This window comes from Oncorhynchus clarkii, chromosome 12 (genome assembly GCF_045791955.1).
Source record: "Oncorhynchus clarkii lewisi isolate Uvic-CL-2024 chromosome 12, UVic_Ocla_1.0, whole genome shotgun sequence".
NCBI classification, from domain to species: domain Eukaryota; kingdom Metazoa; phylum Chordata; class Actinopteri; order Salmoniformes; family Salmonidae; genus Oncorhynchus; species Oncorhynchus clarkii.
In genome coordinates this window covers 20,736,357-20,808,445 of record NC_092158.1, presented here as the reverse complement: position 1 = coordinate 20,808,445, position 72,089 = coordinate 20,736,357, and the positions used below count along the sequence as shown (strand labels likewise).

The 72,089-nt window shown below is 45.0% G+C and overlaps 2 protein-coding genes and 1 pseudogene across 3 annotated transcripts; 1 reads left to right on the top strand and 2 right to left on the bottom strand.

Annotated features, from left to right (window-relative positions):
- Positions 1-21,649: 21,649 nt before the first annotated feature.
- On the bottom strand, positions 21,650-43,682 carry LOC139422866 (palmitoyltransferase ZDHHC8B-like). Of its 2 annotated transcripts, XR_011635771.1 has the most exons (11): positions 43,326-43,682; positions 32,105-32,226; positions 28,584-28,741; positions 26,683-26,855; positions 26,343-26,445; positions 26,108-26,199; positions 25,867-25,999; positions 25,627-25,741; positions 25,200-25,318; positions 23,459-25,077; positions 21,650-22,090 (listed from the first exon to the last, which is right to left on the bottom strand). XR_011635771.1 is itself a non-coding variant. In XM_071174291.1 (10 exons), the coding sequence occupies exons 1-10, from the start codon at positions 43,427-43,429 to the stop codon at positions 23,974-23,976; spliced, it is 2,223 nt and encodes a 740-aa protein (XP_071030392.1). In that variant the 5' UTR covers positions 43,430-43,682; the 3' UTR covers positions 21,650-23,973. The 2 variants fall into 2 exon arrangements, 1 of the variants encoding a protein (XP_071030392.1); XM_071174291.1 differs by having other exon boundaries at positions 21,650-25,077.
- Positions 43,683-44,216: 534 nt separating this feature from the next.
- On the top strand, positions 44,217-45,410 carry LOC139421915 (rhodopsin-like). Its single transcript, XM_071173051.1, has one exon. The coding sequence runs from the start codon at positions 44,217-44,219 to the stop codon at positions 45,408-45,410; it is 1,194 nt and encodes a 397-aa protein (XP_071029152.1).
- Positions 45,411-46,571: 1,161 nt separating this feature from the next.
- On the bottom strand, positions 46,572-59,713 carry LOC139422865 (nuclear pore complex protein Nup155-like; annotated as a pseudogene).
- Between the last annotated feature and the right edge of the window lie 12,376 nt (positions 59,714-72,089).

The following is a 72,089-nucleotide window of genomic DNA, read 5'->3' as shown; positions in this document are numbered from 1 at the left end:
CTAGGTTTATGGTTAGGGTTGAACTGGGATGTTAACATAAAGCTAGGGTTAGGGTTAGGGTTGAACTGGGATGTTGAAATGAAGCTAGGGTTAGGGTTAGGGTTGAACTGGGATGTGGACATGAAGCTAGGGTTAGCGTTGAACTGGGATGTGGATATGAAGCTAGGGTTAGCGTTGAACTGGAATGTGGACATGAAGCTAGGCTTAGGGTTGAACTGGGATGTGGACATGAAGCTAGGTTAAGGATATAACTGGGATGTGGACATGAAGCTAGGGTTAGGTTTGAACTGGCATGTGGACATGAAGCTAGGGTTACGGTTAGGGTTGAACTGGGATGTTAACATAAAGCTAGGGTTAGGGTTAGGGTTGAACTGGGATGTTAAAATGAAGCTAGGGTTAGGGTTAGGGTTGACCTGGGATGTGGACATGAAGCTAGGGTTAGGGTTGAATTGGGATGTGGACATGAAGCTAGGGTTAGGGTTGAACTGGGATGTGGACATGAAACTAGGGTTAGGGTTGAACTGGGAACTGGACATGAATCTAGGGTTAGCTTTGAACTGGGATGTGGATTTGAAGCTAGGGTTAGGTTTGAACTGGGATGTGGACATGAAGCTAGGTTAAGGATATAACTGGGATGTGGACATGAAGCTAGGGTTAGGTTTGAACTGGCATGTGGACATGAAGCTAGGGTTACGGTTAGGGTTGAACTGGGATGTTAACATAAAGCTAGGGTTAGGGTTAGGGTTGAACTGGGATGTTAAATGAAGCTAGGGTTAGGGTTAGGGTTGACCTGGGATGTGGACATGAAGCTAGGGTTAGGGTTGAATTGGGATGTGGACATGAAGCTAGGGTTAGGGTTAGGGTCAAACTGGGATGTGGACATGAAGCTAGGGTTAGGGTTAGGGTTGAACTGGGATGTGGACATGAAGCTAGGGTTAGGGTTGAACTGGGATGTGGACATGAAGCTAGGCTTAGGGTTAGGGATAAACTGGGATCTGTACATGAAGCTGGGGTTAGGGTTGAACTGGGATGTTGACATGAAGTCAGGGTTGGGGTTAGGGTTGAACTGGGATGTGGACTTGAAGCTAGGGTTAGGGTTGAACTGGGAAGTGGACATGAAGCTAGGGTTAGCTTTGAACTGGGATGTGGATTTGAAGCTAGGGATAGCGTTGAACTGGGATGTGGATATGAAGCTAGGGTTAGGTTTGAACTGGGATGTGTACATGAAGCTAGGGTTAGGGTTAGGGTTGACCTGGGATGTGGACATGAAGCTAGGGTTAGGGATGAACTAGGATGTGGATATGAAGCTAGGTTAAGGTTTGAACTGGGATGTGGACATGAAGCTAGGGTTAGGGTTGAACTGGGAAGTGGACATGAATCTAGGGTTAGCTTTGAACTGGGATGTGGATTTGAAGCTAGGGTTAGGTTTGAACTGGGATGTGGACATGAAGCTAGGTTAAGGATATAACTGGGATGTGGACATGAAGCTAGGGTTAGGTTTGAACTGGCATGTGGACATGAAGCTAGGGTTTGGTTTGAACTGGGATGTGGACATGAAGCTAGGGTTAGGGTTGAACTGGGATTTGGACATGAAGCTAGGGTTAGGGTTATGATTGAACTGGCATGTGGACATGAAGCTAGGGTTACGGTTAGGGTTGAACTGGGATGTTAACATAAAGCTAGGGTTAGGGTTAGGGTTGAACTGGGATGTTAAAATGAAGCTAGGGTTAGGGTTAGGGTTGACCTGGGATGTGGACATGAAGCTAGGGTTAGGGTTGAATTGGGATGTGGACATGAAGCTAGGGTTAGGGTTAGGGTCAAACTGGGATGTGGACATGAAGCTAGGGTTAGGGTTAGGGTTGAACTGGGATGTGGACATGAAGCTAGGGTTAGGGTTGAACTGGGATGTGGACATGAAGCTAGGGTTAGGGTTAGGATTGAACTGGGATGTGGACATGAAGCTAGGGTTAGGGTTATGATTGAACTGGAATGTGGACATGAAGCTAGGGTTAGGGTTGAACTGGGATGTGGACATGAAGCTAGGGTTAGGGTTGAACTGGGATGTGGACATGAAGCTAGGGTTAGGGTTAGAGTTGAACTGGGATTTGGACATGAAGCTAGGGTTAGGGTTAGGGTTGAACTGGGATGTGGACATGAAGCTAGGGTTAGGGTTAGGGTCAAACTGGGATGTGGACATGAAGCTAGGGTTAGGGTTAGGGTTGAACTGGGATGTGGACATGAAGCTAGGGTTAGGGTTGAACTGGGATGTGGACATGAAGCTAGGGTTAGGGTTAGGGTTGAACTGGGATGTGGACATGAAGCTAGGGTTAGGGTTATGATTGAACTGGAATGTGGACATGAAGCTAGGGTTAGGGTTGAACTGGGATGTGGATATGAAGCTAGGGTTAGGGTTGAACTGGGATGTGGACATGAAGCTAGGGTTAGGGTTAGAGTTGAACTGGAATGTGGACATGAAGCTAGGGTTAGGGTTAGGATTGAACTGGGATGTGGACATGAAGCTAGGGTTAGGGTTAGGGTTGAACTGGGATGTGGACATGAAGGTAGGGTTCGGGTTCAACTGGGATGTCGACATGAAGCTAGGGTTAGGGTTTAGGGATTAACTATGATGTGGACATGAAGCTAGGGTTAGGGTTGAACTGGGATGTGGACATGAAGCTAGGGTTATGGTTAGGGTTGAACTGGGAGGTTAACATAAAGCTAGGGTTAGGGTTAGGGTTGAACTGGGATGTTGAAATGAAGCTAGGGTTAGGGTTAGGGTTGAACTGGGATGTGGACATGAAGCTAGGGTTAGCGTTGAACTGGGATGTGGATATGAAGCTAGGGTTAGCGTTGAACTGGAATGTGGACATGAAGCTAGGCTTAGGGTTGAACTGGGATGTGGACATGAAGCTAGGGTTAGGGTTGAACAGGGATGTGGACATGAAGCTAGGGTTTGGTTTGAACTGGGATGTGTACATGAAGCTAGGGTTTGGTTTGAACTGGGATGTGTACATGAAGCTAGGGTTAGGGTTAGGGTCAAACTGGGATGTGGACATGAAGCTAGGGTTAGGGTTAGGGTTGACCTGGGATGTGGAAATGAAGCTAGGGTTAGGTTTGAACTGGGATACGGACATGAAGCTAGGGTTAGGGTTGAACTGGGATGTGTACATGAAGCTAGGGTTAGGGTTAGGGTTGAACTGGAATGTGGACATGAAGCTAGGGTTAGGGTTGAACTGGGATGTGGAAATGAGGATAGGGTTAGGGTTGAACTGGGATGTGGACATGAAGCTAGGGTTAGGGTTCTGATTGAACTGGGATGTAGACATGAAGCTAGGGTTAGGGTTAGGGATAAACTGGGATCTGTACATGAAGCTGGGGTTAGGGTTGAACTGGGATGTTGACATGAAGCTAGGGTTAGGGTTGAACTGGGAAGTGGACATGAAGCTAGGGTTAGCTTTGAACTGGGATGTGGATTTGAAGCTAGGGATAGCGTTGAACTGGGATGTGGATATGAAGCTAGGGTTAGGTTTGAACTGGGATGTGTACATGAAGCTAGGGTTAGGGTTAGGGTTGACCTGGGATGTGGACATGAAGCTAGGGTTAGGGATGAACTAGGATGTGGACATGAAGCTAGGTTAAGGGTTGAACTGGGATGTGGACATGAAGCTAGGGTTAGGGTTGAACTGGGAATTGGACATGAATCTAGGGTTAGCTTTGAACTGGGATGTGGATTTGAAGCTAGGGTTAGGTTTGAACTGGGATGTGGACATGAAGCTAGGTTAAGGATATAACTGGGATGTGGACATGAAGCTAGGGTTAGGTTTGAACTGGCATGTGGACATGAAGCTAGGGTTACGGTTAGGGTTGAACTGGGATGTTAACATAAAGCTAGGGTTAGGGTTAGGGTTGACCTGGGATGTGGACATGAAGCTAGGGTTAGGGTTGAATTGGGATGTGGACATGAAGCTAGGGTTAGGGTTAGGGTCAAACTGGGATGTGGACATGAAGCTAAAGTTAGGGTTAGGGTTGAACTGGGATGTGGACATGAAGCTAGGGTTAGGGTTGAACTGGGATGTGGACATGAAGCTAGGGTTAGGGTTAGGGTTGAACTGGGATGTGGACATGAAGCTAGGGTTAGGGTTATGATTGAACTGGAATGTGGACATGAAGCTAGGGTTAGGGTTGAACTGGGATGTGGACATGAAGCTAGGGTTAGGGTTGAACTGGGATGTGGACATGGAGCTAGGGTTAGGGTTAGAGTTGAACTGGAATGTGGACATGAAGCTAGGGTTAGGGTTAGGTTTGAACTGGGATGTGGACATGAAGCTAGGGTTAGGGTTAGGGTTGACCTGGGATGTGGACATGAAGCTAGGGTTCGGGTTCAACTGGGATGTGGACATGAAGCTAGTTTTAGGATATAACTGGGATGTGGACATGGAGTAGGACATGGACTAGGGTTAGGGTTGAACTGGGATGTGGACATGAAGCTAGGGTTATGGTTAGGGTTGAACTGGGATGTTAACATAAAGCTAGGGTCAGGGTTAGGGTTGAACTGGGATGTTGAAATGAAGCTAGGGTTAGTGTTAGGGTTGAACTGGGATGTGGACATGAAGCTAGGGTCAGCGTTGAACTGGGATGTGGATATGAAGCTAGGGTTAGCGTTGAACTGGAATGTGGACATGAAGCTAGGCTTAGGGTTGAACTGGGATGTGGACATGAAGCTAGGTTAAGGATATAACTGGGATGTGGACATTAAGCTAGGGTTAGGTTTGAACTGGCATGTGGACATGAAGCTAGGGTTACGGTTAGGGTTGAACTGGGATGTTAACATAAAGCTAGGGTTAGGGTTAGGGTTGAACTGGGATGTTAAAATGAAGCTAGGGTTAGGGTTAGGGTTGACCTGGGATGTGGACATGAAGCTAGGGTTAGGGTTGAATTGGGATGTGGACATGAAGCTAGGGATAGGGTTGAACTGGGATGTGGACATGAAACTAGGGTTAGGGTTGAACTGGGAACTGGACATGAATCTAGGGTTAGCTTTGAACTGGGATGTGGATTTGAAGCTAGGGTTAGGTTTGAACTGGGATGTGGACATGAAGCTAGGTTAAGGATATAACTGGGATGTGGACATGAAGCTAGGGTTAGGTTTGAAATGGCATGTGGACATGAAGCTAGGGTTACGGTTAGGGTTGAACTGGGATGTTAACATAAAGCTAGGGTTAGGGTTAGGGTTGAACTGGGATGTTAAATGAAGCTAGGGTTAGGGTTAGGGTTGACCTGGGATGTGGACATGAAGCTAGGGTTAGGGTTGAATTGGGATGTGGACATGAAGCTAGGGTTAGGGTTAGGGTCAAACTGGGATGTGGACATGAAGCTAGGGTTAGGGTTAGGGTTGAACTGGGATGTGGACATGAAGCTAGGGTTAGGGTTGAACTGGGATGTGGACATGAAGCTAGGGTTAGGGTTAGGGTTGAACTGGGATGTGGACATGAAGCTAGGGTTAGGGTTATGATTGAACTGGAATGTGGACATGAAGCTAGGGTTAGGGTTGAACTGGGATGTGGACATGAAGCTAGGGTTAGGGTTGAACTGGGATGTGGACATGGAGCTAGGGTTAGGGTTAGAGTTGAACTGGAATGTGGACATGAAGCTAGGGTTAGGGTTGAACTGGGATGTGGACATGGAGCTAGGGTTAGGGTTAGAGTTGAACTGGAATGTGGACATGAAGCTAGGGTTAGGGTTAGGTTTGAACTGGGATGTGGACATGAAGCTAGGGTTAGGGTTAGGGTTGACCTGGGATGTGGACATGAAGCTAGGGTTCGGGTTCAACTGGGATGTGGACATGAAGCTAGTTTTAGGATATAACTGGGATGTGGACATGGAGTAGGACATGGACTAGGGTTAGGGTTGAACTGGGATGTGGACATGAAGCTAGGGTTATGGTTAGGGTTGAACTGGGATGTTAACATAAAGCTAGGGTCAGGGTTAGGGTTGAACTGGGATGTTGAAATGAAGCTAGGGTTAGTGTTAGGGTTGAACTGGGATGTGGACATGAAGCTAGGGTCAGCGTTGAACTGGGATGTGGATATGAAGCTAGGGTTAGCGTTGAACTGGAATGTGGACATGAAGCTAGGCTTAGGGTTGAACTGGGATGTGGACATGAAGCTAGGTTAAGGATATAACTGGGATGTGGACATTAAGCTAGGGTTAGGTTTGAACTGGCATGTGGACATGAAGCTAGGGTTACGGTTAGGGTTGAACTGGGATGTTAACATAAAGCTAGGGTTAGGGTTAGGGTTGAACTGGGATGTTAAAATGAAGCTAGGGTTAGGGTTAGGGTTGACCTGGGATGTGGACATGAAGCTAGGGTTAGGGTTGAATTGGGATGTGGACATGAAGCTAGGGATAGGGTTGAACTGGGATGTGGACATGAAACTAGGGTTAGGGTTGAACTGGGAACTGGACATGAATCTAGGGTTAGCTTTGAACTGGGATGTGGATTTGAAGCTAGGGTTAGGTTTGAACTGGGATGTGGACATGAAGCTAGGTTAAGGATATAACTGGGATGTGGACATGAAGCTAGGGTTAGGTTTGAAATGGCATGTGGACATGAAGCTAGGGTTACGGTTAGGGTTGAACTGGGATGTTAACATAAAGCTAGGGTTAGGGTTAGGGTTGAACTGGGATGTTAAATGAAGCTAGGGTTAGGGTTAGGGTTGACCTGGGATGTGGACATGAAGCTAGGGTTAGGGTTGAATTGGGATGTGGACATGAAGCTAGGGTTAGGGTTAGGGTCAAACTGGGATGTGGACATGAAGCTAGGGTTAGGGTTAGGGTTGAACTGGGATGTGGACATGAAGCTAGGGTTAGGGTTGAACTGGGATGTGGACATGAAGCTAGGGTTAGGGTTAGGGTTGAACTGGGATGTGGACATGAAGCTAGGGTTAGGGTTATGATTGAACTGGAATGTGGACATGAAGCTAGGGTTAGGGTTGAACTGGGATGTGGACATGAAGCTAGGGTTAGGGTTGAACTGGGATGTGGACATGGAGCTAGGGTTAGGGTTAGAGTTGAACTGGAATGTGGACATGAAGCTAGGGTTAGGGTTAGGGTTGAACTGGGATGTGGACATGAAGCTAGGGTTAGGGTTAGGGTTGACCTGGGATGTGGACATGAAGCTAGGGTTCGGGTTCAACTGGGATGTGGACATGAAGCTAGTTTTAGGATATAACTGGGATGTGGACATGGAGTAGGACATGGACTAGGGTTAGGGTTGAACTGGGATGTGGACATGAAGCTAGGGTTATGGTTAGGATTGAACTGGGATGTTAACATAAAGCTAGGGTTAGGGTTAGGGTTGAACTGGGATGTTGAAATGAAGCTAGGGTTAGGGTTAGGGTTGAACTGGGATGTGGACATGAAGCTAGGGTTAGCGTTGAACTGGGATGTGGATATGAAGCTAGGGTTAGCGTTGAACTGGAATGTGGACATGAAGCTAGGCTTAGGGTTGAACTGGGATGTGGACATGAAGCTAGGTTAAGGATATAACTGGGATGTGGACATGAAGCTAGGGTTAGGTTTGAACTGGCATGTGGACATGAAGCTAGGGTTACGGTTAGGGTTGAACTGGGATGTTAACATAAAGCTAGGGTTAGGGTTAGGGTTGAACTGGGATGTTAAAATGAAGCTAGGGTTAGGGTTGACCTGGGATGTGGACATGAAGCTAGGGTTAGGGTTGAATTGGGATGTGGACATGAAGCTAGGGTTAGGGTTGAACTGGGATGTGGACATGAAACTAGGGTTAGGGTTGAACTGGGAACTGGACATGAATCTAGGGTTAGCTTTGAACTGGGATGTGGATTTGAAGCTAGGGTTAGGTTTGAACTGGGATGTGGACATGAAGCTAGGTTAAGGATATAACTGGGATGTGGACATGAAGCTAGGGTTAGGTTTGAACTGGCATGTGGACATGAAGCTAGGGTTACGGTTAGGGTTGAACTGGGATGTTAACATAAAGCTAGGGTTAGGGTTAGGGTTGAACTGGGATGTTAAATGAAGCTAGGGTTAGGGTTAGGGTTGACCTGGGATGTGGACATGAAGCTAGGGTTAGGGTTGAATTGGGATGTGGACATGAAGCTAGGGTTAGGGTTAGGGTCAAACTGGGATGTGGACATGAAGCTAGGGTTAGGGTTAGGGTTGAACTGGGATGTGGACATGAAGCTAGGGTTAGGGTTGAACTGGGATGTGGACATGAAGCTAGGGTTAGGGTTAGGGTTGAACTGGGATGTGGACATGAAGCTAGGGTTAGGGTTATGATTGAACTGGAATGTGGACATGAAGCTAGGGTTAGGGTTGAACTGGGATGTGGACATGAAGCTAGGGTTAGGGTTGAACTGGGATGTGGATATGAAGCTAGGGTTAGGGTTAGAGTTTAACTGGAATGTGGACATGAAGCTAGGGTTAGGGTTAGGATTGAACTGGGATGTGGACATGAAGCTAGGGTTAGGGTTAGGGTTGAACTGGGATGTGGACATGAAGGTAGGGTTCGGGTTCAACTGGGATGTGGACATGAAGCTAGTTTTAGGATATAACTGGGATGTGGACATGGAGTAGGACATGGACTAGGGTTAGGGTTGAACTGGGATGTGGACATGAAGCTAGGGTTAGGGTTGAACTGGGATGTGGACATGAAGCTAGGGTTAGGGTTAGGGTTGAACTGGGATGTGGACATGAAGCTAGGGTTAGGGTTATGATTGAACTGGAATGTGGACATGAAGCTAGGGTTAGGGTTGAACTGGGATGTGGACATGAAGCTAGGGTTAGGGTTGAACTGGGATGTGGACATGAAGCTAGGGTTAGGGTTAGAGTTGAACTGGAATGTGGACATGAAGCTAGGGTTAGGGTTAGGATTGAACTGGGATGTGGACATGAAGCTAGGGTTAGGGTTAGGGTTGAACTGGGATGTGGACATGAAGGTAGGGTTCGGGTTCAACTGGGATGTGGACATGAAGCTAGTTTTAGGATATAACTGGGATGTGGACATGGAGTAGGACATGGACTAGGGTTAGGGTTGAACTGGGATGTGGACATGAAGCTAGGGTTATGGTTAGGGTTGAACTGGGATGTTAACATAAAGCTAGGGTTAGGGTTAGGGTTGAACTGGGATGTTGAAATGAAGCTAGGGTTAGGGTTAGGGTTGAACTGGGATGTGGACATGAAGCTAGGGTTAGCGTTGAACTGGGATGTGGATATGAAGCTAGGGTTAGCGTTGAACTGGAATGTGGACATGAAGATAGGCTTAGGGTTGAACTGGGATGTGGACATGAAGCTAGGTTAAGGATATAACTGGGATGTGGACATGAAGCTAGGGTTAGGTTTGAACTGGCATGTGGACATGAAGCTAGGGTTACGGTTAGGGTTGAACTGGGATGTTAACATAAAGCTAGGGTTAGGGTTAGGGTTGAACTGGGATGTTAAAATGAAGCTAGGGTTAGGGTTAGGGTTGACCTGGGATGTGGACAATAAGCTAGGGTTACGGTTGAATTGGGATGTGGACATGAAGCTAGGGTTAGGATTAGGGTCAAACTGGGATGTGGACATGAAGCTAGGGTTAGGGTTAGGGTTGAACTGGGATGTGGACATGAAGCTAGGGTTAGGGTTGAACTGGGATGTGGACATGAAGCTAGGGTTAGGGTTAGGGTTAAACTGGGATGTGGACATGAAGCTAGGGTTAGGGTTATGATTGAACTGGAATGTGGACATGAAGCTAGGGTTAGGGTTGAACTGGGATGTGGACATGAAGCTAGGGTTAGGGTTGAACTGGGATGTGGACATGAAGCTAGGGTTAGGGTTAGAGTTGAACTGGAATGTGGACATGAAGCTAGGGTTAGGGTTAGGAATGAACTGGGATGTGGACGTGAAGCTAGGGTTAGGGTTAGGGTTGAACTGGGATGTGGACATGAAGGTAGGGTTCGGGTTCAACTGGGATGTGGACATGAAGCTAGTTTTAGGATATAACTGGGATGTGGACATGGAGTAGGACATGGACTAGGGTTAGGGTTGAACTGGGATGTGGACATGAAGCTAGGGTTATGGTTAGGGTTGAACTGGGATGTTAACATAAAGCTAGGGTTAGGGTTAGGGTTGAACTGGGATGTTGAAATGAAGCTAGGGTTAGGGTTGAACTGGGATGTGGATATGAAGCTAGGGTTAGCGTTGAACTGGAATGTGGACATGAAGCTAGGCTTAGGGTTGAACTGGGATGTGGACATGAAGCTAGGGTTAGGGTTGAACAGGGATATGGACATGAAGCTAGGGTTTGGTTTGAACTGAGATGTGTACATGAAGCTAGGGTTAGGGTTGAACTGGGATGTTGAAATGAAGCTAGGGTTAGGGTTGAACTGGGATGTGGATATGAAGCTAGGGTTAGCGTTGAACTGGAATGTGGACATGAAGCTAGGCTTAGGGTTGAACTGGGATGTGGACATGAAGCTAGGGTTAGGGTTGAACAGGGATATGGACATGAAGCTAGGGTTTGGTTTGAACTGAGATGTGTACATGAAGCTAGGGTTAGGGTTGAACTGGGATGTGGATGTGAAGCTAGGGTTAGCGTTGAACTGGGATGTGGATTTGAAGCTAGGGTTAGGGTTATGATTGAACTGGAATGTGGACATGAAGCTAGGGTTAGGGTTAGGGTTGAACTGGGATGTGGACATGAAGCTAGGGTTAGCGTTGAACTGGGATGTGGATATGAAGCTAGGGTTAGGGTTGAACTGGGATGTGGATATGAAGCTAGGGTTAGGTTTGAACTGGGATGAGGACATGAAGCTAGGTTTAGGGTTAGGGATGAACTGGGATGTGTGGACATGAAGCTAGGGTTACGGTTATGGTTGAACTGGGATGTTAACATAAAGCTAGGGTTAGGGTTAGGGTTGAACTGGGATGTTGAAATTAAGCTAGGGTTAGGGTTAGGGTTGAACTGGGATGTGGATATGAAGCTAGGTTTAGGGTTAGGGTTGAACTGGGAAGTGGACATGAAGCTAGGGTTAGCTTTGAACTGGGATGTGGATTTGAAGCTAGGGATAGCGTTGAACTGGGATGTGGATATGAAGCTAGGGTTAGGTTTGAACTGGGATGTGTACATGAAGCTAGGGTTAGGGTTAGGGTTGACCTGGGATGTGGACATGAAGCTAGGGTTAGGGATGAACTAGGATGTGGACATGAAGCTAGGTTAAGGGTTGAACTGGGATGTGGACATGAAGCTAGGGTTAGGGTTGAACTGGGAATTGGACATGAATCTAGGGTTAGCTTTGAACTGGGATGTGGATTTGAAGCTAGGGTTAGGTTTGAACTGGGATGTGGACATGAAGCTAGGTTAAGGATATAACTGGGATGTGGACATGAATCTAGGGTTAGGTTTGAACTGGCATGTGGACATGAAGCTAGGGTTACGGTTAGGGTTGAACTGGGATGTTAACATAAAGCTAGGGTTAGGGTTAGGGTTGAACTGGGATGTGGACATGAAGCTAGGGTTAGAGTTGAACTGGGATGTGGACATGAAGCTAGGGTTAGGGTTAGGGTTGAACTGGGATGTGGACATGAAGCTAGGGTTAGGGTTATGATTGAACTGGAATGTGGACATGAAGCTAGGGTTAGGGTTGAACTGGGATGTGGACATGAAGCTAGGGTTAGGGTTGAACTGGGATGTGGACATGAAGCTAGGGTTAGGGTTAGAGTTGAACTGGAATGTGGACATGAAGCTAGGGTTAGGGTTAGGATTGAACTGGGATGTGGACATGAAGCTAGGGTTAGGGTTAGGGTTGAACTGGGATGTGGACATGAAGGTAGGGTTCGGGTTCAACTGGGATGTGGACATGAAGCTAGTTTTAGGATATAACTGGGATGTGGACATGGAGTAGGACATGGACTAGGGTTAGGGTTGAACTGGGATGTGGACATGAAGCTAGGGTTATGGTTAGGGTTGAACTGGGATGTTAACATAAAGCTAGGGTTAGGGTTAGGGTTGAACTGGGATGTTGAAATGAAGCTAGGGTTAGGGTTAGGGTTGAACTGGGATGTGGACATGAAGCTAGGGTTAGCGTTGAACTGGGATGTGGATATGAAGCTAGGGTTAGCGTTGAACTGGAATGTAGACATGAAGATAGGCTTAGGGTTGAACTGGGATGTGGACATGAAGCTAGGTTAAGGATATAACTGGGATGTGGACATGAAGCTAGGGTTAGGTTTGAACTGGCATGTGGACATGAAGCTAGGGTTACGGTTAGGGTTGAACTGGGATGTTAACATAAAGCTAGGGTTAGGGTTAGGGTTGAACTGGGATGTTAAAATGAAGCTAGGGTTAGGGTTAGGGTTGACCTGGGATGTGGACAATAAGCTAGGGTTACGGTTGAATTGGGATATGGACATGAAGCTAGGGTTAGGATTAGGGTCAAACTGGGATGTGGACATGAAGCTAGGGTTAGGGTTAGGGTTGAACTGGGATGTGGACATGAAGCTAGGGTTAGGGTTAAACTGGGATGTGGACATGAAGCTAGGGTTAGGGTTAGGGTTAAACTGGGATGTGGACATGAAGCTAGGGTTAGGGTTATGATTGAACTGGAATGTGGACATGAAGCTAGGGTTAGGGTTGAACTGGGATGTGGACATGAAGCTAGGGTTAGGGTTGAACTGGGATGTGGACATGAAGCTAGGGTTAGGGTTAGAGTTGAACTGGAATGTGGACATGAAGCTAGGGTTAGGGTTAGGAATGAACTGGGATGTGGACGTGAAGCTAGGGTTAGGGTTAGGGTTGAACTGGGATGTGGACATGAAGGTAGGGTTCGGGTTCAACTGGGATGTGGACATGAAGCTAGTTTTAGGATATAACTGGGATGTGGACATGGAGTAGGACATGGACTAGGGTTAGGGTTGAACTGGGATGTGGACATGAAGCTAGGGTTATGGTTAGGGTTGAACTGGGATGTTAACATAAAGCTAGGGTTAGAGTTAGGGTTGAACTGGGATGTTGAAATGAAGCTAGGGTTAGGGTTGAACTGGGATGTGGATATGAAGCTAGGGTTAGCGTTGAACTGGAATGTGGACATGAAGCTAGGCTTAGGGTTGAACTGGGATGTGGACATGAAGCTAGGGTTAGGGTTGAACAGGGATATGGACATGAAGCTAGGGTTTGGTTTGAACTGAGATGTGTACATGAAGCTAGGGTTTGGTTTGAACTGGGATGTGGACATGAAGCTAGGGTTAGGGTTGAACTGGGATTTGGACATGAAGCTAGGGTTAGAGTTATGATTGAACTGGAATGTCGACATGAAGCTAGGGTTAGGGTTGAACTGGGATGTGGATGTGAAGCTAGGGTTAGCGTTGAACTGGGATGTGGATTTGAAGCTAGGGTTAGGGTTATGATTGAACTGGAATGTGGACATGAAGCTAGGGTTAGGGTTAGGGTTGAACTGGGATGTGGACATGAAGCTAGGGTTAGCGTTGAACTGGGATGTGGATATGAAGCTAGGGTTAGGGTTGAACTGGGATGTGGATATGAAGCTAGGGTTAGGTTTGAACTGGGATGAGGACATGAAGCTAGGTTTAGGGTTAGGGATGAACTGGGATGTGTGGACATGAAGCTAGGGTTACGGTTATGGTTGAACTGGGATGTTAACATAAAGCTAGGGTTAGGGTTAGGGTTGAACTGGGATGTTGAAATTAAGCTAGGGTTAGGGTTAGGGTTGAACTGGGATGTGGATATGAAGCTAGGTTTAGGGTTAGGGTTGAACTGGGAAGTGGACATGAAGCTAGGGTTAGCTTTGAACTGGGATGTGGATTTGAAGCTAGGGATAGCGTTGAACTGGGATGTGGATATGAAGCTAGGGTTAGGTTTGAACTGGGATGTGTACATGAAGCTAGGGTTAGGGTTAGGGTTGACCTGGGATGTGGACATGAAGCTAGGGTTAGGGATGAACTAGGATGTGGACATGAAGCTAGGTTAAGGGTTGAACTGGGATGTGGACATGAAGCTAGGGTTAGGGTTGAACTGGGAATTGGACATGAATCTAGGGTTAGCTTTGAACTGGGATGTGGATTTGAAGCTAGGGTTAGGTTTGAACTGGGATGTGGACATGAAGCTAGGTTAAGGATATAACTGGGATGTGGACATGAATCTAGGGTTACGGTTAGGGTTGAACTGGGATGTTAACATAAAGCTAGGGTTAGGGTTAGGGTTGAACTGGGATGTTAAAATGAAGCTAGGGTTAGGGTTAGGGTTGACCTGGGATGTTAACATAAAGCTAGGGTTAGGGTTAGGGTTGAACTGGGATGTTAAAATGAAGCTAGGGTTAGGGTTAGGGTTGACCTGGGATGTGGACATGAAGCTAGGGTTAGGGTTGAATTGGGATGTGGACATGAAGCTAGGGTTAGGGTTAGGGTCAAACTGGGATGTGGACATGAAGCTAAAGTTAGGGTTAGGGTTGAACTGGGATGTGGACATGAAGCTAGGGTTAGGGTTGAACTGGGATGTGGACATGAAGCTAGGGTTAGGGTTAGGGTTGAACTGGGATGTGGACATGAAGCTAGGGTTAGGGTTATGATTGAACTGGAATGTGGACATGAAGCTAGGGTTAGGGTTGAACTGGGATGTGGACATGAAGCTAGGGTTAGGGTTGAACTGGGATGTGGACATGGAGCTAGGGTTAGGGTTAGAGTTGAACTGGAATGTGGACATGAAGCTAGGGTTAGGGTTAGGTTTGAACTGGGATGTGGACATGAAGCTAGGGTTAGGGTTAGGGTTGACCTGGGATGTGGACATGAAGCTAGGGTTCGGGTTCAACTGGGATGTGGACATGAAGCTAGTTTTAGGATATAACTGGGATGTGGACATGGAGTAGGACATGGACTAGGGTTAGGGTTGAACTGGGATGTGGACATGAAGCTAGGGTTATGGTTAGGGTTGAACTGGGATGTTAACATAAAGCTAGGGTCAGGGTTAGGGTTGAACTGGGATGTTGAAATGAAGCTAGGGTTAGGGTTAGGGTTGAACTGGGATGTGGACATGAAGCTAGGGTCAGCGTTGAACTGGGATGTGGATATGAAGCTAGGGTTAGCGTTGAACTGGAATGTGGACATGAAGCTAGGCTTAGGGTTGAACTGGGATGTGGACATGAAGCTAGGTTAAGGATATAACTGGGATGTGGACATGAAGCTAGGGTTAGGTTTGAACTGGCATGTGGACATGAAGCTAGGGTACCGGTTAGGGTTGAACTGGGATGTTAACATAAAGCTAGGGTTAGGGTTAGGGTTGAACTGGGATGTTAAAATGAAGCTAGGGTTAGGGTTAGGGTTGACCTGGGATGTGGACATGAAGCTAGGGTTAGGGTTGAATTGGGATGTGGACATGAAGCTAGGGTTAGGGTTGAACTGGGATGTGGACATGAAACTAGGGTTAGGGTTGAACTGGGAACTGGACATGAATCTAGGGTTAGCTTTGAACTGGGATGTGGATTTGAAGCTAGGGTTAGGTTTGAATTGGGATGTGGACATGAAGCTAGGTTAAGGATATAACTGGGATGTGGACATGAAGCTAGGGTTAGGTTTGAACTGGCATGTGGACATGAAGCTAGGGTTACGGTTAGGGTTGAACTGGGATGTTAACATGAAGCTAGGGTTAGGGTTAGGGTTGAACTGGGATGTTAAATGAAGCTAGGGTTAGGGTTAGGGTTGACCTGGGATGTGGACATGAAGCTAGGGTTAGGGTTGAATTGGGATGTGGACATGAAGCTAGGGTTAGGGTTAGGGTCAAACTGGGATGTGGACATGAAGCTAGGGTTAGGGTTAGGGTTGAACTGGGATGTGGACATGAAGCTAGGGTTAGGGTTGAACTGGGATGTGGACATGAAGCTAGGGTTAGGGTTAGGGTTGAACTGGGATGTGGACATGAAGCTAGGGTTAGGGTTATGATTGAACTGGAATGTGGACATGAAGCTAGGGTTAGGGTTGAATTGGGATGTGGACATGAAGCTAGGGTTAGGGTTGAACTGGGATGTGGACATGGAGCTAGGGTTAGGGTTAGAGTTGAACTGGAATGTGGACATGAAGCTAGGGTTAGGGTTAGGGTTGAACTGGGATGTGGACATGAAGCTAGGGTTAGGGTTAGGGTTGACCTGGGATGTGGACATGAAGCTAGGGTTCGGGTTCAACTGGGATGTGGACATGAAGCTAGTTTTAGGATATAACTGGGATGTGGACATGGAGTAGGACATGGACTAGGGTTAGGGTTGAACTGGGATGTGGACATGAAGCTAGGGTTATGGTTAGGGTTGAACTGGGATGTTAACATAAAGCTAGGGTTAGGGTTAGGGTTGAACTGGGATGTTGAAATGAAGCTAGGGTTAGGGTTAGGGTTGAACTGGGATGTGGACATGAAGCTAGGGTTAGCGTTGAACTGGGATGTGGATATGAAGCTAGGGTTAGCGTTGAACTGGAATGTGGACATGAAGCTAGGCTTAGGGTTGAACTGGGATGTGGACATGAAGCTAGGTTAAGGATATAACTGGGATGTGGACATGAAGCTAGGGTTAGGTTTGAACTGGCATGTGGACATGAAGCTAGGGTTACGGTTAGGGTTGAACTGGGATGTTAACATAAAGCTAGGGTTAGGGTTAGGGTTTAACTGGGATGTTAAAATGAAGCTAGGGTTAGGGTTGACCTGGGATGTGGACATGAAGCTAGGGTTAGGGTTGAATTGGGATGTGGACATGAAGCTAGGGTTAGGGTTGAACTGGGATGTGGACATGAAACTAGGGTTAGGGTTGAACTGGGAACTGGACATGAATCTAGGGTTAGCTTTGAACTGGGATGTGGATTTGAAGCTAGGGTTAGGTTTGAACTGGGATGTGGACATGAAGCTAGGTTAAGGATATAACTGGGATGTGGACATGAAGCTAGGGTTAGGTTTGAACTGGCATGTGGACATGAAGCTAGGGTTACGGTTAGGGTTGAACTGGGATGTTAACATAAAGCTAGGGTTAGGGTTAGGGTTGAACTGGGATGTTAAATGAAGCTAGGGTTAGGGTTAGGGTTGACCTGGGATGTGGACATGAAGCTAGGGTTAGGGTTGAATTGGGATGTGGACATGAAGCTAGGGTTAGGGTTAGGGTCAAACTGGGATGTGGACATGAAGCTAGGGTTAGGGTTAGGGTTGAACTGGGATGTGGACATGAAGCTAGGGTTAGGGTTGAACTGGGATGTGGACATGAAGCTAGGGTTAGGGTTAGGGTTGAACTGGGATGTGGACATGAAGCTAGGGTTAGGGTTATGATTGAACTGGAATGTGGACATGAAGCTAGGGTTAGGGTTGAACTGGGATGTGGACATGAAGCTAGGGTTAGGGTTGAACTGGGATGTGGACATGAAGCTAGGGTTAGGGTTAGAGTTTAACTGGAATGTGGACATGAAGCTAGGGTTAGGGTTAGGATTGAACTGGGATGTGGACATGAAGCTAGGGTTAGGGTTAGGGTTGAACTGGGATGTGGACATGAAGGTAGGGTTCGGGTTCAACTGGGATGTGGACATGAAGCTAGTTTTAGGATATAACTGGGATGTGGACATGGAGTAGGACATGGACTAGGGTTAGGGTTGAACTGGGATGTGGACATGAAGCTAGGGTTATGGTTAGGGTTGAACTGGGATGTTAACATAAAGCTAGGGTTAGGGTTAGGGTTGAACTGGGATGTTGAAATGAAGCTAGGGTTAGGGTTGAACTGGGATGTGGATATGAAGCTAGGGTTAGCGTTGAACTGGAATGTGGACATGAAGCTAGGCTTAGGGTTGAACTGGGATGTGGACATGAAGCTAGGGTTAGGGTTGAACAGGGATGTGGACATGAAGCTAGGGTTTGGTTTGAACTGAGATGTGTACATGAAGCTAGGGTTTGGTTTGAACTGGGATGTGGACATGAAGCTAGGGTTAGGGTTGAACTGGGATTTGGACATGAAGCTAGGGTTAGGGTTGAACTGGGATGTGGACATGAAGCTAGGGTTAGGGTTGAACTCGGATGTGGACATGAAGCTAGGGTTTGGTTTGAACTGGGATGTGGATTTGAAGCTAGGGTTAGGGTTAGGGTTGAACTAGGATGTGGACATGAAGCTAGGGTTAGGGATGAACTGGGATGTGGACATGAAGCTAGGTTTAGGATATAACTGGGATGTGGACATGGAGATAGGGTTAGGGTTGAACTGGGATGTGGACATGAACCTAGGGTTACGGTTAGGGTTGAACTGGGATGTGGATATGAAGCTAGGGTTAGGGTTAGGGTTGAACTGGGATGTGGACATGAAGCTAGGGTTACGGTTAGGGTTGAAATGGGATGTGGATATGAAGCTAGGGTTAGGGTTATGATTGAACTGGAATGTGGACATGAAGCTAGGGTTAGGGTTGAACTGGGATGTGGGCATGAATCTAGGGTTAGGGTTGAACTGTGATGTGGATATGAAGCTAGGGTTAGGGTTAGGTTTGAACTGGGATGTGGAAATGAAGCTAGGGTTAGGGTTGACCTGGGATGTGGGCATGAAGCTAGGGTTAGGGTTGAACTGGGATGTGGACATGAAGTTAGGGTTAGGGTTGAACTGGGATGTGGACATGAAGCTAGGATTTGGTTTGAACTGGGATGTGTACATGAAGCTAGGGTTTGGTTTGAACTGGGATGTGTACATGAAGCTAGGGTTAGGGTTAGGGTGAAACTGGGATGTGGACATGAAGCTAGGGTTAGGGTTAGGGTTGACCTGGGATGTGGACATGAAGCTAGGGTTAGGTTTGAACTGGGATATGGACATGAAGCTAGGGTTAGGGTTGAACTGGGATGTGTACATGAAGCTAGGGTTAGGGTTAGGGTTGAACTGGAATGTGGACATGAAGCTAGGGTTAGGGTTGAACTGGGATGTGGATATGAGGATAGGGTTAGGGTTGAACTGGGATGTGGACATGAAGATAGGGTTAGGGTTCTGATTGAACTGGGATGTAGACATGAAGCTAGGGTTAGGGTTAGGGATAAACTGGGATCTGTACATGAAGCTGGGGTTAGGGTTGAACTGGGATGTGGACATGAAGTTAGGGTTGGGGTTAGGGTTGAACTGGGATGTGGACTTGAAGCTAGGGTTAGGGTTGAACTGGGAAGTGGACATGAAGCTAGGGTTAGCTTTGAACTGGGATGTGGATTTGAAGCTAGGGATAGCGTTGAACTGGGATGTTGATATGAAGCTAGGGTTAGGTTTGAACTGGGATGTGTACATGAAGCTAGGGTTAGGGTTAGGGTTGACCTGGGATGTGGACATGAAGCTAGGGTTAGGGATGAACTAGGATGTGGACATGAAGCTAGGTTAAGGGTTGAACTGGGATGTGGACATGAAGCTAGGGTTAGGGTTGAACTGGGAAGTGGACATGAATCTAGGGTTAGCTTTGAACTGGGATGTGGATTTGAAGCTAGGGTTAGGTTTGAACTGGGATGTGGACATGAAGCTAGGTTAAGGATATTACTGGGATGTGGACATGAAGCTAGGGTTAGGGTTGAACTGGCATGTGGACATGAAGCTAGGGTTACGGTTAGGGTTGAACTGGGATGTTAACATAAAGCTAGGGTTAGGGTTGAACTGGGATGTTAAAATGAAGCTAGGGTTAGGGTTAGGGTTGACCTGGGATGTGGACATGAAGCTAGTGTTAGGGTTGAACTGGGATGTGGACATGAAGCTAGGGTTAGGGTTAGGGTCAAACTGGGATGTGGACATGAAGCTAGGGTTAGGGTTAGGGTTAGGGTTGAACTGGGATGTGGACATGAAGCTAGGGTTAGGGTTGAACTGGGATGTGGACATGAAGCTAGGGTTAGGGTTAGGGTTGAACTGGGATGTGGACATGAAGGTAGGGTTAGGATTAAACTGGGATGTGGACATGAAGCTAGGATTAGGATTGGACTGGGACGTGGACATGAAACTAGGGTTAGGGTTAGGTTTGAACTGGGATGTGGACATGAAGCTAGGGTTAGGGTTGAACTGGGATGTGGACATGAAGCTAGGATTTGGTTTGAACTGGGATGTGTACATGAAGCTAGGGTTTGGTTTGAACTGGGATGTGTACATGAAGCTAGGGTTAGGGTTAGGGTCAAACTGGGATGTGGACATGAAGCTAGGGTTAGGGTTAGGGTTGACCTGGGATGTGGACATGAAGCTAGGGTTAGGTTTGAACTGGGATATGGACATGAAGCTAGGGTTAGGGTTGAACTGGGATGTGTACATGAAGCTAGGTTTAGGGTTAGGGTTGAACTGGAATGTGGACATGAAGCTAGGGTTAGGGTTGAACTGGGATGTGGATATGAGGATAGGGTTAGGGTTGAACTGGGATGTGGACATGAAGCTAGGGTTAGGGTTCTGATTGAACTGGGATGTAGACATGAAGCTAGGGTTAGGGTTAGGGTTGAACTGGGATGTGGATATGAAGCTAGGGTTAGGGTTAGGGTCAAACTGGGATGTGGACTTGAAGCTAGGGTTAGGGTTGAACTGGGAAGTGGACATGAAGCTAGGGTTAGCTTTGAACTGGGATGTGGATTTGAAGCTAGGGATAGCGTTGAACTGGGATGTGGATATGAAGCTAGGGTTAGGTTTGAACTGGGATGTGTACATGAAGCTAGGGTTAGGGTTGACCTGGGATGTGGACATGAAGCTAGGGTTAGGGATGAACTAGGATGTGGACATGAAGCTAGGTTAAGGGTTGAACTGGGATGTGGACATGAATCTAGGGTTAGCTTTGAACTGGGATGTGGATTTGAAGCTAGGGTTAGGTTTGAACTGGGATGTGGACATGAAGCTAGGTTAAGGATATAACTGGGATGTGGACATGAAGCTAGGGTTAGGGTTGAACTGGCATGTGGACATGAAGCTAGGGTTACGGTTAGGGTTGACCTGGGATGTGGACATGAAGCTAGTGTTAGGGTTGAACTGGGATGTGGACATGAAGCTAGGGTTAGGGTTAGGGTCAAACTGGGATGTGGACATGAAGCTAGGGTTAGGGTTAGGGTTGAACTGGGATGTGGACATGAAGCTAGGGTTAGGGTTGAACTGGGATGTGGACATGAAGCTAGGGTTAGGGTTAGGGTTGAACTGGGATGTGGACATGAAGCTAGGGTTAGGATTAAACTGGGATGTGGACATGAAGCTAGGATTAGGATTGAACTGGGATGTGGACATGAAACTAGGGTTAGGGTTGAACTGGGATGTGGACATGAAGCTAGGGTTTGGTTTGAACTGGGATGTGTACATGAAGCTAGGGTTTGATTTGAACTGGGATGTGTGCATGAAGCTAGGGTTAGGGTTGAACTGGGATGTGGACATGAAGCTAGGGTTAGGGTTGAACTGGGATGTGGACATGAAGCTAGGGTTAGGGTTCTGATTGAACTGGAATGTGGACATGAAGCTAGGGTTAGGGTTAGGTTTGAACTAGGATGTGGATATGAAGCTAGGGTTAGGGTTAGGGTTGAACAGGGATGTGGACATGAAGCTAGGGTTAGGGTTGAACTGGGATGTGTACATGAAGCCTGGGTTAGGGTTGAACTGGGATGTGGACATGAAGCTTGTGGCAAAAACAACAACTAATACAAAAAAAGGAACAAAACAGTCACTTTTTTATTTGTCAAAACAACTACAAAATATTAATAAAGCATGACTTCAACAGACGCAAAATAATAGAATGTCTCATCATCATCACATGACATTATGACATTATTTCTCAAAAGCATTATCAAACACATATGTCAAAACACATATATCAAAACACATATATCAAAACACATATTTCAAAACACATATACCAAACACATACACTACTAGTCAAAAGTTTGGACACACCTACACATTCAAGGGTTTTTCTTTACTTTGACTATTTTTGACATAATAGTGAAGACATCAACATTATGAAATAACACATATGGAATCATGTAGTAACCAAAAAAGTGTTAAACAAATCAGAATATGTTTTATATTTGAGATTATTCAAAGTAGCCACCCTTTGCCTTGATGGCATCATTGCACACTCTTGGCATTCTCTCAACCAGCATCATGAGGAATGCTTTTCTAGCAGTCTTGAAGGAGTTCCCACATATGCTGAGCACTTGTTGGCTGCCTTGCCTTCACTCTGTGGTCCAACTCATCCCACACCATTTCAACTGGGTTGAGGTCGGGTGATTGTGGAGGCCAGGTCACTTGATGCAGCATTCCATCACTCTCCTTATTGGTCAAATAGCCCTGACTCATTGCCCTGTTGAAAACAAATGATAGTCCCACTAAGCTCAAACCAGATGGGATGGCGTATCACTGCAGAATGCTGTGGTAGTCATGCTGGTTAAATGTGCCTTGAATTCTAAATAAAACACAAACATTCACCAGAAAAGCACCCCCACACCATCACAACTTCTCCTCCATGCTTCACGGTGGGAACCTCACATGCGGAGATCATCCGTTCACCTACTCTGCATCTCACAAAGACACGACGGTTGGATCCAAAAATCTCACATTTCGACTCATCAGACCAAATTAGACGGATTTCCACCGGTCTAATGTCCATTGCTCGGGTTTCTTGGCCCAAGCAAGTCTCTTCTTATTATTGGTGTCCTTTAGTAGTGGTTTGTTTGCAGCAATTCAACCATGAAGGCCTGATTCACACAGTCTCCTCTGAACAGTTGATGTTGAGATCTGTCTGTTACTTGAACTCTGTGAAGCATTCATTTGGGCTGCAATCTGAGGTGCAGTTAACTCTAATGAATTAATCCTCTGCAGCAGAGGTAACTCTGGGTCTTCCTTTCCTGTGGCGGTCCTCATGAGAGCCAGTTTCATCATAGCGTTTGATGGTTTTTGCAACTGCACTTAAAGAAACTTTCAAAGTTCTTGAAATGTTCTGGATTGACTGACCTTCATCTCTTAAAGTAATGATGGACTGTCATTATTTGAGCTGTTCTTGCCATAACATGGACTTGGTATTTTACCAAATAGGGCTATCTTCTATATACCACCCCTACCTTGTCACAACACAACTGATTGGCTCAAACACATTATGAAGGAAAGAAATTCCACAAATGAACTTTTAACAAGGCACAACTGTTAATTGAAATGCATTAGAGGTGACTTGTAACGAATCTCCTCTTCGTCTGAGGAAGCGTAGTCAAGATCGGACCAACAAGCAGCGTGGTAAGTGTTCATGTTAATATTTTAATATAACAGAACACGAAACAAAAATAACAACGAGAATGTAAGAAACGAAACAGTCCTGTCAGGTGAAACAACACAAAACAGGAAACAACTACCCACCAACACAGGTGGGAACAGGCTACCTAAGTATGGTTCTCAATCAGAGACAACGATTGACAGCTGCCTCTGATTGGGAACCATACCAGGCCAAACACATAGAAGTACAAAACCTAGAACAAAACATAGAATGCATTTTTTTGGTTACTACATGATTGCATATGTGTTATTTCATAGTTTCGATGTCTTCACTATTATTCTACAATGTAGAAAATAATCAAAATAAAGAAAAACACTTGAATGAGTAGGTGTGTCCAAACTTTTGACTGGTACTGTATATCAACAATCAAAGATAAGTATTCTGAACTCTGTTCTAGTTGAGCTTATTGGTTCCTTTGACTACATAAGGAGGCACAACTGTCTGCCAATTGGCCACTGTCCTGAGAATCAGATATCTGCATATGGTGTTGGTTAACACTCCGTCTTTATTCAAAACACACCCTTGTCTAGCAAGAGGACCAAGTATAAATATCTGTACAAAATTATTCCCATAACTGCATATTGATGTCCTCTCGACTCCCACACAGACACACTTACACCGTGCTGGGAAGTTGTGGATATACAGGCTAACACTGCAGAGTGGTGTGGCTGACTGGCTGCATACACCCTCAAGGAGACTTAGTGTTTCCTACTTGGATAGAGCCAGGGGTGCTGAGTCCTTACCCTCCATGGCGTATATGAGTGAGGGGCGTTTTGGGGGGACGCATGGGGCAGAGGAAGAGGAGGGGGTGTGGGGAAGTGTGGAGGAGGAGGGTGAGGGCTTAGCCTGCCTGTCTGGGGGGAGGTAAGATGGGGAGGGTGAACGACCCTTACACTGTAGGCTACTGTTGCTCTGCAGGGGGGAGCTGGAAGTCCTGGGGGCTCGGGTCAGAGAGGATGATGAGGCGCTGGAGAGGGGCGACCTCGTACCTGCGTACCCCAAAATACCCGTGCTCATCATGAACTCCCTGGAGCCGTATGAGGGCGGGGTGGGGGCGCGGGAACCCGGGGGGCGCATGCTGTCTGCAGGGAGGCTGCGTCTGCTGGGGATGTCGTAGACCCCCATGTCTGGGCAGCCATATAGGGCCTGGGACCTGGCCTGCATCAGCAGCATCCTGTCCTTCGCCTCCATCTCCTGCCGCTCCTTAATGGAGGCCATGATGGACTTGGAGAGGTTATCGTAGCGGACCGGAGAGGCCTCCCGATGGATCAAGGTCTGTGGGGAGAGGTCCCTGTGTATCAGGGCCTGAGGGTTGAGGTTCCGTAGAGAGGGGTCCCTGGGTAAAGTGTCCCTTGTCTGGGGAGATTGTCTGCTGACCCCCATGAACACGGGGCTGTAGGCGTGTGAAGGGGACCCCTGCAGCACACTGCCATCGAGGCCCAGGGTCAAGAATTGGGGGTGGTAGTGAAGTGGTGGTCCCCCTCGCTGGGTCAGGTAGTTAGGGTCACCTGGGTTCACCAGGTTGCTGTAGGAGAAGCTGCTGCGGCTGGACAGGGGGTTGTGAGGGGGGAACCCGCCCGGAGACACCTGGTGGGAGATCAGACCCTCTGAGTGCAAGGCCGGCAACTTGTTTCCATGTCTATAGGCGTGTTTATGGGTGAGGAAGCGGGAGTTAAGGGTGAGAGAGTTGAGCTGGTGTGGAGAGGACATGGGACCCGACTGGAAGGCTAGCTGCTGGTCCACTCTGGCCAGGATGGGTTCTGATGACAAGTAATGACCTCTACTGCTGCCCCCCTGTTGCTCTGGTGCCACCTAGACGTAACCACAACCACAACATATAACAGACCGTCAGAGAGCTCTCAAACCACAACCACGATCTGTGAAAACGGCTGCACAGTGTATCTGATGTCATTATTGCAAATGATATGACTGACCTGTTGGACAGATAAGGGGGGTGTTGGCTTGGTGGGGGACTGCGGTGCTGGCCTGAGCTGCTGCAGGATCTGCCCAGGGGGAGGGCTCAATGGTTTGGGATGAAGACTACTCTCTGGAACTGAAACACAGAGGAAGGAGGATTAATATTCACCAAAATAAATGTGAAATAAATGACAATCATATCTAATGGGACTGAGCTAGTCCAGAGAGAGACAGTAATGTATGTGGAATCTAACACAAGCCTTTCATGGTACATGAAATAATGTCACCACCATGATGCAGTGTTGAGAGCAGTGGATGACCGTTTGAGGGGTTTCTGGACTGTTTCAAGTTTCTTCATGATAATTTCCTCAAGTCATCTATAATACGAGGTGCATACATACAGGTACTGTATGCTTGTTTGTCAGATTAATAACGTGACCCTACCCTCTAGGGCTGCTAGGTGGCTCTTCAGCAGGTTGGGGTCTGGTTTGGGGTGCAGCGGGGGTGGGGTGTTCAGGCGTTTAATATCTGGCTCGTCCATACCGTCTGCAGACGGGCGCTGAGAGCGGAAGAGAAGGAAATACAGTTCATTATATCTGATCTGCTGATGAAGTCTAATAACGATGCTGTGTGTGTGAATAGAGGATCTTCCCTACTGAGGGTATTTGGGGTGGACAGACTTACTTTACTTTGGAGATCATGACGCTGGACACCGTTATCCCTGACCCTAATAATTGGGATCTGTCTGTCAGTCTCTGGTTTCAGGAAAGGAGGCATGATGCGAACTGCTGATTTCTTAATGGGCCTCGCTGTATACCTGGTATGGTCCAAGCAAATAGATGAGCTAATGAGCTCCAATTTAGGGTCCGTTTACAATATATTATACTGTACATGATGTTTACATAAAACATGAAATGTTTCTTACTTTGGAGAGATGGGACTACATATGAGATACTCCAAGTTGCCACAGCAACCTAGAGTGAAAGGGTTGACCCCTCCTTGAAACTTCCCAGTAACCTGTGAAAAAGTAACCAACAATTTCCTAATTAAAGTGAGGACTCAACCTAGAGTCACCACATTATATAGTATAGAAACCTTTTATCTAGTCATTTAAAAGCATGAGTAACATGGAATGAAGTACAGCCCAGGGTTTGTCTGACCTGTTCATTGGTGGTTCTGCCCCTAGATACCAGATAGAGGTGGAACCCTGTGAGGCCAAGGACAGGAATGAAGAACAGGCCTGATACACTCATCACCACCAAGCTGGACGAAGCAGTAAAGGAGACTCAACAGCTCTCTTTAGGAAGCTTTGCAAATGAATGATCATGATCATACTGCACATACTGTATGAACACACACACCCCCACACACACACACACACACACACACACCCCCACACACACACACACACACACACACACACACACACACACACACACACACACACACACACACACACAGAGCACACAGAGTACACAGAGTGTGTGTAAGTAAGGATACGTGACAGTACAGTGCAGCTTCAACAGGTCTTCCTGATGGTGTAGAATGTAGAGCAGGCCACCGGAGAACACGCCCACCATGTGCATCGTGAGTGACAGCAGAAACAGGAAGAAGTAGCGGTAGTTCCGCCTCCCGATACAGTTGTTCACCCAGGGACAGTGGTGGTCAAAGTCCTGCATGCGATTATGACACAATGGAATACAACATTAGATAAAACATTCAATCACTCTGAGAATTATGACAACATATTGTAGCAGCCTACTTTACATGACTCTGTCCAACATTGTGTATCCATGCTACAAACAGTATTTTGGAGTGGTATAGCTAGCCACTTACACATGGTATTGATAATGATTGGACAATGGAAAAAATTATCATCAGAAGTCAAATAATCATACAAATGTCGATATGCACTTAGCTGTCTTAATATACCTCAGTGTACCCACACAGATTGTCCCAACCCTTTTAAAATCTCTCTCTCCGCTCCAGGGACAATAAAGGATTGGGGGAAAGGGATTAACCTGATTAATGTGATCCCTCTCTCACCCCTCCCCCTCTATCCCTCCATCATTCTCTCTCCCCCGTCCACCATTACCCTACAGCCACACACACATCACAGACAAACTGAATTGGTCCACCCACACAGACAGCATCGTGAAGAAGGCGCAGCAGCGCCTCTTCAACCGAGGGGGGCTGAAGAAATACGGCTTGTCACCAAAAGCACTCACAAACTTCTACAGATGCACAATCGAGAGCATCCTGTCGGGCTGTATCACCGCCTGGTACGGCAACTGCTCCGCCCACAACCGTAAAGCTTTCCAGAGGGTAGTGAGGTCTGCACAACGCATCACCGGGGGCAAACTACCTGCCCTCCAGGACACCTACACCACCCGATGTCACAGGAAGGCCATAAAGATCATCAAGGACAGCAACCACCCGAGCCACTGCCTGTTCACCCCGCTATCATCCAGAAGACGAGGTCAGTACAGGTGCATCAAAGCAGGGACCGAGAGACTGAAAAACAGCTTCTATCTCAAGGCCATCAGACTGTTAAACAGCCACCACTAACATTGAGTGGCTGCTGCCAACACACCGACTCAACTCCAGCCACTTTAATAATGGGAATTGATGGGAAATATATATATAAAATATATCACTAGCCACTTTAAACAATGCTACCTAATATAATGTTTACATACCCTACATTATTCATCTCATATGTATACGTATATACTGTACTCTATATCATCTACTGCATCTTTATGCAATACATGTATCACTAGCCACTTTGACTATGCCACTTTGTTTACATACTCATCTCATATGTATATACTGTACTCAATACCATCTACTGTATCTTGCCTATGCCGCTCTGTACCATCACTCATTCATATATCTTTATGTACATATTATTTATCCCCTTACACTTGTGTCTATAAGGTAGTAGTTTTGGAATTGTTAGCTAGATTACTTGTTGGTTCTTACTGCATTGTCGGAACTAGAAGCACAAGCATTTCGCTACACTCGCATTAACATCTGCTAACCATGTGTATGTGACAAATCAATTTGATTTGACTATTGACCCTACTCAGACCCTCCCTTCCCCTTCAACAACTACAGCACACCCTCCCTCCCCTCCCTCCCCTCTCCCTCATCACCCTCTCCTCCACCCCTTCCTACCCTTCTCCACCAACCCTTCCTCCCCACCACCCCTTTCTCCCCCTCTCCTCCCCACCACCCCTTCCTCTCTCCCCACCACCCCGTCCTCCCCCTCTCCACTACCCCTTGCTTGTTCTGTTTCCCTTTCCTCCCTCTCTCCCTTTATCACTTTCTAACCCGTCCTCCCTTTCTCCTCCTTCCCTCTCCCTCTCTCACCTCCCTCCCTCTCCCCTCCCTCTCACCTCTACACAGTGGTCACAGACACTGCAGTGGGAGCATCGTGGAGGTCTGTAAAAGTGGCAGGAGGCACACCACTTCAGCCTGACCTGGACACCCTTCACATCCACATTCTTGTAGAGCGGAGCGCGGAGGTCATCGTCCTTGTCCTCGTCCTCATTAGCTGAAACACAAACACACAGCTCAACATGAACTACAGATCAATGGCACAAAACTGGGAGTGGGGTAACACTAGACATACACTACCGTTCTAAAGTTTGGGGTCATTAGAAATGTCCTTGTTTTTGAAGGAAAAGCACATTTTATGTCCATTAAAATAACGTCAAATTGATCAGAAATACAATATAGTCATTGTTAATGTTGTAAATGACTATTGTAGCAGGAAACTGATTATTCTTTTATGGAATATCTACATAGGCGTACAGAGGCCCATTATAAGCAACTCCTGTGTTCCAATGTCACGTTGTGTTAGCTAATCCAAGTTTATCATTTTAAAAGGCTCATTGATCATTAGAAAACCCTTTTGCAATTATGTTAGCACAGCTGAAATGTGTTGTTCTGATTAAAGAAGCAATAAAACTGGCCCTCTTTAGACAAGTTGAGTATCTGGAGCATCAGCATTTGTCGGTTCGATGACAGACTCAAAATGGCCAGAAACAAAGCCCTTTCTTCTGAAACTCGTCAGTCTATTCTTGTTCTGAGAAATTAAGAAATTAAGAAATTGCCAAGGAACGGAAGATCTCGTACAACGCTGTGTACTACTCCCTTCACAGAACAGCGCAAACTGGCTCTAACGAGAATAGAAAGAAGAGTGGGAGGCCCCGGTGCACAACTGAGCAAGAGGTCAAATACATTAGAGTGTCTAGTTTGAGAAACAGATGCCTCACAAGGCCTCAACTGGCATGATTCATTCAATAGTAGCCGCAAAACACCAGTCTCAAAGTCAACAGTGAAGAGGCGACTCCGGGATGCTGGCCTTCTAGGCAGAGTTCCTCTGTCCAGTGTCTGTGTTCTTTTTCCCATCTTAATCTTTTATTTTTATTGGCAAGTCTGAGATATGGCTTTTTCATTTGTAACTCTGCCTACAAGGCCAGAATCCCAGAGTCGCCTCTTCACTGTTGACGTTTGTCACGCCCTGACCGCAGAGATCTTTTTATTCTCTATGTTTGGTTGGTCAGGGTGTGACTCGGGTGGGAAACTCTATGTTCTTTATTTTGGCTGGGTATGGTTCTCAACGATAGACAGCTGTCTATCGTTGTCTCTGATTGGGAATCATACTTAGGCAGCCTGTTTTGCCACCTTAGCCCAGGCTCTGCCGTAACCGGCCGTGACCGAGAGGTCCGTGGGGCGACGCACAATTGGCCTAGTGTCGTCCGGGTTAGGGAGGGTTTGCCGGTAGGGAAATCCTTGTCTCATCGAGCACCAGTGACACCTGTGGCGGGCCGGGCACAGTGTGCGCTAACCAAGGTTGCCAGGTGCACAGTGTTTCCTCCGACACATTGGTGCGGCTGGCTTCCGGGTTGGATGGCGCTGTGTTAAGAAGCAGTGCGGCTTGGTTGGGTTGTGTATCGGAGGACGCTTGACTTTCAACCTTTGTCTCTCCCGAGCCCGTCGGGGAGTTGTAGCGATGAGACAAGATAGTAGCTACCAAAAACAATTGGATATCACGAAATTGGGGAGAAAAAAGGGTCAAAAAAAAGAAGAAATTATCGGACCAAGGTGCAGCGTGGTCGGCGTACATTTTATCTTTATTAAAAATGAACACCTAAAAACAACAAAAGGAAAATTAACGTAACATTCAGTAGGCTACACAGAGCACCCCACACAGAACATCCCACAAAACTAAGGTGGCAAAATAGGCTGCCTAAGTATGATTCCCAATCAGAGACGATCGTAACAGAACATCCCACCAAAGAAGGACCAAGCAGCTTGGACAGGACGAGTGGATGTGGGAAGAGATCCTGGACGGTAAAGGACCCTGGACGCAGGCTGGAGAATATCGCCGTCCAAAGAAAGAGATAGAGGTAGCGAAGGAGGAGCGGCGACGATATGAGGAGGAAAGCCATCGATGGAAGTCAGAGAAGCCACTCCTCCAAAAATTGGGGGAGGGCCACAAGGGGAGGTTGGCGGAGCTAACTCACGGCAAGTAGCGTGGTACTGGTCAGGCACCGTGTTATGCGGTAAAGCGCACGGTGTCTCCAGTGCGTGTGCACAGCCAGGTGCGCTCGGAGCCAGCTCTCCGCAAGTGCCACGCTAGAGTGGGCATCCAGCCAGGGCAGATTGTGCCAGCTCAGCGCTCTTGGTCTCCGGTGCGCCGGTTCGGCCCAGGGTATTCTGCACCGGCTCTGCGCACTGTGTCTCCGGTGCGCTGTGACAGCTCAGTGAGTCCTGTGCCTGCGCTCCGCACGTGCCAGGCTAAAGTGGGCGGCAGGGTAGCCTAGTGGTTAGAGCGTTGGACTAGTAACCGGAAGGTTGCAAGTTCAAACCCCCGAGCTGACAAGGAACAAATCTGTCGTTCTGCCCCTGAACAGGCAGTTAACCCACTGTTCCTAGGCCGTCATTGAAAATAAGAATTTGTTCTTAACTGACTTGCCTAGTAAAATAAAGGTAAAAAAAATAATTTAAAAAAACATTTAAAAAGTGGGCATTTAGCCACGAAGAGCGGTGCAAGTTATAAGCACCAGATCTCCAATGCTCCCCCACAGCCCGGTTCGACCTGATCCTGCACTCTGGAGGTGCCGGGCTAAAGTGGGCATTCAGCCTGGAGGAGTGGTGCCAAAGCTGAATCCAGTGCTCCCCCACAGCCTGGTTCATCCTGTGCCTGCTCCACGGACCAAGCCTCCAGTTGGTCTCCCCAGCCGGGTCAGTCCGGAGCCTGCAGCGAGGGTCCCCAGTCCTGGGCCTGCAGAGAGGGTCTCCAGTCCAGGGCTTTGTTTCTGGCCATTTTGAGCCTGTAATCGAACCCACAAATGCTGATGCTCCAGATACTCAACTTGTCTAAAGAAGGACAGTTTTATTGCTTCTTTAATCAGAACAACAGTTTTCAGCTGTGCTAACATAATTGCAAAAGGGTTTTCTAACAATCAATTAGCCTTTTAAAATGATCAACTTGGATTAGCTAACACGTGCTAAACGTGCCATTGGAACACAGGAGTGATGGTTGCTGATAATGGGCCTCTGTACGCCTATATAGATATTCCATAAAGAATCAGCCGTTTTCAGCTACAATAGTCATTTACAACATTAACAATGTCTACATTGTATTTCTGATCAATATGATGTTATTTTAACGGACAGAAAATGTGCTTTTCTTTCAACAACAAGGACTTTTCTATGTGACCCCAAACGTTTGAATGGTAGTGTACATCTGTGTGTAGTTTATCATTCTATTCAAGAATAAATCCAATGCACTAGCTAGTATGTTATAACTAGTAGACAATAATTCAATACAATTGAACAACTACATGCCCACCAACTGTAATTTACAGTACTGAATAGACTTGTGCATAGTATAGTAGTTATTCACCCATGGGGAGAATGCCTGCATCCATAAAGGTTGCCATGGTGAAGTTGGCCAAGACAAGGAAGAACAGGATGGCACTGCATGGTGGTACGTAGGTTGACACGGTCACTGCCAGCCACGGGCACCTGGGACAGAGACAAGATGCAGATCAGTGGACTCACAATACACACACATTACACTCACAGTACACACACATTACACTCACAGTACACACACATTACACTCACAGTACACACACATTACACACACATTACACTCACAGTATACACACAGCACACACACAGTATACACACATTACACTCACAGTATACACACATTACACTCACAGTACACACACATTACACTCACAGTACACACACATTACACTCACAGTATACACACATTACACTCACAGTACACACACATTACACTCACAGTATACACACATTACACTCACAGTATACACACATTACACTCAAAGTACACACATTACACTCACAGTACACACACATTACACTCACAGTACACACACATTACACTCACAGTATACACACAGTATACACACATTACACTCACAGTATACACACATTACACTCACAGTATACACACAGCACACACACAGTAATATACCTAGGTTGAATGTGTTCAAAGGGGCATAAATCTATAGCTCTCTGGCTCAGTGTAAGAATAAATCAACAGTCATTATCATAAATATTTGGTTGCCTCAGCAAGAAAATGTAATTGAATACATTTATATTGTTTTACTGTCCAAAACTTACACTAGTTTCCGAAATCGGCAATGCCAAATTCAGTCTGATCTCGAACTTCATGGCGTTTGCACTGCCATAAAGCAAATATGTTTAAAACTAGAGAATTAGATTTGCTGTGAGGATTCCATGATTATATATCTGCAGTGTGAGATGAAATAGAGGCTCTGTACATTAATCAGGGTTCCTGAAGGAGACACAGATAAAAGGCACAGTGAATTACAGTATAATGATTACATTTCAGCATGAGTAACCTATGCATTATCTGCATTTTAAGAACAAATGTATTGTACAGTGGAATTGAGTTCAAAGCCATGCTGCTGTGAAGATTTTATCTTCACTTGAAAAACTTTGGGCCTCTTACATTATCACAACTGGTATTAGCATCTCCTTCCTGTGGGTATTTTATTTTTAGGGACAATAACAACAGCAGTAGTGTGGTGTGCCATTGAAGTGCAGACTGTGTATTAATGACCATGAACGTAACAGTGACCGTAACAGGACCGTGATCAGTGTGAAAACAGAAACTGGACGGCACCTCCACCCCACATGACCCAAAGCTGCAAATGTCAAGGGTCAGGATGTGACGAGGGCAGAACATGTACAGTGCATTTGGAAGGTATTCAGACCCCTTCCCTTTTTCCAGATGTTGTTACGTTAAAGCCTTATTCTAAAATTGATTAAATAGTTTTTTTCACCCTCATCAATCTACACACAATACCCCATAATGACAAAGCAAAAACAGGTTTTTAGACACTTTTGCAAATGTATCAAATAAACATCACATTTACATAAGTATTCAGACCCTTTACTCAGTACTTTGTTGAAGCACCTTTGGCAGCGATTACAGCCTCGAGTCTTATTGGGTATGACTCTGTACTTTGTTCCATTCATCTTTCCCTCAAACCTGACTAGTCTTCCAGTCTCTACCGCTGAAAAACATCCCCACGCTGCCACCACCTTGCTTCACTATAGGGATGGTATTGGCCAGGTGATGAGTAATGCCTGGTTTCCTCCATGTGATGCTTGACATTCACATTACAAAGTTCAATATTGGTTTCATTAGAGCAGAGAATCTTGTTTCTCATGGTCTGAGAGTCCTTTAGGTGCCTTTTGGCAAACTCCAAATGGGCTGTCATGTGCCTTTTTCTGAGGAGTGGCTTCCGTCTGGCCACTCTACCATAAAGGCCTGATTGATGGAGTGCTGCAGAAATGGTTGTCCTTCTGGAAGGTTCTCCCATCTCCAAAGAGGAACTCTGGAGCTCTGTCAGAGTGATCATCGGGTTCTTGGCCCTTCTCCTCCGATTGCTCAGTTTGGCCAGTCAGCCAGCTCTAGGAAGAGTCTTGGTGGTTCTAAACTTTTTCCATTTAAGAACGATGGCGGCCACAGTGTTCTTCGACCTCATGGCTGGATTTTTGCTCTGACATGCACTGTCAACTGTGGGACCTTATATAGACAGGTGTGTGCCTTTCCAAATCATGTCCAACCAATGGAATTTACCACATGTGGACTTCAATCAAGTTGTAGAGACGTCTCATGGATGATCAATGGAAACAGGATGCACCTGAGCTCAATTTCGTGTCACATAGCAAATATATTTGCAAACATTTATAAAAACCTGTTTTCGCTTTGACATTATGGGGTATTATGTGTAGATTGACAAGGGACATGTTTTTATTTGATCAATTTTAGAATAAGGCTGTAACGTAACAAAATGTGGAAAAAGTTAAGGGGTCTGAATACTTTCTGAATGCCCTGTATGTGTGAAATGAACTCCAATGGAATGTCTTTAGACTGACCGTGACTGTGAAACAGACAACATTTTGACAAAATTTAGAGTCCCTTCCCCAGCTCTAGCTCCAGCCCAGCGTAGTGCAAGATCCCCAACCCCTACAGAACAGCCCCAGTTAGGATGAGAGTGTGGGGGAAGGTGGTTACCCCGGAAGGAATGCCTGGTAATGAAATGCCAGCTGCAATCCCAATAATCCCAGGATTATGGACTCTGGATTACAGACCACTCTGCCAGCCCACAATGGTGGCATCCTCGCATCAGACGCCAAACACACAGAACCTGCTGTCAGCTGCCAGCAGCACACACAGCCCAAAAGACCCCATTCCATGCATATAGAATAAAATAAACCATACATACTCCATCACCTATACAGCTGCAACAGACATGCCTGCCTTTAAAGACAAACAGCCTTCAAAGGCAAGTACAGTATAGTTATGTACTGGAGAAACAGCTGTGTCTGAAGATCTGTCAGAGTAATGTTCCTCTATAAGGATTTACTTAAAGGCCCAACGCAGCAGTTTTTTTTATCTCAATATCAAATTATCTCTGGGTAGCAACTAAGTACCTTACTGTGATTGTTTTCAATTAAAATGGTCAAAAAAACAAAACAAAAAAAGAGCCCTTTAGCAAAGAGAAATTTCTCAAGCAAGAATTTTGCTAGGACTGTCTAGGAGTGGTCTGAGTGGGTAGGGGAAAACGGAAAAGTAGACATTATTGGCAGAGATGTTTGGAACTCTCTTTTTTATTGGTCTATAAACTAATTGACCGCCTGGTGATGGCACCAGGCAGGCCAAAACTCCATCCCACCAAAACAGGCTGACATTTTAGTCGGTCTTTGCAAACAGCTCTTACACTAAAAAGGCATTATCATAATTTTCACAATTTAACAGTATTATTCCAACCTCATAGTGTGTAAATATATATAGATGTTTTTGACTGCACTGGGCCTTTAATTGAAACAGATTAACACCTAATTGTACTACTGAGTAAGCCAGATTAATGAGGGGAACAGAACAGTAGGTTCCCAAAACTGGAGGAGGGGATTCATATCTATATCTTCTCTGAATAAACATTTCACTAAATATTGTCATGTTTGAGATGTACTTAAATTGTCATAACAGAGCTAGATTACATGGATATGTGCATTATACTGTACCCTTGTACTACACATTATACTGTACCCTTGTACTACACAGAGTCCATACTGTACTTGTCCCAGTATATCTACAGTATACTGTACTTGCAAGTCTAGCCACCCTACAGTATAAATAGGAAATGTGGATTAAGTTGGCAGATTCAGGGGTAGCTGCCAGCTGGGCAGCACTAAATAGTAGGGATCAAGCCCAGTCAGTCTGGAGTGGTGTTCATGTGCCTGCATACCACTTTCACTGCCCTCCTATACCAGCAAGACCAATGGGTAGTGGGGAAAACAAGGAGCCAAAAAGGCAATTAGGAATAAGTATACTGGCACTGTTCATCTTTTTAAAACAAATGATTTATCTGGTTGATTCCCCTACCCCTTCACCCATCTGTCAAATAATGGATACATCACCTAAAAATACTAAATGAGCACAGTATGGAAGATAATGATATTGGATTCCAAATAAGTAGAAATCAGTCTCATTTGGGATGAGTGCGGAGGGTCGGCCCGCGACTGATTGTTTTCTTATCAAAGGGATTATTCCTGTGGAAGCCATTGCATGAGTGGCCCTGCTGCCTGGACCATCATTGGTTTGTGACCATCTGGAGCAACTGCACATGGAGAGTTCCTCACGCTGCAGTGTGGCCAGGCGGGTAGACAAGCCCCTGCCCTGCGCCTAATGAAACAGACAGCAGAGCTGTATTAAATCATCCAGAAGGGTAAACTGCTGCTGAGACTGTCCAATCTGCACACTGCCATGCCTGAGAAGAGCCCAGCTGTTGGTCAGCGAGTCAACACCACCACTGTCGCATCGGTCAAGCAGCAAGCAGAGGAGAGCATTAGAGATTCTCACAACTACAGATCCTTGAACATTTCATGGATGTTAGACATGTTGAACAAGATATGATCATCAGACCTATGGAAGGTACTGTATGACTTGGCTTTAGCCACAATTGATTACACTGAATGAACACATAACACTGTTATAAGATGGTTTGGAGAGACTACTTCATTGAACTATAAAAACTACGGCTTGAATATCAACGACATATTTCTATTACATATAATAATGTTGTATGTGTAGGGATCGATGTGTAGGTGGGAAAAAAACAACATGTTTGTTTGGGTGGGGAGGGATAGAGAGGAGTGTAATTCTATAAATATCTGACCCACTACGGGTGTGTATCACATCTGACCTCCTCCCCTCTGCACATGGTCCCATAATTAACTCAGAATGAAAGGTCAAGAAGGCTTCTACGTACAGAACTTTGCAACATCTCAGCTACATTAAATGTTGAGATTAACTGACAAATTGTTACTAGGAAACACCCTTGACGTTACCATTTGTAAGAATCTTTGCTTGTTTGTGGTTCTACCCTTCGTACCAAACACTATAAGTGTTTAGTGATGCTTGAATGTCCAACGAATGTAGCTTTATAAAAAAAACTAGCTTTATAAAAAAACTACATTAATTCTACTGCACCAACAATCAAACATACAACATGACATTCTGTAGCTTTATCCAAGGCCATTTGGCCTTTGTATGCCTTTTGTGAATAGGATAAAAGCAGAAGTCAAATGTCCATCTCACGTGGAGTAATTAAGCAATAAGGCCAGAGGGGGGTGTGGTATATGGCCAATATACCACGGCTAAGGGCTGTTCTTATGCACAACGCAACACGGAGTGCCTGGATACAGCCCTTAGTCGTGGTATATTAGCCATATACCACAAACCCAGAGGTGCCCAATTGCACCCTCACCCTCACCTCCCCACCCCTTGGCTGAACCAAGGTTGATTTTATGACGGGAGACAACCAATGTCCCTTTTCCTCAGTGGTACTAAGGTGGGCTTGTATTTGGTCAAGACACTGGCAGGAGCTGTCATCTGTCCATCCCTGCTTTTAAAGGAACTAAGTAAAGGCCTGTCTAACAGTAAAGGCCTGTCTAACAGTAATGTAGGCCTACATATGATGTAATGGCAAAAGATTGTCCCTCAAGATTCCATTTCTTCTGCTGCTGCCAAATAATTATATAATTTACAGCAAAGGGTGGTTCCCAAAGATCTGGGGTCATGTCCAAATAAATAAATGTGCTTCCTGCAAAGTGTTGATGAAACGGGCCTCTGCTTCCTGAGTGAAAGGGGAAACAAAGAGCTTGTGTGATTGGGCTGGACTGCTCTGTTTCAACATGACCTTATCTATGAGTAATGGCTGTTCATGGAATAGACCATTTCAGACATACAGTGCCTTCGGAAACTAATTCAGACTCCTTGACTTTTTCCAAATGTTGTTAGGTTACAGCCTTCTTCTAAGATTGATGAAATGGTTTTTTCCATCATCTATCTACTCACAATACCCCATAATGACAAAGCAGAAACAGGTTTTAAGAAATGTTTGCTAATTTATAAAAAATAAAAACGGGTATATCACATTTACATAAGTATTCAGACTCTTTACTCAGTACTTTGTTGAAGCACCTTTGGCAGCAATTATAGCCTTGAGTCTTCTTGGGTATGATGCACTCTGGAGCAGATTTTCATCAAGGATCTCTCTGTACTTTGCTCCGTTCTTCTTTGCCTCGATCCTGACTAGTCTCCCTGACCCTGCCGCTGAAAACATCCCCACAGCATGATGCTTCCACCACCATGCTTCACCGTAGGGATGGTGCCAGGTCTCTTCCAGATGTGACGCTTGGCATTCAGGCCAAAGAGTTCAATCTTGGTTTCATTAAACCAGAGAACCTTGTTTCTCATGGTCTGAGAGTCTTTAGGGGCCTTTTGGGCACATAACAGCAAGCGGGCTGTTATGTGCCTTTTACTGAGGAGTGGCTTCCGTCTGGCCACTCTACCATAAAGGCCTGATTGGTGGAGTGCTGCAGAGATGGTTGTCCTTCTGAAAGGTTCTCCCATCTCCACAGAGGAACTCCAAAGCTCTGTCAGAGTGACCATCGGGTTCTTGGTCACCACCCTGACCAAGGCCCTCCTCCCCCGATTGCTCAGTTTGGCTGGGCGGCCAGCTCTAGGAAGAGTCTTGGTGGTTCCGAACTTCATCCATTTAAGAATGATGGAGGCCACTGTGTTCTTGGGGACCATCAATACCGCAGACATTTTTGGGTACCCTTCACCAGTTCTGTGCCTCAACACAATCCTGTCTCTGAGCTTTAAGGACAATTCCTTCAACCTCATGGCTTGGTTTTTGCTCTGACATGCACTGTCAACTGTGGGACCTTATATAGGCAGGTGTGTGCCTTTCCAAATCATGTCCAATCAATTGAATTTACCCCAGGTGGACTCTCAGAGCAAAGGGTCTGAATACTTATTTAAATAAGGTACTTTTGTTTTTTATCCTTAATACATTTGCAAACATTTCTAAAAACCTGATTTCACTTTTGTCATTATGGGGTATTGTGTGTAGATTGTTGAGGATTTTTTATATCCATTTTAGAATAAGGCTGTAACGTAACAACATGTGTAAAAAGTTAATGGGTCTGAATACTTTCTGTCGACACTCTGCTTTATTATAGTGAAATCTCTCACTGGGAACGTTTTCAGAAAATTATATTCTCTCTTGTTGGTGATCTTCAATCTTCAGAGAAAGCTGCAATAATAACCACAGTGCAGTAGCCCTAGCGTTTAAGAGCATTGGGCCGGCCAGTAACCGAAAGGTCACTAGTTCGAATCCCAATCCGGCAAGTTGGAAAAAACCTGCCGTTCGCCCTTGAGCAAGGCAGTTAACACCAAACAACTGCTCCCGGGCGATAATGACATAGATTTAGATTAAGGCAGCCCCCCGCACCGCTTTTCATTTACATTGGATTGAGATGTCAACTAAGGTGATTTCAATGTTAAATCAACCAAACATTGCACCCTGTCATTGGATTTAAGATAGGTGAAAAAAAGATGAAATTCCCCTACGTTGATGACTTTTAGCAAATCCAATCAGTTTTCCATGTTGATTCAACATCATCACATTGATTTTAATGATTTTTTATGAAGTAGAAACAATGTTGATTCAACCAGTTTTTGCCCAGAAGGGTGCCACCCACATACAGCAGCAGCATACTGATGCCAATCACTCACACACACATAAACACTTCCACACTCACCGCTGCTGCTACTATTTATTATCTATCCTGTTGCCTAGTCACTTTACCCATACCTACATGTACATTCACTCTTAGAAAAAAAGGGGCTATCTAGAACCTAAAAGGGTTCTTTGGCTGCTTTGAATAACCCATTTTGGTTCCAGGTAGAACCATTTTCACAGAGGGATCTCCATGGAACCCAGAAGGGTTGTACATGGAACCAAAAAATGTTCTCCTATGAGGACAACCGAAGAACCCTTTTGAAATCCTTTTATCTAAGGGTGTAGGTACCTCAATTACCTCGTACCCCTACACAGATCGCCTCAGTACTGGTACTCCCTGTATATAGCCATGTTATTTTTTACTCGTTATTCGTTTTTTCACTGTGTATTTATTCCTTGTGTCACTATTTCTACTCTGCATTGCTGTAAAAGGACCCGTAATAAGCAACACCTGTTGTTTACAAAGTTTACAAAGCATGTGACAAATAAGATTTGATTTGACCAGAAGACAACGGTCTCTAGTCCTCTTGCCAGATTCCAAGATTCAGGAGCCTTAGTTTCAACACTACTTCCACAGATGGGGGAATCAAAGGGCATCGACCAGAAAATCGTTATCCTAATCCGAAACCTCACATATGCTAGAGCACCTGGTATTCAAAGTTAGGGTTGTGGGTTAATAATACTATTTGGAGGGAACCAAACATTAAGAGTAGTTTCTTTTATTGGACAATACACAAATGTTTTTTTTTATTGAGGTTCCCTTTATTTTGATAAGAGAGATGAAAGTGTAATGAATTAAAGGTTATTTGTTGATGTGAAAATCTAAATGTACTGATTTTGAGCTTGTGTCATTAGATTTGTGGTGGGGTAGGAATCCCAGATATTATTGTGAAAGAAATGGGTCCCCGCTGAATTTTTTTTAATACCACTTTGCTAGAGGACCCAATTGAAACTTTGCTTGAAAAACAACAGAGGAGGAAACTTGGACATATCTGGCTACAGGGGTCAGGGTTCAGTGGACTTAGTTAACAGCTGTTATGGTATTAGGTCTACTCACCAAGGCTCTACTAGCAATCTAGGGGATAATGTTGGCAGTGATCCTCACATTACTAAAAGGTAGTTTTGAGAATACAAGGGATTCATTCGGGAACCCGTTTTGCTCTAAACTGACCCAGTCTGACTTCTAGGAAATATACCTGACTCTAAGTTCTCAGCATCATTGCACTCTGGAAGAAGTTAACATAGTTTTTATACCAAATTCAAATAGCCTACAGTAGCTCAGATTAAGAGGATCAACATGATATTAGGCAATGAAATGTATCTACCAGTGGCGTAAAATACTTTAAAGTACTACTTAAGTCTTTTTTTGAGGGTTCTTGTACTTTACAATTTATATTTTGGACAATTTATACGCTATATATACAAATGCATGTTTCTGTTTCAGCCACACCTGTTGCTGACAGGTATATAAAATCGAGCACACTGCCATGCAATCTCCTTAGACAAACATTGTCAGTACAATAGCTTTACTGAAGAGCTCAGTGACTTTCAACGTGGCACTGTCATAGGATGTGACCTTTCCAACAAGTCAGTTCGTCAAATTACTGCCCTGCTAGAGCTGCCCCGGTCAACTGTAAGTGCTGTGAAGTGTGAAGTGGAAACATCCAGGAGCAACAACGGCTCAGCCGCGAAATGGTAGGCCACACAAGCTCACAGAACGGGACAGCTGAGTGCTGAAGTGTGTAGCGCGTAAAAAATTGTCTGTCCTCAGTTGCAGCACTCACTACCGAGTTCCAAACTGCCTCTGGAAGCAACGTCAGCACAATAACTGTTTCCGTCATGAAATGGGTTTCCATGGCTAAGCAGCCGCACACAACCTTAGATCACCATGCGCAATGCCAAGCATCGGCTGGAGTGGTGTAAAGCTCGCCGCAATTGGACTCTGGAGCAGTGGAAACGTGTTCTCTGGAGTGACGAATCACGCTTCACCATCTGGCAGTCCGACGATGAATCTGGGTTTGGTGGATGCCAGAACACTGCCAGTGAAGGGAAGTCTTAACGCTAAATGACACAATGGTATTTTAGACGATTCTGTGGTTCCAACTTTGTGGCAACAGTTTGTGGAAGGCCCTTTCCTTTATCAGCATGACAATGTCTTGTGCACAAAGCAAGGTCCATACAAAAATGGTTTATCGACATTGGCATGGAAGAACTTGACTGGCCTGCACAGAGCCCTGACCTCAACCCCATCGAACATCTTTGGGGTGAATTGGAACGCCGACTGCGAGCCAGGCCTAATGGCCTAACATTAGTGCCCGACCTCACTAAAGCGCTTGTGGCTGCAGCAATGTTCCCACATCTAGTGTAAAGCTTTCCCAGAAGAGTGGAGTCAGTTATAGCAGCAAAGGGGGCACCAACTCCATATTAATGCCCATGATGTTGAAATGAGATGTGCGACGAGCAGGTGTCCACATATTTTTGGTCAAGTAGTGTACTTTTACTTCATTACATTCCTAAAAAAAATTATGTACTTTTTACTCCATACATTTTCCCTGACACCCAAAAGTTACACTTTGAATGTTGGCAGTACAAGAAAATGGTCCAATTCACACACTTATCAAGAGAACATCCCTCCCTGGTCATCCCTACTGCCTCTGATCTGGCTGACTCACTAAACACACATGACTCTTTGGTCAATTATGTCTGAGTGTGGAGTGTGCCCCTGGTTATATGTAAACAAATAAAAAACGAGAAAATAGTGCCTTCAGGCTTGCTTAATATAAAGAATTTGAAATTATATATACTTTTACTTTGATACGTATGTATATTTTACCAATTACATTTTCTTTTGATACTTAGGTATATTTAAAACCAAATACTTTTAGATTTTTACTCAAGTAGTATTTTACTGGGTGACTTTTCAGTCTTACTTGAGCCATTTTCTATTTAAGGTATCTTTACTTTTAGTCAAGTATGACAAATGGGTCATTTTTCCACCACTGGTAACTACTAATGGACAGCTTTGGGTACAGTATTGCTGAACTGTTTTATGAATAATATTGCATATTGATATGCAAATAAAATTACACCAGAATATTTTTGGGTGGTCTTTTTACTGAATTGCTTATTCTTGCCCCCAAAAATTGTGTCATCGTTACACTTCTGTCCGATTGAACGCTACAAAAACACTGGGGAATGTTCTAAATTCCGAATGTGAAAAATGTTTATACTAGTATGCATAATGCGTGAGCAACATAACCTATTTTATCACAATATTTCACTGGAGAAAGCTACAGTTTGGAGTAAACGTGCATGCTCATTGCCTTATCCATTGAATTCTCTTTAAATCTCCAGACCACTTCATGTATGGAATAGTATACTGTAGTTTCGAAAGGGTAGGCCTACATTCGTGTCTGTTTTTAACTACTTTTCCTGAAGGAGACATAGTGGTCAACTTACGTAAATACGAAGAATAAAGTGGTGGACCCAACGAGGAGTACGGCAGCGGTGGACACTGGAATAAACGCGCTGGCTTTAATTCTCTCATCGCCGCTGGTGGGCATTCTGTAGCCTACTTTCCACAAACATCAGCAGTTTATTCTAACGAAACGATTACACCAATATAAAATAATGATCCACGATACGATGTATTCCCACTCTTCTATGTCCTGATCTCTGTCCTGGTTTTCGATGGGTCAAATGCAAACGAATGCATGGTGAAAAAGTCCAATGAACTGTGACCGTCTTGGAAATCCCACAGTCCCGACTGGTCCCGAAAAACTTAGCGAAGCTGCGCAGCTTACTGGTCAGGGCTCTGTTTGTGGGGGTTTCGTCGGGGGGGAAGAATGAATTACGTAAACTACACTGTAGCAGGCTAGACCACGTTGTGCTGTATGTTAACCAAAAAAATACAACAATTATTTAATTTCATATTAATTTAATGTTTTAATCATACTCTTGATTACAAATGTAATTTGCTTTACCATGGAAATGCATTTGTGTCATTAGAAATGGACAATAATGTTGCACTATAGTCAGAGATAGAATATTACACATTTGTACATAATTGAATGCTAACAACCTAAACATAGGCTATTCACACCCTGGTACAGTATATGGTGGTCAGGTTACTCCTTTACACTGATCCAAGTTTAGTTAGGCTTTTCTCTTCTGTATTGGGATACAATGAGCCTCATGTGTTCTCCAAGTACTGAAGACAAGAAATGTATAGCAAATGTGAGGTTGAGTCTCTAAGGACTTGTTGTGGGGTTGGACCTGAAGCATGATATTAACATCCCTTATATATGTTGAGCCATCAAATAAGGCTCAGACATAGATGCCTCAGGTGTGATGGATGCAAAGGATTGGATCGAAGCCTTAACCCGAGGGCTGATGTGCCTAGTAGGGATCCTGGGGAACAACTGGCTGGGTCTCCGCTCTCTCCCTGGACCTAAGTCCCATCTTCGCACCAACGAGCTCCTCTTCATCAACCTGGCTGTCTCCAACCTCATCACCAACTACCTGGTGGACCTCCCTGATACCATGGCTGACTTTGCTGGCCGCTGGTTCCTGGGGGAAGCCTACTGCGGTGTGTTCCGGTTCTGCTCGGACCTGTCGGAGACCAGCAGTATCTTCTCTACCTTGTTTATTAGTGTGTTCTGGTACCAGAAGCTGGTGGGCTCTCTGAAACGCGGAGGAGCTCCGGTCCAGCTGGACAGCCTCCGTCTCGTAGCCTGTCTCCTGGCTGGCAGCTGGACAGTGGCTGGGGTCTTCAGTGTTCCACACTTCTTCTTTGTCCAGGTGGACAGTGGGAATGAGAGCCAAAAGGACTGTATAGAAGTATTTCCCTCCCAAACTGCAAGGCAGACCTATGAGACATTGTATCTGACCCTCGCTAACGCCCTCCCCATCGCTGGTATAGTGTTCTCCAGCATCCAGATTGTGATCACTCTGCTAAGGAACCAGATGCGTATCAAGAGCCTGACTTCTGACCATCACAAGGGGACAGATAATGCTCTACCTAACCAGCGGGAGAAGATGGACATCTCAGAGAAATATGATGAAACAGGCATCAAGACATCTGATAAAGAGGCAGATTTACCAATAGTTGCTTCTCCAGATTTCCCTCAGAGTTCTAGAAACCAGAGGATTTCAGACATCCGCCCCAACCTGCCTGGTGCCTCCTGCTCTGTCCTACCTTGTGCAGGACCCTCTGTTGCACACAGCTCAATCAGTTCCCCCCTCTACCAGGTTGAGGTTGGTGAGAACAGAGTCAGAGCTTCACCCGATCTCCAGAGGACCTCCCAGCCTCCAGCTAAGCTCAGCCCAGGCACGCAGGTGAAGGCAGCCAAGAGCGTGGTGGCTGTGGCCACTGTGTTTGTGGTGTGCTGGGTGACCCACCTCTTACTGAGGATATCCAGCAACATCCACACGTCCTCCGTAGTGATGGAGGTGGCCAGCTACATCGCATCCTCTTACACCTGCATCATACCTTACATCTTCCTCTATGGAGTAAAGAAACTGTCTTGCTCCTGCAGAAGGTAGATAGATATGGTTATACACACATTGCTAATTTACTGGCATCAACCCAGACCCACTGCTACGTAGAACTGCTGCTTTTTAGGACATCTGTGTTGTCTGAAAATAAATTGAAATTAGATTGGCTAATCACCATGATTTCATTAGTGTAATTATACTACTGTAAACAAACAGGCAGTATATCCACATTTTTCTGGTCATGGCGGGGCTGCTCTGGTCTACTTATTGCCCCTGCCCAGCGGAGGGGTGGCTGACAATGCCTGGGTAGACGAACACACTCTATAAGTAGATAAGAACTGGCTGTTCCCTCTCGATTGAGCATGCCAGTGATCATGAAGGAACGAGAAAGCATGCTCACGTAACAGGGAACGCCCACTTAAGCAGACAGGAACCATGACCATTCTTTTCAATGGTAAACAGCCTGAGTGAACTGTATTATTTATCCATCTTTGATGTATATACTATCACATCTTAAGTGAACATCAGCAAACTCTAACTACTCTCTGAAAGATACAGCTAGGGTGGCAGGTAACCTAGCAGTTAGAACATTGGCCCAGCAACTGAAAGGTCGTTGGTTTGAATATCTGAACCGGCAACGTGAAAAATCTGTCAGTGTGCCGTTGAGCAAGATGCAACCCTATAAAAAACACATTTCACTGCACCTATCTGGTGTGTGACAAAACCTATTTTTGGCAATGGTGACAATCACAAGAATGTTAATGTTGTCAACCCTGTAGAATGTAAGCTACATAAAATACACTATAGATATTACATACTATAAAGTTTTTGTTAACAGCATTTCAACTTCAGGTGAGTTTAATTTAAGTGCTTCATGAGGTTGGGAAATCAATTCTGCATCTCTGGAGCAGAAGCTACTTTAATTATTTTGTTTCCAGCAAATTAAAATCAAAGGCCCGTGCCTGAGTACTTGGGAGAAAAACATCCAACAATAATTACTACGTTGCAGTGACAGCAACCAGCCCTGAGATACAATTATCCTCCATTAAGGGTAATTATGTCAACAAAAACAGCAGGGACACAAAGTATGAACCTTTAAGCTGGGGAACTTTGTTAATTGACAACTATGATGTTGGTCCTGCAGTCAAATCACTACAGTTACCATAAAATGGATCTCTGAAGATTCACTTGTACAAAAAGTGTGTTTTTATTATACTGAACAGGTTGCAGGTTTTATTATACTTAGAAATTATACAAAACTTTCAACCAAAGAAACTTGACAAATTTTAATGATTCAATTTGTAAAATATAAAATTGCATGCCTAAGTTGTCAGACTAAAGTCATTTGAACAGCACCATTATACAAGGCATGGATCAAGGACTTCTGGCATAACCACGATATCTCAGTTGAGTACACAATACATAAATCAGACAAACACTCAAATGCTACTTAACTAGTCAGCCCAAAGCAAACAGACTGTTCAAGGTGTCTGGTCATTTAGAAAAAGAGAAAATACAAACAAAACATGTAAAAGATGGGTTTAGTTGTCATTGTTGTTATAAGCCTTTGGCAGAAGAGAAGGCCTTCCGAGCGGAATATTTGGAGTACAAATATTCCCCTTTGTATTACAGAGGTTGATTTGTACAGACAAACCCAAATTCAAACAGCTTAACAAAGTCTTCTTGACATCTAAACTGGGGGGGGGGGGGGGGGGAATTAAAAGGGGCTTAAATGAGTGGAGGATGCTGTCTTAATCACAATGTCCATGTTACATCCTCAAATCACAATGTCCATGTTACATCCTCAAATCACAATGTCCATGTAACATCCTCAAATCACAATGTCCATGTTACATCCTCAAATCACAATGTCCATGTAACATCCTCAAATCACAATGTCCATGTAACATCCTCAAAACACAATGTCCATGTTACATCCTCAAATCACAATGTCCATGTTACATCCTCAAATCACAATGTCCATGTAACATCCTCAAATCACAATGTCCATGTAACATCCTCAAATCACAATGTCCATGTAACATCCTCAAATCACAATGTGCATGTTACATCCTCAAATCACAATGTCCATGTAACATCCTCAAATCACAATGTCCATCTAACACACGGCAATACTTATGACTCAATCATGGCATGTAGAGGGAAAGACATCAGCATATGGATTTAAGTTCAAACAAAATGACCAAGCCATCTGAGAGCAATCATGTAAGTGCATTTCTCCTCAACATACGTACATTCAATACTTTACCCACATGAGAAGAACAGTAACTCCATGATGTGGATTTAAATGAAGATCCCATCCTTGTAAAGTATTGTACTCTCATTCGGTGTCTGAACAACAGTTCATGTTGTTTTCCCAACATACATTTTTGTGAGAACACCACAATTCCCTCAGCCACCAATAAGTGGTTGTCCTAACCTCTTAACATAACTTCTAGGCTTTTGTTCAAAACAAAATGCATACTGTACTTATTTTATAAGTTAAAAACAGGATGTAAAACATCTGAAGATAGGGGTGTAGAGCGAGCTGGTCAATACACCCCTCTTCATGAGAAATGTGGGGGTGTTAATCCTTCGAGATGTAACTGCAGTCAGAGACCAAACTGTTCAATGTCACGCCACTATCAGAAATCAGCCACAACAGAAGATATAGAGAGGAAGGGAAAAGTTCAAATCATGTTATTCACAACTGTAAACCTCTATCAATCTTGAGGTCTCTGTATTTAGCACTCCAAAAGTTGCAGTGTCTCAATCTGTCCCTTTAATTGAGGATCCTCCTGTGACCCCTGGAGACCTCCTTAGTGAGCTTTCTCCAGCTTGGCCTGCAGGGCCTTGAAGTTGCCGATGGTGAGCTGCAGGGCAGAGTTGGGACTCAGGGACTGCAGCTCCACCAGGTAACCACAGATGTTATCCAGACACATTAGTGAACCGCCGTCTGAAAGGGACAGAGAGAAATATGAGTAAGACAGTGCATATTAAACACATTTCACAAACACTTACATTCTCATTACTATGTAAACAGGTTGATATGTTTCCAAATAAGGAGCATTTCTAATGGAGACAGGAGAAAAGGTTAACACTTGGTGGTGGGTTAGTTACCGGTCATATGTTGGTACTTTGCTGGGATCCTCCACGTATCCTGACAGCAGCACATGGATACACTACCAGGTGGAGAGGCTTCTTTAGACGCTGCCAACACGGATCCTGGGATACACACAGCCAGAGTTGGAGACATCCAGTATTAAGTGTACAGCGCCATTCCTTATTAAATAATGCTAAATCTGAAATTCATTATAACCCTTTATTATTAAGGGCATCTATTCATATCAAGGGGGGAGGGGGGGTAGCATATGAACATGTCATAAGCCCTGATTCTATATACATTTTATTACAGGAAATTACCCGTAGCCTCCTGACAAAATGTGTAGAATAGCAGGAAATTAGCTATGAAATAGCCAAAAAAAAAATAATCTCTGCCCCAAGGCGACAAAATAATCCAATAAATAAAATAATTGGGGGGAGCCGTGCTCAGACCTTGCGGGGTACTCCGCAAAACTGCACTACGCTACTGCTCGTATCCTATGCCTGCCCCACTGCTCGTATCCTATGCCTGCCAGCTGTAATTGCCACTCAGGGATGAATAAAGTTTATGAAATTGAATTGAGAGATATACACCCGTGTCTTGAAGATTTGGTCGTAGACCTCCAGCAGACAGGGCAGCTGTAAGCCTATCTCCTGCATGGTGAACGTGACGAAGCCCACATCCCAGTTCAGACGACACACCTCCTGTTCCAAAAACTTCACCAGAAATTCTGGGTGCACAAGACAGACTAGCGACATTAAACAATTTGCACATGCAACAGATCTCTGTAGTCCAATAGCAGACAAGCTACGACAGGCCACAGCGTTAGTGGACAATTAGGCAAAACACAGATTACACTTCCAGTCCTTACAGAGACACACCGTAGAGACATACTATGCATGTTGACTTCATGAATTGCTGATGTAATTACACTAAGTGGGGATGTTTTACATACAGGAAAATCTGTAGAGAAATCATGGAGTAAATAGATGGAAAGTAGACTTTGGGGTTTTACCTAGAGGGAAGTATCTGGGTGTTCCAGCATAGATCTTTCCAAGAGACACCAGTTTGAGATTCAGAGCTCTCATTCTGTCAGCTGGACTCATGGCCAAACTGTCACCAAGCTCTGGAACAAATAGAAAAAGTAATTTAGGGTATTTGGAAATGGAAGCCCTTTATCTACTTCCCCTGAGTTAGATCATCTCATGGATATTTATTATTTTTATTTATCTGTTATTTTACCAGGTAAGTTGACTGAGAACACATTCTCATTTGCAGCAACGACCTGGGGAATAGTTACAGGGGAGAGGAGGGGGATGAATGAGCCGATTGTAAACTGGGGATTATTAGGTGACCGTGATGGTTTGAGGTTCAGATTGGGAATTTAGCCAGGACACCGGGGTTAACACCCCTACTCTTACGATAAGTGCCATGGGATCTTTAATGACCGCAGAGAGTCAGGACACCCGTTTAACATCCCATCCGAAAGACGGCACCCTACACAGGGCAGTGTCCCCAATCACTGGCCAGGGGCATTGGGATATTTTTTTAGACCAGAGGAAAGAGTGCCTCCTACTGGCCCTCCAACACCACTTCCAGCAGCATCTGGTCTCCCATCCAGGACAAACCCTGCTTAGCTTCAGAAGCAAGCCAGCAGTGGTATGCAGGGTGGTATGCTGCTGGCATATAATTTTTATGGTTTACAGGAACAGCTAGCATTCTGCAATTGCACTAACGTTAGTTAGCAACTTCCTTCAAACTGCATGCATAGACATAAAAATGGTATCCACGATGCCAAAATCCTGAATTGTCCCTTTAAGAAATAGTTCAGAATGCAATAGACGGTTCTAAAAGACCAAAGTGTCAGAGACAAACAAGTGGGATGGCATCAGGTGCTACCATGTGTATTTGTCTGTACACACCTTTCTCCATGACCTCCTGCCACAGAGAGTGCACCAGGATGCACCAGAGTGCACCAGGACTCTGGTGCATGATGGCCAGCTTGCATTCAGACAACCGGAAGTGATCTGCAAACTCCCTATATAGCTAGATTGGAGGACAAAGGATAGAGTATTAAAAAAAAAACTATTAGAGTCAAGGATAATGTTAGATATTCATGCACTGTTACCTTGGTGATGTCCATAAGCTCTGAATCCAGTTGTGACACGGCTCCCTGTACAGAGGGATGCTGGGTGTACTGTCTGCTCAGAGTATCCTGGATCTGGACCTGAATACGGACCACCTGGGAGGGATGAAACCATATCAGCTTGAGTAAAAAATAAAAAAAACATCCAAGCTGTATCAAAGGGTGAAAAATCTAAAAACCTAATACATTTCAAGAATAGAGCTAGAATCTCTCCTCCCCGTACCTCCATCTTCTCCTCCAGTTGGTGCAGGAACTCCCCCTCAGCTCCCTGGGCAGAGATGCAGGAGGAGCTCTTAGCTGACAGGATGGCCTTGGAGATGTACTCCAGCCTCTGCTTCAGTGAGATCTCAGTACTGAACAAACAGAAACGACACATTTAACATTGCTCAGAATCAACAAGAATGAGGACATTTTCATGACTGTTGGAGAGGATAAAAATAAAAGCCATTTAGCCGACACTTATCCAAAGGACTTAAATCACGTGTCTACATGTTTTTTTTTTTGTTATGCGTGTCCCCAGAGGGAATCGATCCTTAGCCTTGTTAGCACCGTGCTCTACCAACTGAGCAACACAGGACCAGTGTGCGCAAATGGCCCATCATGTATAAAGACTCAGCCTGTTAGGCCTTTTACCTGAGCATGTCCGCAAGCCTAGCCAGGACGTGAGCTGCCTTCCCAAAGCTGCGACTCTTCTCATAGTATCTCCACAGCAGGTCCATGTTCCACACCTTACTCTGCTCCTGTTTGATCATGTGCATCAGGTGTTCCTCCAGGTAAGGAGAGTTCACCTGGATAGACCACACAGACAGAGTGTGAGGATAATATTAAACCACCAGGCCACACAATAAAAGACCAGTTAAATGAAATACAAAAACAATTCAGAACTAGGCATCTCAGGCTGTGACTGCAGGACAATGCCAGAAGGTTCTTACCTCCAGAAGCTTGTCGGTGAGGTCAGCCTGTATAAGCCAGTTGTAGAGGGCTTTGTGGAAGAGTTCATCCTGTGACCTCTGGGCCAGACAAATAATCTGCTCAAACTACCAGGGAGAAAGAACATCATGATCAGCTTATTCATGAATTGAGGCCAAAATCTTGGAACTAACACACATTCACATAAAAAAATAATAATAAGTAAACAAAATCTTGCTATTGCCATTAGGGGCAAGTCTCCTCCCAGCAGCACTCACATGGGCGGTGGCATCCTTGTTGCTCAGCATGTTAGGGTCAGAGGTCATGACAAGGGGTCTTGGCTGCTTAGGGACGCTGGGAGACTGAGGTGCAGCTTTACTTTGGTTCACCAGCTCCTGTATGGTGTCTGTGATACACTTATAACATGACAATCTACATGAGGAGAGGGGGTGGTCAGTCGATGTAAGCACAAAGGAGAAAATAAAGGGCCAGGATATCCCTTAACAGATATCTATTACCACAGTATTTCATATTCAATGTGAACAGGTAGTAGGTTACCTCTCCTGGAAGGCCAGTGCTCCAGTCTGATCCTCCTCTGGCTCTCCGTTCTTATAGAAGTGAGGTCCCAGCCTCTGAGGATCCTTCTTATCCGCTGCAGTTAGGCACAGCTCCAGCACTCCCTCATAGAAACGCACTGAGAGGGAGAGAAACATTGTTAGCATCCATCCACACAGTAAGCATTGAGTAATATTTGCATGGTCCAATGTTAAAGGGAAATTTCAAAGTTCCAAATGTATGTTCACCTCCAGCCCCACCCCAAAATCAACATATGTGAAAATGGCATATTTCTGTGTTTGTGGGGGGGGGGGTAGATAAGCGTTGTGATTTTAACCAATGATGTGTAGGCATTGTCTACTAATTGGTTGATGATGTCATTGGAAACACTTATCTTCCTCTATCTTTTTGACTACAAAACATAGAAACATGCCATTCTCACATGTTTATGTTTGGGTGGTCTTGGAGATTATGACTATGGAGATGAAAAATCGTTACAATTTTCCTTCATCTTATTTTCTTACTGGTCTGGTCATACTGGACCAAAAATAATTTATACTGGCCCGGACATGGTGTAGTTTCTAAATGCATTGGGGTCATGCAGGGTCTCTAGGTTGGCATGCTCTCTCTCTATATGCAGCTATTATTGGCTACATTTAATTATTAATGATATGTATAAAAAGCTGCGTAGTATAATTGTGCAAGGGAAGGCATTAGTCTATTCTTTAGAATTGCATTAGTTTGTTTAAGTGTCATTTCAAGAATATTTTTTTATACATCTCATATTAGGACACTTCCCCTTTAAGACAACTGTGTTCCAAAAGAGCTAGACCTAGCTACAGTAGGCTAGCTGAGACAAATGCTAATGTCTTTTTACAGCTTTCATTTGCAGACCAGCAACAGTAGCATGTTCACTATTGAAGGTTTACTTCTGTAAATACCTTTCCTTAACTAAAATAAATAAGCTGAGCGAGTAGATTGATGGCATCAACTCATGTACGGCTCGAGAAGTTGTGACTCGGGGGAGCGTGGTGGTGCTTGAATGAACAGCCAATCATATTGCTCAAATAGAAATAGCATGACTTTGTTTTTACTGGCTCCGGGCCAGTATGATGGCAGCCTTACCCTGTCTGTACTGGGAGCAGACCAGTAGCAGGTCTGTGTGATGGCTGATCAGCTGGTAGAGCTGTAGTGACTCTCTGTGTTCTCTCCTTATCTGTCCTAGTCTGGATCTGTCTGGAGCCCTGCAGCAACTCATTAGCCTGGGAAGGAGACATTCAGTTCTCAGGTACTGTTATACAGGGAGAAACGAGGGCAGTGGATGCTACCAAAGTCTGCCCACAGACTAAAATCTGATGCAATGTCTGTTGTACATCATCCGTCATATAGGGGGAAAAAAAACGGGTGTGAGTATACTCTACCTTTGAGCAGATGCTGTCGTCACTGCTGTACAGTAGGGGGCAGATGTCTCTGAGGTGGGTGCTTATGGCATCTACAGAGGCAAAGTCTCTGATGTAGACGTTGATGAGGCCTGTGATCAGGGCTCCGGTCAGCACCCGACCCCGGATCACCACGTCCTTAAAACTCACCCCCTTCATCTGGTCCTGGAACTCCTAGAACACAAGGCACAGGGGTTATAAACAGGATACAAGAGAAACATCTTGACTAAATACTTGGACGATTAAACAATGGGATGAATCAGTCAGTGATTGTGCTATCAATGTATTCCTGCACATCCTGAACATCCAGCGCTGGTTTCCCCGGGCACCGATTAAACCTGGTCTTAGATTAAAAATCAATCCCAATGGAGAGTACCTTGGGTAGTTCAGAGACAATGAGGCTGAACTGGTGGTCACACAGCAGCTTCCACAGGGCCAGGGTCTGACAGGAGCGATGCACCCACCAGCTGCTGGATACCCTACATCTTCTCATAGACCTGAGCCTCGGCTGGGGAAGGGGAAAGGATAAAAATAAGGATTAGACAGTCGGAGACCATAAAATAATTCAAGAACAGTGTGTTCTTAATAGTGTTATGATTATACTCAGTAAACTGCTCCTTGATGTGGATGGCAGTTTACCTTTAACACCCACACATTACTTGCCGTGGTACTTCCTCTGGAGTTCCTGCTGAACTTGCTGAGAACTGGCTCCTCCATCAGGCCGCATGAACCCTAGCAGCCGCTGCTGCAGATTGGCTGGTGAGCTAAAACTGTAGAGCATCAGATGCCATTCAAACCGTATTTATTTCACCTGATGACCATAGAAGTGTAGCTATATTTTCTATAAAGTAGCCAGCCCAGGACTTGGCCACAGGGAGAAGCAGGGCCCAAGGGTCTGTCTTACCTGGCTGTACCCAGAGACGAGGGGCTGAACTGGGAGTTCTTATACAGGAAGTCCTTCAGACCACGGAGCTCCAGAAGAACTGACTCCAGATCAGATGAGCTGGCTGTGCTCTCCAACTGGGAGAGCGAGATTGACCGTCATCATCAAATTAACTTGCAAAGGAAGACTAATTTGTGGTTTATGTAATACTCACAATACTGACAGCCTGATTTCCTTTCATGACGATCTTCTCAATAGCAAGACTCCCGTCCCAGATATTACTGTTAATCAATAAGTTAACTTAATCAAGTGACTCAAGCCATAAGTGACACATTCATGTTTGAGTCCAGTACAAAAAAGTAGAGATAGTTCACCCAAATAAAAATTATAATATCAGTAACATGACTTGAATAGGATTTGTGCCACAAATGCTAATAAACTAAAGCATGGATTGATGTCATACCTAGTCCAAAAGACTGCTTACAGGGTAAGGACACCAACATATCATTTTGTAATTTGGGTGAACTATCCGTTTAAACATGCCAGAAAATTGTATTTCCCCAGTTGGAGGTGAGGCCCGAGTACCATACAGTGCGTTGTCCAGCTGAGGTGACTCACCCCAGTATGGAGGTGAGACCTGAGTACCGTACGTTGTCCAGCTGAGGTGACTCACCCCAGTATGGAGGTGAGACCTGAGTACCGTACGTTGTCCAGCTAAGGTGACTTACCCCAGTATGGAGGTGAGACCTGAGCAACGTACTAGTGAGGTGACTCACCCCAGTATACGTGTGAAGTAGACACCGATGCCGTTGTGCTTCCCTGAGAAGACCACCTCTGGCCCAGAGGACAAGCCAGAAATGGGGGCGGAGGGCATGTCTGGTACATGGGGCGTAGACACACTCTGGGGCATCATACCTGAGATATTGTTGTCAATGGCAAAAAACACACACACATTAAAAACACTCAAGTAATTCACTCAATGTTGCCAATATTCAGTGGGTGAATGTGTCAGTGGAGGCTGCTGAGGGGAGGAATAATGCTTGGAATGGAGTCAATGGAATGGTAACAAAAAATGTGGTTGATACCATTCCATTGACTGTTCAGTACTGATGACTGCAAGGTACTCTGCAATCATATGGAGGAAAATGAGGGTAGTGTACCTGGAGCCGGTGTAGTTAGGAAACTAGGGTTAGGAATGGGGCTGCTACCAACAGACATATGGGATCCTATAAATACAACAGGCAGGGAGTCAGACAAGTGATGCAGACAGACAACTTCTCAAATCTGTACAACTTACACAAGGGATTTCCACTACGACATTGCCATGTTACAACAAATGGGAATTCATATAATGCTAAAGTGCTACAAGTACAAATCCTTCCTCAGATGCCCCTCACCTGGTACAGGAGAGCCGAACAGCGCTCCAATGCTGCTAGGAGCAGAATGAGCCGAGGGGAACCTCATCTGAGCCTCTCCTCCATACCTAAAGAAGGCTCTGGTGGCCCACTGAGACACCTCTCTGTCACAGGCAGCACTGGAACAGGACAGAATCAGAGCAGTGGCACATGCCTGGTCCTCCTGAGGAGAGAGGATTAGATCAATAAACAGAGAAATAAAGACTGTGTTTAGGGGTACTTGCACTAACAAGACATTGAGGAATGAGATTCATACCCTGTGCAGTTTGAAGCAGCGTTCGACTTCTTCACTCTCTCCACCAGTACCGCACACCAGTAGGTGGCGCAGCTGGTCCACCGGCCGCAACTTGTGGAATATGTGACTTCCCTGAAAGACCATGATTAACAACAAGTTTATAGATTTTTGCCTTTGTTCACAAAATTACAGACAGGACTGAACAAGTTTCATCAACTGTGTGAATTTACAGTGCCATTCACACGGTATAAAATAAACTGTAAAATCTTGACTGTACCTTGGCAGAGATAAGGACAAACTTCTGTGGAGGGACATTGTGTTGCTGCACCACGACAGGAGTGTCAGTGAGGGGAACCTGGTCCTTATTCAGGGGGGTAGAGATTTTAGGTGCTTTCTCCTCCTCGATGGCACATAGCGCCCAGGAGTGGCCATCTACATTGGACATCATCAGTTTTCGTGTTGTCATTATGGGGTATTTTTTGCAGATTTATGGAGATATTCTAAATATATATATATATTTAGAATAAGGCTGTAACATAACAAAATGTGGAAAAAGTCAAGCATACCTGAATACGTTCCGAATGCACTGTAGGTGGTATTTTTCAAAACGGGTATCTTCTACATGTAAGTAACAAAAATTGACACAGCAACTGCAGATTGACCATTTAACTAGGGCGATGCTCGAGAATCAATTATAAAAGGATCGCATTGGAGGCTCGTGGGAGGAGCTATAGGAGGATGGGCTCATTGTAAATGGCTGGAATGGAATTAATAGAACTGATTGAAACGTGTGATTTCCATAGGTTTGATACCATTCCAGCCATAACAATGAGCAAGTCCTCCTATAGCTCCTCCAACCAGACTCCACTGCAGGATAGCATAGAGACTACAGTGGCTTTACCTTTGATGTACAGAGCCTTGTGGACCTTAGCAGGTTTCTGCAGGGTGGAGGAGGCAGAGAAGCCTGGAGGCAGACGGACATGGACCAGAGCTAGCAGAATAGGGCGTGCCGCTGGGTGCTTGGCATGCGGTGGGGCAAAGGGAGTAGTGCTGAAGTAGAGACGCACTCCTAGAAGCACAGATAGAGAGCTACAGTAAGGTCTTTGTTTTCATTACAGGATAAGTGTCTACAATGTCAGTCCGTCTCCTTACCGGTGTTAGTGACAGCCAACAGGTGGCAGTCAGAGGACTCAAATCTGTCTATCACAGATCTGTACGATGGGTTTAAACACAGAGCGATCAATGTTCCTATAGAGAGATAAAATAAATCGATTAATTTGACCTGTTCTTAAGCAGTGATAACCTTTGACCAGGGAGTTTTTCTACATCTGCATTGCTTGCTCTTTTAGGCTGGGTTTCTGTATAGAACTTTGTGACATTGGCTGATGTAAAAAGGGCTTGAAGTACATTGTATTGATTGCCCATTCACTAGCCCTCCGGATATTATCCAGAGGTGAGGAGTAGCAGACCGACCTGGCAATGTTTCCTGCTGCAGCCGCGATGGAGCTCTGTGACATGGCCGCCACACGGCTCAGACCCTGCCCATCTGCACCCAGGTCATACACCTGGAACACGCAGCAGCTTTATACTCAAGGTCCTATTCAGAAGAACCTTTTCAAATGTCTGACAAAGTTCTAACCAATGCAATGTCATTCTGCAAATACTCACACATATGGATGTTTACTACAGTGCTACCATTCAAATTGTTAAACTCTTATGGGTTATATACCTGTAGAACCCCCTTCTCTGAGCAGGTGAAGAGAGTGTTACGGGAGTTGTCAATGGCAATCTGCACTACCGGGTCTGTGGAGCACAAAGATAGAAATGTGATGTCAAATTTAATTTAAGAACTAGAGCATAACACAAGAACGTTCCAACTCCACAAGGAGCCTGAAAATTATCCTTACCATCCTCAGAGAAGGAGAACTGGAGCAGAGAGGGGACGAGGAAGGACAGGCTGCTTTTGGAGTGGTTAATCTTCCTGCAGCATTAGCTGAACCAGCCTGCCTCGGCCTGGTAGGCTACCTCATATAGGCAGCCATCTTTCCCTGCCAGGAAGATGCGTCCCAGATCAGTGGAGGTGATGGCCAGGTGGTAGGTGTTGTCTGTGGGGATGGAGTACAGCGGGTCTGGGAGCAACTGTATCCCTCCAGACATGCTGTCATTCAACACTGAGAGAGGGAGAGGAAAGAGATTAGATGAAAGACATTTCTGAAGTAGCCCATGGTGGGTCAATACGAATACCAACAACACAACCATGTCAATATAAACCAAATCAACCAATTTCATAACTGTTGCTGAATTGATGACACCAGGGGTATTGTATTATGTCTAGCGTGTGTGGTTCAGGTATAAGGGTCATCATTACTCACCTGCCTGAGCTTTAGGGAAGCTGAGCCCCAGGATCACCACATCCACAGGAGTGGCTAAGACCAACAGGAAGTGGATGTGTGGCTGGAAAATCCCTGCAGGAAAAATTTTATCCAGTGGGTTAAGTTAAGCCAAACACCTACAAAGCTGTTGTGACTTCGAATACAGGAAACACAGCTCAGGTAAGAGTTATGCAATTTGACCTGCTTTAGGTTTGACCAGCCCCACGGACAAGGTGTTTCACTGAGCCCGTCAAAATATGCAACATCCCCCCTGTAGCACAGACAAGAGACAGAGACAGTGAAAATGGGTCCATGATTTCTGCTACTGGATAAAGTGACTTTATTTAGGAGTGCTTGGTACTCACCCATCCTCATAATTCCACATGAAGATATCGTTGTCAATGGTGAGCCACGCCCGACAGATTTCAGGAATAACTCCCATCATACAATTGCACTGCATATCTGTTAGGGGGAGGTTAAGGGCTAGGCAACTTGTCTGAAGTGGTAGTTAGTTTTACATAGTTCATATAACCCTGCACCGGCACTTCTGAGTTCAGCTGGTGAGACCTAGGGAGAATCTCAATTGCATACTCAAGATACTCAATTGCATACTCGCATCCTTGACCCATTCTCAAAACCCATTGGAGAAGTTCAGAGAAGAGGAACCTCTGGCTTTCTAGTCCAATAGGTTTTGAGAAGGAGATGAGGAGAGAGGACGCAAGGAGTATGCAATTGAGATCTTTCCCAAGACACAGCTCCCTCTGTATATTATCTGAAAAGGATTCGGCTGAATTGCTCCACCACCTCAGGTGGTAGGGGAACCCTGCAGACTGCACTGAGCTCAGGGAGGTTTGGCAAACTGAGCAGCCCAGGTTCCTGAAGAGGGTAGTCTATGTCCGACCCCCCAGACAAAGATGGCATGTCTGCAACAGAGGGGGGAGAGCAAAAAATTAAAATCACCTTAGCACAATTTGGAAAGTGATGTAAGCGTCGAAACGTGGCTGTAGTCTCCCTAGAGACAGTAAGAAGGTTACAGCCAAGTATTATGGCTAGAATGACCTGTGAGATATATCGATTTGACAAACTTGAACAACATACAAACTTGCACCATTGATCACTTGACCTACTGTGACAGGGGACATTAAGAAGCTCTGAGAGGTCAGGGAAGCAGCGGTCTTCCTGAAGGTGTCGGTCTATGATCCGACCAGAGCTCTCCAGCGCTTCGGCAAGGGCAGCAGCAGGACTGCAGGGTCCTAAGGCGGACGGCATCTCTGACACTGAGCGACTGATGAGATTCACCTGAGAAGATGGAAAGAATATTTCAAATCAAATGTGTCACATGCACCGAATACAACAGGTGTAGGTAGACCTTACAGGGAAATGCCTACTTACAAGCCCTTAACCAACAATGCAGTTACGAAAATATATATTTTTTTAGAAATAACAAATAATTAAAGAGCAGCAGTAAATCATTGTGGGGCTATACACAGGGGGTACAGGTAGAGTCAATGTGTGGGGGCACTGGTGTCGAGGTAATATGTACATTTAGGTAGAGTGATTCAAGTGAATATGCATCGACAATAACAGAGTAGCAGCAGCAGCGTAGGAGGAGGGGGGACAATGCAAATAATCTGGGTAGCCATTTGATTAGTTGTTCAGGAGTCTTATAGCTTGGGGGTAGAAGCTGTTTAGAAGCCTCTTGGACCGAGACTTGACGCTCCGGTACCGCTTGCTGTGCGGTAGCAGAGCGAACAGTCTGACTTGGCAATTTTTAGGGTCTTCCTCAAACACCGCCTGATAGAGGTCCTGTATTGGGCCGTACGCACTACTTTCTGTAGTGCGTTGCGGTCGGAGGCCGAGCAGTTGCCATACCAGGCAGTGATGCAACCCGTCAGGATGCTCTCGATGGTGCAGGTGTAGAACCTTTTGAGGATCTAAGGACCCATGCCAAATCTTTTCAGTCTCCTGAGTGGGAATAGGTTTTGTTGTGCCGTCTTCACAACTGTCTTGGTGTGCTTGGACCATGTTAGTTTGTTGGTGATGTGGCCGCCGATGAGAAAGGTGGCGTGCTCAGTCCTCCTTTTCCAGTAGTGCACAATCATCTTTGTTTTGATCACGTTGAGGGAGAGGTTGTTATCCTGGCACCACACAGTCAGGTCTCTGACCGCCTCACTATAGGCGGTCTCGTCATTGTCGGTGATCAGGCCTACCACTGTTGTGTCACCGGCAAACTTAATGGTGTTGGAGTCGTGCAGTCATGAGTGACCAGGGAGTACAGGAGGGGACTGAGCACCCAAGCCTGTTGAGGATCAGCGTGGCGGATGTCGTTACCTACCCTTACCACCCGGGGGCAGCCCGTCAAGAAGTCCAGGATCCAGTTGCAGAGGGAGGCGTTTAGTCCCAGGGTCCTTAGCTTAGTGATTAGATTTGAGGGTACTATGTGGTTGAACGCTGAGCTGTAGTCAATGAATAGCATTCTCACATAGGTGTTCCTTTTGTCCAGGTGTGAAAGGGGTAGATGCAATCTCTATTGCACACATCTGTGGATCTGTTTGTGTGCGGTACGCAAATTGGAGTGGCTCTAGGGTTTCTGGGATAATGGTGTTGATGTGAGCCATGACTAGCCTTTCAAAGCACTTCATGGCTACAGATGTGAGTGCTACGGGTAGGAAGCAGTCATTTAGGCAGGTAACCTTAGCGTTTAGGCACAGAGAATGTTGGTATGACAAACTCAGACAGGGAGAGGTTGAAAATGTCAATGAAGACACTTGCCAGTTGGTCAGCGAAAGCTCAGAGTACACGTCCTGGTAATATGTCTGGCCCTGCGGCCTTGTGAATGTTGACCTGTTTAAAAGGTCTTACTCACGTCGGCTGTGGTGAGCTTGATCACAGTCTTCCGGAACAGCTGGTGCTCTCATGCATGTTTCAGTGTTACTTGCCTAGAAGCGAGCATAGAAGTTATTTAGCTTGTCTTGCAGGCTCGCGTCACTGGGCAGCTCTCGGCTGTGCTTCCCTTTGTAGTCTAGTTTGCAAGCCCTGCCACATCCGACGAGCGTCGGAGCCGGTGTAGTAGGATTTGATCTTAGTCCTGTATTGATGCTTTGCTTGTTTGATGGTTCAGAGGGCATAGCGGGATTTCTTATAAGCTTCCGGGTTAGAGCTCCTTGAAAGCGCAGCTCTATCCATTAGCTCAGTGCAAATGTTGTCTGGAATCCATGGCTTCTGGTTGGGGTATGTACAGTCACTGTGTGGACGACGTCGTCGATGCACTTATTGATGAAGCCAGTGACTGATGTGGTGTACTCCTCAATGCCACCAGAAGAATCCAAGAACATATTCCAGTCTGTGATAGCAAAACAGTCCTGTAGTTTAGCATCTGCTTCATCTGACCACTTTAGACCGAGTCACTGATGCTTCCTGCTTTAAATTTGATTGTAATCAGGAGGAGAGAATTGTGGTCAGATTTTCCAAATGGAGGGCGAGCTTTGTACGCGTCTCTGTGTGTGGAGTAAAGGTGGCCTAGTTTCTTTCCCCTCTATCAACATGTTAAATGTGCAACCAATTAGGTAACTGATGAAAGTTTCCCTGCATTAAAGTCCATGGCCACTTGGCGCGCCGCCTCTGGATGAGTGTTTCCCTGTTTGCTGTACAGTATACAGTGCGATTTTAGTGCGGTGGTATGTAGACCGCTACAAAAAAATACAGATGAAAACTCTAGGTAGATCGTGTGGTCTACACCTTATCATGAGACACTACCTCAGGCGAGCAGAACCTCGAGACTTCCTTAGATATCGTGTACCAGGTATTGTGTGTAGATTGATGAGCGAAAACATAGATTAAAAAAAAACAAGGCTGTAATGTAACAAAATGTAGAAGTGAAGGCATCTTATACTTTCCGAATGCATTGTATATGACAGCTGAAAGACAGTAGGGACCATAAAATTAGAATGGACATTATAGAAGGTCAGCCATTTTGGTAAGGGAGTAGGTAAGCCAGTGCTGTGAAATTATTGTAAAAAAACATGAATTTTAAGATTATCTGCACAGTATGTTTGTTAGCTAGCCAGACAGTGTAAGTGGAATTACTCAAATGAACTGCCAATGTCCTAGCTAGCAGATTGTAATGGGCTTATGTGATGCTCATGCTCCATTAGCAAAGATAAATTGACCAACCTTGACAACACTTCCTCAATTCCTGACTTGGAAGACAACCAAAGTCTTCTCAAAATCCATTTCTAGTTGCAGGGGGTTTGCTTGAATTTGCTCCATGAAGTAATCGAACACTGTGTACACTACCATCTTGTCTATTTCAAATCTTCTCTCATTGAGACAGGTGAGTGTCATGACATGTGGCACTTTGCGGTGGACACTAGGAATGTAACAATTCACAGACACATCCCCAATTCAAAATGTTTAATATACATGTGCATCGGTCCGCAAACCCTAAACTGATCCAAATAAAGCATACATCGGTTAGAAAATTGACTGAAACTTTACGAAATCACCAGTTCACTAAAATGTTTTGCTTATATTAAATTCTTTCTACCCTCATCTTTTGTGACAACTTATGAGTCCTCTCCTTCAGGTGTCAAACTCAACGTAACTGTGTTGGCAGTCATTTTGCATGCCGAACTCCTCCAGGCAATAATCAGTAGCCTAGTCGAACCAGACGCTGGGTACAGCGTCGCGGGCACTGACCAATGTGAGGTAGACCTAGCACGTCTGCACGGCACCTTCAGCATTAAAATGCTTAACTCATCTGGCTATACCTGCTGAATGGGGATAACAATAGAATTTATATTGATTATTGAGGTTAACCAACAGAAATAGTTTAGGTAGTTATGCTTTAAACAATCCGTGTATAATGGTCATTTTTAAATATGAAATTATCAGCTTTACCATGTATAACGAGGACAGTAAATCACTTTTGCACACTCCATGGCCGAAGCGAAAAAAGATCAAAATAAAAACTTAAAACAATCAAAATCATTCGACTTGGAGATGGGCTGAAATCCAAAGTTATATACAGTGTCTTGCGAAAGTATTCGGCCCCCTTGAACTTTGCGACCTTTTGCCACATTTCAGGCTTCAAACAAAGATATAAAACTGTATTTTTTTGTGAAGAATCAACAACAAGTGGGACACAATCATGAAGTGGAACGACATTTATTGGATATTTCAAACTTTTTTAACAAATCAAAAACTGAAAAATTGGGCGTGCAAAATTATTCAGCCCCTTTACTTTCAGTGCAGCAAACTCTCTCCAGAAGTTCAGTGAGGATCTCTGAATGATCCAATGTTGACCTAAATGACTAATGATGATAAATACAATCCACCTGTGTGTAATCAAGTCTTCGTATAAATGCACCTGCACTGTGATAGTCTCAGAGGTCCGTCAAAAGCGCAGAGAGCATCATGAAGAACAAGGAACACACCAGGCAGGTCCGAGATACTGTTGTGAAGAAGTTTAAAGCCGGATTTGGATACAAAAAGATTTCCCAAGCTTTAAACATCCCAAGGAGCACTGTGCAAGCGATAATATTGAAATGGAAGGAGTATCAGACCACTGCAAATCTACCAAGACCTGGCCGTCCCTCTAAACTTTCAGCTCATACAAGGAGAAGACTGATCAGAGATGCAGCCAAGAGGCCCATAATCACTCTGGATGAACTGCAGAGATCTACAGCTGAGGTGGGAGACTCTGTCCATAGGACAACAATCAGTCGTATATTGCACAAATCTGGCCTTTATGGAAGAGTGGCAAGAAGAAAGCCATTTCTTAAAGATATCCATAAAAAGTGTTGTTTAAAGTTTGCCACAAGCCACCTGGGAGACACACCAAACATGTGGAAGAAGGTGCTCTGGTCAGATGAAGCTCTGGTCAAAATTGAACTTTTTGGCAACAATGCAAAACGTTATGTGTGGCGTAAAAGCAACACAGCTGAACACACCATCCCCACTGTCAAACATGGTGGTGGCAGCATCATGGTTTGGGCCTGCTTTTCTTCAGCAGGGACAGGGAAGATGGTTAAAATTGATGGGAAGATGGATGGAGCCAAATACAGGACCATTCTGGAAGAAAACCTGATGGAGTCTGCAAAAGACCTGAGACTGGGACGGAGATTTGTCTTCCAACAAGACAATGATCCAAAACATAAAGCAAAATCTACAATGGAATGGTTCAAAAATAAACATATCCAGGTGTTAGAATGGCCAAGTCAAAGTCCAGACCTGAATCCAATCGAGAATCTGTGGAAAGAACTGAAAACTGCTGTTCACAAATGCTCTCCATCCAACCTTGAAGCCTGAAATGTGGCAAAAGGTCGCAAAGTTCAAGGGGGCCGAATACTTTCGCAAGGCACTGTATTCATTGTCGATGCAATACCTAATTTATAAACGCTAAATATTGCTCAAACACTTAAATCTGCAAAAATGACACGTTTATTAGTGGGCAATGGTGATTTCAGAACCAACGTGGGAGGACAAGACACGGGCTACATTGCCCACACCCCCAAATTTGATGGCGGTAGATGCCTAGTCTCCCTTATGGCTCACCTCAGGTACCGACATACAGTTGAAGTTGGAAGTTTACAAACACCCCTTTTTCCTCCAAACTTAACGATGGTCATTATGACCAAACAGTACTCATCAGACCAGAGGACATTTCTTCAAAAAGTAGGATCTTTGTCCCCATGTGCAGTTGCAAACCATAGTCTCGCTTTTTTTAATGGCGGTTTTGGAGCAGTGGCTTCTTCCTTGCGGAGCGGCCTTTCAGGTTGTCGATATAGGACTAATTTTACTGTGGATATAGATACTTTTGTACCTGTTTCCTCCAGCATCTTCACAGGGTCCTTTGCTGTTATCATGGGATTGATTTGCACTTTTCGCACCAAAGTACGTTCATCTCTAGGAGACAGAATGCGTCTCCTTCCTGAGCAGTATGATGGCTGCGTAGTCCCATGGTGTTTGTACAGATGAACATGGTACCTTCAGGCATTTGGAAATTGCTCCCAAGGATGAACCAGACTTGTGGAGGTCAACATTTTTTTCTGAGACCTTGTCTGATTTCTTTTGATATTCCCATGATGGCAAGCAAAGAGGCACTGAGTTTGAAGGTAGGCCTTGAAATACATCCACAGGGACACCTCCAATTGACACAAATTATGTCAATTAGCCTATCAGAAGCTTCTAAAGAAATGACATCATTTTCTGGAATTTTCCAAGCTGTTTAAAAGGCACAGTCAACTTAGTGTATGTAAACTTCTGACCCACTGGAATTGTGATAGTGAATTATAAGTGAAATAATCTGTCTAAACAATTGTTGGAAAAATTACTTGTATCATACACAAAGTAGATGTCCTAACCGACTTGCCAAAACTATAGTTAGTTAACAAGAAATTTGTGGAGTGGTTGAAAAACAAGTTAATGACTCTAACCTAAGTGTATGTAAACTTCTGACTTCAACTGTACATCATAGACATACATCATTTACACACAAGTCACCTCAGAGAGGCCCAGCTCCATAAGCAGCAGATTGTAATTCAGAATGGAAAATTAAATCATTTATGCAACAAATGTTAATGCATCAAATCGATTAGTTCTTTAATCAAACCGAATAGCTTCAACTAAGCGTATTGTTCCTGTATTGCATCCCTTGTACCTAGTAGACATATATCGAATTGTCTTGAAAGGGAAAAGATGCCTATTTGTCACATGCTTCGTAAACAACAGGTGTAAGCTAACAGTGAAATGCTTACGTACAGCCCTTCCCAACAATTTAGAGAAAAAAAAAAGGAATAAAGACAATGAGTAGCGATAACTACTATATGCTGGGATACAAGGTAATTAAGGTAGATATAGGTAGGGATAAAGGGACTATGCAACAGGATAGATAAACAGTAACAGCAGCGTATGAGTTTAATCAAAAGTAGTGCAAAAAAAGGGTAAATGCAGATTGCTAAATAGCCTGGGTAGCTATTGGTTAACTATTTAACACTTATGGCTTGAGGATAGAAGCTGCTCAGAGTTCTGTTGCTTCCAGACTTGATGCTTTGTTCTTTTTTGTTCTTTTTTTAAATGGAAAAAAATATCAGCATCCCTTTTAGTCAGTGTTTCTCTTTTGCCAAGATAATCCATCCATCTGGCAGGTGTGGCATATCAAGAAGCTAATTAAACAGTATGATCATTACATGTGGTGCACAGTGGGCCGGGTGACAATAAAATGTGCAGTTTTGTCACAACACAATGCCACAGATGTCAAGTTGAAGGAGCTTGCAATTAGCATGCTACCTGCAGGAATGTCCACTAGAGCTTTTGCCAGATAATTGTAATGTTAATTTCTCTAAGATAAGCTTGTTTTAGAGAACTTGGGAGTATGTCGAACCGGCCACAAACGCAGACCACGTGTAACCACGCCAGCCCAGGACCTCCACATCCAGGTTCTTTACCTGGGGGATTGTCTGAGAACAGCCACCTGGACAGCTGATAAAACTTTGGGTTTGCACAATCAAAGAATTTCTGCGCAAACTGTCAGAGACCGTCTCAGGGAAGCTCATCTGCATGCTCGTTGTCCTTACCAGGGTCTTGACCTGACTGCAGTTCGGTGTGGTAACCGACTTCAGTGGGAAAATGCTCACCTTCGATGGCCACTGGCACACTGGAGAAGTGTGCTCTTCACGGATGAATCCCGGTTTCAATGAACACAATTGCATTTTATCGATGGTAAATGCACAGAAATAGCATGACGAGATCCTGAAGCCCATTGTCGTGCCCTTCATTGATTGTGTCTCCGCCTATAAACATCTGGGCATCTAGATTGATGAAAAGCTGTCTTTTAAAAAGCATGTTGACGACTTAGTCAAGAAATTAAGAATTAAGTTGGGCTTCTTCTATAGTAGAAAACAGATAATCTGTAAACAGGAATACATGTAGACTGAATTATGGAGATATTATATACATGAATTCAGCTACTATTGTTTTGAAGACCTTGGGCCAATATATCAAAGCGCACTTAGTTTCATAACATCTGACAGTTGACACTCACCACTGCATAGTTTATCATAAAGTTGGTTTGACGTCGCTAAAAACACATAGGTCACTACATTATTCTGTTTATAAAGCCTTACTCAATAAACTAACAATTTACTTATCACTGTTGAAATATAGACACTAGGATTACAACACTAGGTCACAAGGTTGGTTAATGCTGGAGACTCCACATGTATCCACAGAGTTGGGTAAATCTGCCTTTTCCTACCAGGCCCCTCATGTGGAATAATCTCCAACTAACGTTTCATTTGGATGCATTGTGGTCTCTGGGTCAGTTTAGGAGAAAGGCTAGGGATTTCTATATTTATAAATGTGTTTGTTTTGTTTGATGGTTTATTGCATGAATATTATTTGCTATTTATTTAATGTGTATTAAATTGTGCATAATTGAATTTTCTGTCTTGTTCCCAGGGCACATTTGCAAATGGCTGGTTAAATAAACGTTTCAACATGATAATACAGACCCCATTTTGCAAGGATCTGTACACAATTCCTGGAAGCTGAAAATGTCCCAGTTCCCCTGCGCAAGGCAGTTAACCCACAGTTCCCCGGGTACCGATGACACAGTTGTCGATTAAGGCAGCACCCCACACCTCTCTGATTCAGAGGGGTTGAGTTAAATATGTTTCCCTTTCTTCCAAGGCCTGCATACTCAGACATGTCAACCATTGAGCATTTTTTGGGATGCTCAGGATCTCCATGTACAACAGCATGTTCCAGTTCCGGCCAATATCCAGCAACTTAGCTCAGGCATTTTAGAGGAGTGGGACAACATTCCACAATCAACAGCCTGATCAAATCTCTGCAAAGGAGATGTGAAGCGCCGCATGAGGGAAATGGTGGTCAAACCAGCCAGACTGGTTTTCTGACGCCCCTACTTTACATTTTACTATAAGTCATCTGTGACTAACAGATGCATATCTGTATTCCCAGTCATGTGAAATCCATAGATTTGGGCCTAATGAATTGATTTACATTGACTGATTTCATTATTTGAAACTTCCTTATATGAAACTCAATAAAATATTTGAAATTGTTGCATGTTGCGTTTACATTTTTGTTCAGTATAATAAAGTGTACCAGCCAACTGAAACAAATTAACGGTCTGACCAGGCAATATTTTTAATAGCTACCAGTACGCCGACATTCCATACAAACAATGCAGTCAACCCACAGCCATACACTGCTCTTGAGTGGCGCAGCGGTCTAAGGCACTGCATCTCAGTGCTAGAGGCATCACTACAGACCCTGGTTCAATTCCAGGCTCTATCACAACCAGCTGTGATTGGGAGTCCCTTAGGGCGGCGCACAATTGGCCCAGCGTCGTCCGGGTTAGCGTTTGGCCATCATTGTAAATAAGAATTTGTTCTTAATTAATTAAAACCTCTTAGAGCTACCCCCTACTTTTTTCAATTTCCGCCTGAAGACATACCAAAATCTAACTGCCTGCAGAGAGCTGGGACCAAAGTAACAAAGCCTACCATCAGTAACATAGTACGCCGTCAGGGACTCAAATCCTGCAGTGCCGGACGTGTCCCCCTGCTTAAGCCAGTACATGTCCAGGCCCGTCTGAAGTTTGCTAGAGAGCATTTGGATGATCCAGAAGATTGGGAGAATGTCATATGGTCAGATGAAACCAAAATATAACTTTTTGGTAAAAACTCAACTCGTCGTGTTTGGAGGACAAAGAATGCTGAGTTGCATCCAAAGAACACCATACCACGACCGGGAGGTCTGTGGGGCGACGCACAATTGGCCTAGCGTCATCCGGATTAGGGAGGGTTTGGCCGGTAGGGATATACTTGTCTCATCGCGCACCAGCGACTCCTGTGGCGGGCCAGGCGCAGTGCGCGCTAACCAAGGTTGCCAGGTGCACGGTGTTTCCTCTGACACATTGGTGCGGCTGGCTTCCAGGTTGGATGCGCGCTGTGTTAAGAAGCAGTGCAGCTTGGTTGGGTTGTGTATCGGAGGACGCATGACTTTCAACCTTCGTCTCTCCCGAGCCCGTACCCAATCCGTGAAATTGGGGAGAAAAAAGGCTAAAAAAAAAAAAAAAGGGGATGTGCGTCTTTGTCAATAACAGCTGGTGCGCGATGACTAATATTAAAGAAGTCTCTAGGTATTGCTCGCCTGAGGTAGAGTAACTTATAAGCTGTCGCCCACACTATCTGTATTACCCGTAGCCGTCTATTTACCACCACAAAGTGAAGCTGGCACTAAGACCAGTCTCAACCAACTCTATAAGGCCATAAGCAAAGAAGAAAACTCTCACCCAGAAGCAGCACTCCTAGTGGCTGGGGACTTTAATGCTGGCTAACTTAAAATCAGTTTTACCACATTTTTACCAGCATGTCACATGTGCAACCAGGAAAAAAAAATCCTAGACCACCTTGACTCCACACAGAGATGCATACAAAGCTCTCCCCCGCCCTCCATCTGGCAAGCCTGACCATAATTCTATCCTTCTGATTCCTGCTTACAAGCAAAAACTAAAGCAGGAAGTACCAGTGACTCGCGCAATACGGAAGTGGTCAGATGACACGGATGCTACACTACAGGACTGTTTTGCTAGCACAGACTGGAATATGTTCCGGGATTCATCCAATGGCATTGAGGAATACACCACCTCAATCATTGGCTTCATCAATAAGTGCATCGATGGCATCGTCCCCACAGTGACTGTACGTACATATCCCAACCAGAAGCCAGGGATTACAGGCAACATCCGCATCGGGCTGAAGGCTAGAGCTGCCGCTTTCAAGGAGCGTGAGACGCATCCGGACTCTTATAAGTAATCCTGCAATGCCCTTAGACGAAGCATCAAAAAAGCAAAGCGTCAATACAGGATTAATATTGAATCCTACTACACCGGCTCTGACGCTCATCGGAAGTGGTAGGTCTTGAAAACTATTATGGACTACAAAGGGAAATCTAGAAGCAGGCCTACCAGACAAGCAACATGCCTTTTATGCCCGCTTCGAGGCAAGCAACACTGAAGCATGCACGAGAGCACCAGCTGTTCTGGATTACTGTGTGATAACACTCTCGGTAGCCGATGTGAACAAAACTTTTAAAACAGGTCAACATTCAAAGCTGCCGGGCCAGACGGATTACCAAGACATGTACTCAAAGCATGCACGGACCAACTGTCAAGTGTCTTTACTGACATTTTCAACCTCTCCCTGACCGAGTACGTAATACCCACATGTTTCAAGCGGACCACCATAGTCCCTGAGCCCAAGGAAGCAAAGGTAACCTGACAAAATTATTACCACCCCGTGGCACTCACGTCGGTAGCCATGAAGTGCTTTGAAAGGCAGGTCATGGCGCACATAAACAGCATCCTCCCAGACACCCAAGACCCACTCCAATGCGCATACCGCCCAACAGATGACTCAATCGCAATCCACTCTGCCCTTTCTCACCTGGACAAAAGGAACACCTATGTGAGAATGCTGTTCATTGACTACAGCTTAGCATTCAACACCATAGTGCCCACAAAGTTCATTACTAAGCTAAGGACTGTGGGACTAAACACCTCCCTCTGCAATTAGATTTTGGACTTCCTGACGGGCCGCACCCAGGTGGTAAGAGTAGGCAATAACACATCTGCCACGTTGATCCTTAACACTGGGGCCCCTCAGGGGTGTCTACTTAGTCCCCTCCTGTATTCCCTGTTCACCTCTCATCTCTGAAGCTGGAAACTTACCTCCCTCACTAGCTTTAAGCACCAGCTGTCAGAACAGCTCACAGATCACTGCACCTGTACATAGCTCATCTGTAAAAAGCCCATCCAATCTACCTCATCTCCATACTGTATTTATTTATCTTGCTCCTTTGCACCCCAGTATCTCAACTTGCACATTCATCCTCTGTACATCCTACCATTCCAGTGTTTATTTGCTATATTGTAATTACTTTGCCACCATGGCCTATTTATTGCCTTACCTCTCTTATCCTACCTCATTTGCACATGCTGTATATAGATTTTCCTACTGTATTATTGATTGTGTTTGTTTGTTTATTCCATGTGTACTCTGTGTTGTTGTATGTGACGAACAGCTTTGCTTTATCTTGGCCAGGTCGCAGTTGTAAATGAGAAATTGTTCTCAACTAGCCTACCTGGTTAAATAATGGTGAAATAAAATAAAAAATAACATTCACCCACGACTGCGTGGCCAAACACGACTCCAACACCATTAAGTTTGCTTATGACACAACAGTGGTAGGCCTGATCACCAACAACGAACAGACGGCCTAACGGGAGGTGGTCAGAGAACTGGCCTTGTGGTGCCAGGACAACAACCTCTCCGAAAATGTGAGCGAAACTAAGGAGCTGATCTTGGACTTCAGGAAAAGGCGGGCCGAACAGGCCCCCATTAACATTGACGGGGCTGTAGTGGAGCAGGTGGAAAGTTTCCCCCTGAGGAGACTGAAAAGATTTGGTATGGGGCCCCAGATCCTCAAAAGTTCCTACAGCTGCACCATTGAGACCATCCTGACCAGTTACGTCACCGCCTGGTACGGTAACTGCTCGGCATCTGACTAAGGCGCTAGAGGGTAATGTGAGCGGCCCAGTACATCACTGGGGCCAAGCTTCCTGCTATCCATATAATAGGCGG

What these genes read in the sequence shown, in the direction of transcription:
- LOC139422866 (XM_071174291.1), bottom strand. Translation starts at nt 43,429, where the DNA reads ATGCCCACCAGCGGCGATGAGAGAATTAAAGCCAGCGCGTTTATTCCA. An exon ending in AAGCTGCACTGTACTGTCAC is followed by an intron (nt 26,446 to 26,682) that starts GTATCCTTACTT and finishes TGCTTCGTCCAG; the next exon opens with CTTGGTGGTGATGAGTGTAT. An exon ending in CCCCCTTATCTGTCCAACAG is followed by an intron (nt 25,078 to 25,199) that starts GTCAGTCATATC and finishes GGTTACGTCTAG; the next exon opens with GTGGCACCAGAGCAACAGGG.
- LOC139421915 (XM_071173051.1), top strand. Translation starts at nt 44,217, where the DNA reads ATGGATGCAAAGGATTGGATCGAAGCCTTAACCCGAGGGCTGATGTGC.